Source organism: Solea senegalensis, linkage group LG6 (assembly GCF_019176455.1).
Source record: "Solea senegalensis isolate Sse05_10M linkage group LG6, IFAPA_SoseM_1, whole genome shotgun sequence".
In the NCBI taxonomy this organism is placed as follows: Eukaryota; Metazoa; Chordata; class Actinopteri; order Pleuronectiformes; family Soleidae; genus Solea; species Solea senegalensis.
Window position 1 is genome coordinate 774812 of NC_058026.1, and position 59549 is coordinate 834360.

A 59549-nucleotide genomic window follows, 5' to 3' on the forward strand; every position below is an offset into this window, starting at 1 on the left:
TGTGGTTTGTGTATGAAGATATGACGTATTTATAGTTTGGCAGCAACGTTTGTCGGAGTTGATCAGCTCCACCTCTGTGGGCGCTCGGCGCTCACTGTGCCCGGCACAGAGCAGCGTTACCTCGGCCTGTCCTGATGAAATGATCCGCTGGCTCAGACGTCGCTGTCATTAGATGCTCGGTGTGATCCATAGATTTGTTGTTGACGTGTTATTTTGATTTTAATGGAAACTTTTTGACCTGACGGTTTGAAAGTTTGTATATTATTATTATTTTTTTTTTATTTCAACTTTGAATGTTAGATTTATATTAAAGTCGCACGGTCATTGTATCTGTATTTAAATCTAATATGTAAATATTAGATATGTAGGGTAGTATATATTTGTACACGTCATATATATATATATATATATATATACATATATACTACTCTACAATGCTGTAATATATCTTTTTTCCACATTATATTATTTGTATTGTATATTTTAATAGAAATAAATTAATAAATGAAGTTAAATATTTAAAATGTAAAAATAATAACATATATATGCATTTATTAAAAGTATTTCATATGTTCATTGATCAACACCGTAGGTGGCGCTAATGAGGCTGCAGCACTTGGCGCCAGCCACCATTCAAACAGCAGAACAATACATACATACTTGCATACTTGATTATTGAGAAACAACCACATACTTGTGTACTCTCGTACTTGGCAAGTATATACTCCCAGCATACTTCTCAAGTATATACTTCCCAAGTAAGCAAGTACATACTTGCTAACTTGAGTATTGAGAAACGGCCTATGTGTGCGTGCATTATCAAGTAAGTGTCTTAATATAAATACTTTGTGATCATAGGTTGTTTATGTGTGTTACGAATGCTGCTAATTGTCATATTTAGAACTTACTTTATATTATAACCTCGGCTAATTTGCATAGCACAGAAGAGACACCTGCATGTAATATTTAGTTTATTTTCTTTCTGTATTTGTATTTGCAGAAACCACACATGTTCGAAGTAAACACGTTAAAGACAAGTTGGACTGGTTATTGCTCAAATGGACAATATGTTCTATGTTCTAGCCGGACACACAGCAGCGGTTATCTACCCCACAAAGTTTTCATACCAGCCAAAATAGTTTTCAATACATATACAAGTTCTGTTATGTTGGCCTATTCTATTTTCTGAAGTGAGAATGTATTGTTTTTCATTATCCATGCAGGATGTTTGCATTATTGCGCCTCCTTTTTCATGCTTTTATTTGCATTGCACAATCAGGCAATACATATTTGTGATACACTAATGTACACTACATAGTACACTAATGAAGCATCACTGGTTGTCTTTAGTGATGACCCACATACACCCGGTTAGAGCGTGACTATTTAACGACTCAGCTTAGTTTGCATTTTAGTGCAGGAGCTTGACAGAAGCAGACCAACATGGCTCTGAACATTGCCGGTGTGATTGCAGTTGTTGTGTTCTACATCCTTATCCTGGGGACGGGGATTTGGGCTTCACGAAAGGCCAAGGAGGCTCAGAAGACAAGCACAGGAGACAGGACGGAAATAGTGCTGCTTGGGGACAGAAAAATTAACTTGCTGGTTGGGATTTTCACCATGACAGGTGAGTAGATTCATGACTGAGATCAGGACTGAGAAACTTTATACATATAGAGAAATGTTGTTTCTCAGTATGTATATATATGTATATTCATATATATATGTGTGTGTATATATATGAATATATATATATATATATATGTATATATATGTATATATGTATACATATATATGTTTATATACTGTATATATATATATATATATATATACATATATACATATTCATATATATATATTCTAAGTTTAATATATTCTTTAATGAATTAGAAAACATCAGAAAGCAAAGAATACACATATTATTATTATTATTATTATTATTATAATTACACCACTTGTGATTTTTCTGCAGCTACATGGGTGGGAGGTGGTTTTCTCCTGGGTGTGGCTGAGGCAGTGTACACTCCTAACATGGGCTTGATATGGGCTCTAATGCCCATACAATGCAGTGTGTCTTTCATAATAGGTAAGATTTACTGTGTTCTGCTCTGCTGAACTATATGTTAGAACTAGATATAGAATCCTTTACAGGGCTACAAATAACAATTATTTTCATATTGATCAATTTGTTGTTTGGTCCATAAAATGTCCACAAATGATTTTCTCAAATGTCCTGTTTTGTCCACAAAGAAACCAAAAAACATTATATTATTATTATTATTATTGTTGTTATCATTGTTGTTGTTGTTGTTGTTGTTGTTATTGTTTGTAGCACAGCCCTGGTGAAACATTTGGTACATTTATATTCAGATATACAAAATGACATGTAATATCTCATCTACTGCAAAAGGTGGTCTTTTCTTTGCCAAGCCAATGAGGGACAACAAGTATGTCACCATGTTTGACCCATTCCAGAAAAAGTATGGCAATGTACTGTGTGGTGCTCTGGTGCTGCCTGCTCTGCTTGTGGACGTGCTGTGGGTGTCGTGCACCCTGCTTAGTTTAGGTGAACACACCTGCATGACATAGTAAAAAAAACAACAACATCGTTTCATTAAATTATGCTAATGAAAGCATTAAAAGTGTACTTGCCGTCCAACAGGAATAACCATGACTGTGATCCTGGAGTTGCCCTTCACCTATTCTGTGTGCATCTCAGCAGCTGTCGCCATTGTCTACACGTTGTTAGGAGGACTTTATTCAGTGGCCTACACTGACATCATCCAGCTTGCTCTAATTTTTTTCAGTTTGGTGAGTCTAAAGTCGCACATTCCGTGTGTTATCTACAGGTACAGGTGACATATATCAGAGTGCGCACTCGCTGGCCACTATTTAAGTTATTATGTGTGATCATGTTAAGAGGTAAGGCCACACAGTTCACAGGGACTGTAACTATGGCTCGTCTGCAGGAATTACCAACCATAGGCACATTTTTAAAATAGGCGCCCCTAGTGGTAGCATAAATAACAGCAATCTGGTTCCTTGGGTAGTAGCCTCCATGAGGTTTCCACCGGCAGTTCGCTGAGTGGCTCATTGTACTTCGGTGTCAACATGGGTTCAATTTCCACGTTAGCCTTTCACCCGTTATTGTCTGGAACTTAAGTTAAAGATACTGGTGCGCTAAAAACGTACCTATGGGTTGTATTCAGGGGTCGGCCAAAACGACCGATAGTTATGTTTCAGCTGCTTGTTGTAGTTTTCTGTCTATTAATGGCGTCTGACGACTTTCTGCCTTGCCCGGTTTATGTCAGACTGTATCTCACCCAGGCTGAGCAACAGCCTCTTTGAAAGACAGCTGCTGTTCGGTGGATGCCATGTTGAAGGTCTACAAAAGCTGCTGGACGTCGCTTCTCTGCTGTCATCACATAAGCCCACCACTAGAAAACTATGCATGAATTGGAGTCTATGAGAAAATCTGAGGCTCAGTTTGAACTCCAGCAGCTCATCTTAGCCACGTCTACATGCCTAAATGCACTGAGTAGCTGCAATGCGATTTGCTGATAAGATATTTGCATTAACAAGCACTTGAACAGGTGTACCTAATAAAGTGGCAGTTGAATCAATCATACATATGTATGTATGTACGTGCATATATGTATATATGTGTGTATGTATGTATATATGTATGTGTATATATATGTGTTGTGTGTATGTATGTATACATACATATACACATATATATATAGCATGGGTCATTTACGTTTGTATTTTTATATTTTCTTCGATTTTGATTTTGATTTCATCTTAATTTTTAGCTTATTTTATTCTATTCTATATTTTATGGTGTTTGGTACCTGGGGTGTTTCTCTTTCCAGTCTCCTGTAAAGTGTGACTCTAATCTAAACAGTGCTGTGTGTTAATGTTGGAGCTGTTCATTTCCCCGAGGGAACCTCCTTAAGGGATCAATAAAGTCGTCTGTCTGTCTGTCTGTCTGTCTGTCTGTTTGTTCTGTTACTTAATCACCAGAAACAGTTGTTACCAGTGGATTAGTGTCAGCAATTAGTTATTGATTATGTTATCTATGTTGACAGTGGCACCCTACAGTCTGGGTCATGCTTCCTGTATCATCCTGTGGTCTGATGAACTTTGCGTCTGTTAACAGTGGCTGTGTGTCCCCTTCCTTCTGCTCAACCCCGCGTCTCCGAACATCGCCCAAACAGCTTTCAACAACACAGTTCAAGCACCCTGGGTCGGCTCTCTGGAGAAAGACGTGGTCTGGAGGTGGATTGACGACGGTTTAATGCTGGTAAAAATGAAGATTCACATACACACATATGTATATACATATACATATATATATATATACATATAAATATGTACATGTGTGCGTTTTTTGTTTGTTGTCTTGAGAGTAAAATGTAAGAACTGCATTCACTCACCTTCAAAGTCAGTACAGTAATCCAAGTTGAAGTTCCAGTAGACGCTGGTGTGTACCCACAGGTTTGCCTCGCAGTAATGATTGGCGGTGGCTGGGCCTAACACAAACGGGCATAATATGCAGTTGCCTCGGGCACCACCTACTGCAGTATATAATATATAATATATAAATAATATTGATTATATGGAGTATAAAATATAAGTGAGAGTGTATGACACATGATCTGTAATGAGCAGTAAACTTTCATATGAAAATGAGGATGTTTTAATGGTCAGCTCTGTTTCCTCACACAGAGTGTGTGTGCGTGTGTGTGCGTGTGTGTGTGTGTGTGTGTGTGTGTGTGTGTGTGTGTGTCTAGTGCAGCTGATGAAAGTATAGACAGCAGTTAAACAGTAACAGAAAAATTCAGTTTCTTTTTCTTTAGTTTTTTTGTCAGAAAATCAAAGAAACGCTGTCATCAGTCTCATGTTGCCCTCGTCCTCGTCCTCGTCCTCCTCTGCTTCTTCCTCCAGGCTCTTGGCAGTGTCTCTTTTCAGTGCTTCCAGCAGAGGACGCTGTCTGCCTCCTCGTCACGGACAGCCCAGTTAACCTGCTTTGCTGCTGCTGTTATGATAGTGATCCTGGGAATCCCTCCAGTCTTGATTGGGGCTGTCGCTGCTGTCAAAAGAATTGAGATCCATAGGAAGGAGATCGGAGTCAGCTCAGTGTCCAAACAAGGGTTTAATCTTGTACAAGAGGAGCATTCACAAAGCAACACACACAGGCCAGTTACAAAGTGAAGACTCCCTGTCTTGTAGGAATCGCAAGGTATTTATCTGTCTCAATGGGTCAGCTATCACCCTGCCATAAGGTGCAGACCCCCGCCTCTGTGGGTTTGTTATCACCTTGCCCTCAGTCACAGACCCATTGTCTCTATTCACAAGTTACTTCAAACAGTTCCTAAAACAATGCATATGGTCACTGGCCAAAAGTCGCATCCAACAGTTACATTAACAATACAAAGAGTGAGTGGTCTCAGGTCACATCAAACGGTTGCATTGGCATTTGTCTTCATGTATTACATGAGGTGCATAATTCCCATAACATATCCCTCCTGTTTATGCTTAAGCATAAATAAAACAAATGTTGTAGAGTGTGAGAGCGAAAACCCTATCGAGCAGTTCAAAACATTCTAATTATCCATTATCCTTCTAGATAGGGAAACTCTCTCACGGTCCCGCTGCCCCGGCAACCACACGCAGGTACTCCATTTGACTAGGCATTAAAACATACATTCAAAAACATTTTGATTATATCGTTACCTTAAAACAAAAACAAACAAACAAAAAACAAAACAAACAAACAAACAAAAAAAAAAAAAAAAAAAAAAAAAAAAAAAAAAAAAAAACAACAACTCACTTTTATTAAGTATAATATATATAAATGCTGCAAGTATCTTTTCTCCTAAGTGGCTCTAGTTGGCCATATCAGAACACTACAACTTCAGTTAGATTTTCTGTAGTATCATCATAATCAGTAGCACAAACACATAAACAGCAATGATTCTTTAAACCATGTTGTCCTTATTTTCATCAAACAGGTTACCATATAGATCATCATTTGTGAAATCAGATGTAATATTATTTGGTGCTGCATCCTCATAGTCTTCTTGGTGGTCATCGGTGGTGGGGACTCTTTCGTACAGCATAGTTGTTTTGGACAAAGCGGTGTCAATGAGTCTCTGTAATAGTCCTCTCAAACAGGGAATACAACAACATCCACAAGTGATTAGGATAGCACTCATCACCGCTACAGATAACATCATAGTTTTTATAGAACCTGCCCATTTTCCAAAAATGTCTTGAAGCCATCCAATCAGAGGATCATTAAATCCTGAATTTTCAGCTAACTCTACAGATAGGGTGGTTAATCCATCCAATGCCTTAGTGATACTGCCATCAGGTGCTGTATTATTAGGGATAAATGTACAACACATATCTCCAAACATTTTACATACTCCTCCTTTTTCTGCCAACAACATGTCCAAAGCCATCCTATTCTGCCATGCCATTAAACTGGTTTTATCTAACTGTTGATGTATTCCCCCAATTGCTTCCCTAGTGTAATTTAAAAATCTCTGTTGATTATAATACACGTAATTTATCCAATCTACATTTTTATTTACGGTTACCCACCAAGCCAGGAGTGATTCAAACCCTGCAGCCACCTGATTTCTGGCTTTAAACTCGTCTGGAACCCCTCGAGGAACACCTATTGCATCTATATAAATGTGGTTATCAAATGATCCTGCTGGTGCATTTCTTTTTGTATTTCGTGTATTATGTGTTGTCACTTTCTCTAATGTCATTGAGTCATATGGTAAAATATATGTTTGCATCAGTAACTGTACCATGGCACAAGTTCCCTTCCAATCAATTGGTAACTTTGCTCTAAGTATCTTACCTCCACAGAACCACCACACATCAGCTCTGGCCATGGTTTGACCATTCACTACATCATCAGTGACATTATTCTCACCCTTAATTACATCAATAATAATATTGCAAGTTGTCAAAATCCCTACTGACACAGTACCTTTGCTTCGTGTCAAGCAGGTATAATTTCCGATGTATGGGGTAAACCAAGGTGGTTTAACCTGTGGTGACACTGGTGGGAACAAAAGTTTCAAAGTGGTGCAGTTTGTAGCATTATCTGATTTATATAAATTTAGCATGCAGCGAAAACCTTTCGGATCATTATCTGGATTCAAGGGAAAAGGCACTGTACCTAACCCTGGCCTGGCTGCTGCACAAGCTAAACAACTGGAGGAGGAAAACTTGCTATTTCGGGCTGTGTGAACAATCCATTGTAGCCATACATTTGAGTCTGTGTACCCCGTTTCTAGGGCATACGTCTCCTTTATGTTTTTTACATCTATATATTTTACAGGATTATTTTTTGTCAAGGTTGGTGTGGTTGGTATGGCTGTTACAGATGTTGTCTGATTCTTCTGGTTTGGGGACACTATTATATGAAATATCCCAACTGGATTTGTTCCACTCACCCATGATCCCAACACATATGTTCCGTTGTCAGTGTATTTAGGAGTCTTGAGTGTTATTATTACAGGATTGCAGTAATTTGTTTTGCAAGTATCTGGCATCATCTTGATAATTGTCAGTCTATTTTTTAATTCAGATCCCAAGTTGTATCCCCAATCCTGTGTTCCTGTGTTGGCAATTACCCAATTCCACTTCTCGCATCCACACCCATGCCTGTTAACAGTTTTACCCCACACACTTCTATATGTGGCGCATACAGCCGTGGTGGCACAAATGTATTTTTCTGACCCCAGCCAGTTAGAGTGTTGTCCTGTGCAGGGGAAAATCTGACATGCGTCAATTTGAGCGATACAATTTATTTCTTCAGTACATTGTATTATCACTGCACCTCTCCTAGTGTCCCACCTAGATTGTGTCCCTATTGCTTTTTTTTTTCTTTTATCCTGTACTTGGCCTTGTGTTACTATATTTAAGATAAGGAATGCAATTGTGGTCATACATGAAACAGTTATCAAACACAGCTTTAATTTCAGCATGGTGAATACTTCTACTTATCTGTCAGGTATTTGTGCTTTTTTGCAGTGTGTGAGATGGATCCACGTCTGTCTTTCCGCTATGCGTACTGCTGTGGGAGTAGACAGTAGTACTTGATAAGGCCCTTCCCAGCGTGGAGCTGACCAATTCTTCCGCCTCAGGACTTTGATAAACACCCAATCTCCTGGGTTTATTGGCCCTCCTTTTGGTGCTGGATCTATTGGAGAAGATACTGTAGACATAACATTCTTGTTCTTCATCATTTTTGACATGTAGTCTACAATTGTTTCAGTCAATCCGGTATCATCTCCTTTTGTATCTATTAGTGGTACCCTGAATGGCCTTCCATATAATATTTCAAATGGTGATAATCCTGTGCTGTTGGGTTGAATGTGTAAGTTTAATGCTACAGCTGGTAGGCATGTTACCCAACTTTTCCCCGTTTCTTCCATAGCCTTTTTTAGTTTTGTTTTAATGGTTCCATTGTTTCTTTCCACCAGTCCTGCTGACTGTGGATGATAACTACAATGGAACCTGAGTTGAATTGAAAAAATTTCAGATAGTCTTTGTATTATTTGATTCCTAAAATGAGGACCATTATCACAATAAATCCTCTCTGGAAAACCATACCTTGGAGCTATTACTGTAGCTAAGATTTTAGCCACAGTTATTGCATCGTTGTTTACTGTTGGTGTAATTTCTATCCATTTAGAAAACATATCTATTATTACCAAACAGTATTTCTTTCCTTCTGATCTATTTAATTCAATAAAATCCATACAGATACATTGGAATGGGTAAGTTACTTCTGGTAGTTTACCTGGTTTTGGACGTAGTCTACCTTGAGCATTATGCTTAGAACATATTAATCAGGAGGCACAAAAACGTTTTGAGTAGTTTTGAAATCCATATGTAGTAAATATGTTTTCTATTACTGATACCATCCCTCCTGTTGAGACATGGGTGATCCCATGACTCAATATTGCAGCAAATCTAAACAAATTTTTTGGTAATACAGGCTTTCCTTCTAAACTCTCCCAGATTCCTAGTTCTGATTGTGTTGCTCCTTTTTTTTTCCACATGTTTTTTTCAATATCAGGTGAATTATTTTGCATGTCTTTTAAAATATCATGGTCTATATGTGTAGGCGTACTTTCAATGGTGTAAACATCATCTACTTCTTGTTGAGAAGCAGCTACTCGTTTTGCTTCCTCGTCCGCTTTCCGATTTCCCAGTGAAACAAAATCTTTAGCTGCAGTGTGTGCAGCACACTTGCATATTGCAACTTTTCTTGGCAATTGAATGGCGTCTAATAGCTGCAAAATGAGGTCTTTATGTGTAATAGATTTTCCTGTGGACGTTATCATACCCCTATTTTTCCACTGTTGGGCAAAGACGTGAAGTGTAGAGAATGCATACTGGCTATCTGTGTACACAGTGATATTTTGGTTTTTTCCTATTTTGCACGCTTCTATAAGAGCAACTAGTTCTGCTGCCTGTGCAGAGAAATGTGATGGTAAGGAACTTGACCTTAAAACCTTATTGGATGTTACCACAGCATATCCACTGGCATTTGTTCCATCTGAATTCTTCTTACATGAGCCATCTACAAACACCACAATATCTGCCGTTTTGAGTGGTACATCTGTAAGATCTGGTCTTGGTAGCACTCTAGCACTAGTTTCTCCTACACAGTCATGTGCTACCCCATCTGTTTTGTTTGGTAGCAGGGTTGACGGGTTTAAAGTAGTGCATCTCTCTATAGTGAGATGTGGCTGCGACAGTAAAATAGTGATGCAACTAAGATGTCGTGCCGGTGACATAAAAGCTATCTTGTTCTGCATTAAAAGAACTGAGACTGCATGTGACACCATAAGTGTCAATGGGTGAAATAACACTATGGAAGCAGAACACTGCACACTGAGTGCAGCTGCCTGTACTGCCTGCAGACAAGGTGGCATAGCTTTTATGATGTTATCAAGTTTAGATGAATAATATGCAATAGGTCTTTGTTTCCCACCAAATAGTTGTGTTACAACGCTAGTCATAAACCCGTTTCTTGCATCGCAAGTTTGAACAAATGGCTTTGAATAATCAGGGAAGGCTAATACTGAAGTGCTCACTAAAACTTGTTTAAGTTTAATAAAGGCCTCATCAGCTCCCTGAGTCCATGTTATCTTATCCTGAGCCGCCATAGGTTGGTCGTATATAACGTTCTGGAGCGGTTGTGCTATTTCAGCATAATTAGCAATCCATTGTCTACAAAAATTTGTCATGCCTAAGAAAGACATCATTTGTCTTTTAGTGTTGGGTTTTGGTGCTTGTAAAATAGCTGTCTTCCTTTTCTCATCTAGATGTTTTCCTGACTGTGAGATATTAAATCCTAAATATTTTACAACTGGTTTCCATAATTGTATTTTATTTTTACTGACCTTATGCCCTTGTTCAGCTAAGAATTTCAATAGAGCTAATGTGTCGGTTTTGCATTCTATTTTAGTTTTTGACGCTATTAAAATGTCATCCACATACAATAGTAACTGGCTTTTACATGGAGGGTCAAATTTAGCTAAGTTTGAGGACATGGCCATAGAAAAGATTGTTGGACTTTCACAATAACCTTGAGGTATTCTTGTGTATGTATATTTTTTTCCTTCAAACTGGAATGCGAACCAGAATTGCGAATTTCTATGTACTGGGACTGAGAAAAATGCATTTGCCAGATCTATTACTGAAAAATATTTTACCTTAGGGTCAAGATCGTTTAATAAGGTATGTGGATCAGGGACTAAAGGAGCTCTTGGTATTATTGCTCGATTTACTGCTTGTAGATCTTGAACCATGCGCCATCCTTCTGATGGCGCAGCCTTCTTCACAGGGAATAATGGTGTATTACATGGTGAATCTGGACATTCTCTGATTATTCCTCCAGCTAATAAATCTTTAATTACTGGTCGTATTCCTAATATTGCTTCTGGTTTTAATGAATATTGTCTTTGATAGGGCCTAAATGAACCCTTAGGTGTTATTTCTACTGGTCTTATGTCTCGTATTAGTCCTACATCTGCTATTCCTTTAGACCATAGTTTTTCAGGAACATCTTTCAGTTCCTTCTCTTCTTCCTCAGTCAATAAGTATCATTCTGTCATTTGAGATATTTGTCGGCCACATAAGTGGACAACCTTCTTAGCTAGTGTTACCCAATTGAGTTTCATACGATACATTTTTTGGGTGGGAGAATACTGTACTCCCCTTTCCAGTTCGTGCCATGGTTCACCCGACTTCTCTGCACGTTGTATTATGCCCCCTAAATCTGTCCACTGTGTATCTGCGCTTATGGTACATGACACATGTGGTGTGCTGATCATTCGGAACATTCGTTGATCAGGTTCTGTTAATTTTACTGCTGCTGCACAATTTCCATTTTCATCCCAATATAGGTTCGTAAGCATCAAGCGTATGTTTGGCTCTTTAAAAAATGTACCTTCATAGAGTATATCTCGACCCTGACAATGATTATAATGCATTTTACAGTGCAGCTCTATTGGATTTTGTAACATCGTGCCTGGCGGCACTTTTACTTTTGCTTCAGCGATTAATTTATCTGTTACCGACCTAGGTCCACTTGTGACCAAGTCCAGACCGTACCAGTAATGCAACTCCTCTCCCTTAACCACATACTGGTTTGCATCCTTTATTTCTTCATCACTGTCGTATGTTATTTTTGTCATCCTGCAAGCTTTCATACCCAACGGATTTGGAATTACTCCTATTCCTAATTCTTCCATTAAGTCCCTCCCTAACAAATTTACTGGACATAAATCTGAGATTGCAACCACGGCTAAGATTGTTTTATTTGTCTTTTGATCAGTAATTGTCACTGGTCGACTAAGTGGCTCGGTGACTATATGTCCTGTTGCAGATCTCACCTTCATACCTTTACCGTGTTGACGTGGCAATTTACTACCGCCTTCATCTTCTCTAATTATTGTCCTGCATGCTCCAGTATCGCATAGAAAACGAGTTTTATGATTATTAACCAACAGGGTGACTATCGGCTTTTGGTTCATACTCAAAAATACTTCAGTGTTTTCTAGTGAACATATTTCTTCTTCCTCCTCATCTTCTATTTTCTGGTATGTATGTGTGTGTGTGTGTGCATGACCTGATTTATTGACTAGTCATGTCGATGAATCATCAACTCGTCTGGGTCTCCCTCCTCCTCCTCCTCCTCTTCCTCTTTCCCACCAGCCTCTGTGTGTCCCGCCCTTTAGAGCGGGACAGCCTTGAACCCAATGTCCAAATTTGCCACAGTTGTGGCAGCTCTCATCTCCAAATCTCCGTCCTCCCCGTCCTGCTCCTCTGCCTCTCCCCCTCCAGCCTCCATGGTTAACATTGCCAGATCGTGTTGTTTTTGGATCTTCTATGGTTTTTTCTGTCTGTGTTGGAGCGGAGAGGGTAGGAGCAGAGAGAGGAGGGTGAAGGGCCGAAGCGGAGTCCTGTGCAGGAGGCGGCGGTAGTTGAGGGTTGACGTACGGGGGAGGGTTGAGATGGGGACCCAGAGGCACATAATCATCATCCTCCTGTTTATCTCGGTTGGAGTACAAAACAGGATAAAGTTTATTACTTTTTTTTTCATTTTCTCTTTCCTCTTTCTCCTGTCTTTTCCTTTCTTCATCCTCTCTTTTATCAATTTCTTTTTTACGTCTCACTTCCTTTTCTTTCTGCTTCTGCATTCCTCTCTTTCTTGCTTCTGCCTCATCTAACCATGCCTTGGCCTGTGTGTACCCTTCTTTCTTCTGCCTCTTCTTACTTCCCTTTGACTTTACCTCTATCTTTTCTACCAGTTTTTTACATTCTTCTACCTGTAATTTTCCTCTAAATCCATATTTATTTTCCCATCTTTTTATATACTTTACATTATCTAGTGCCTTTTGGCGCATTCGTTTTGCATCACCTTCATATTGAACCTCGTCAGGTTCACAACAACATTTATAACAACTATTACCATTTCCCATTTTGATATAAAAATTACCTTCAATTTTATTTGTACTTTTATTTTAAAGTTCCTCTTTATTATTATTATTATTATTATTATTATTATTATTATTATTATTATTATTATTATTATTTTATTTTATATATTTTCCCAACTTTTAATCTGGATTATCAGTTTGCCTGTTTTTTCTTTTTCTTTCCAAATATTCTACATATAATTTCTGTCCAGACTCTAAATTTCTATTTATTTATCTATTCTTGTTTTTAACAATGCATCCACTATCAGGAACAAATCCCAAATAAAATTTGGTATTTTGATTGTCACTGAAAAGGACCAACACTCTGCAGCCTGAGCCTATGCTACCAGGCACATAAAACAACACAAAGCCATGGCACACACATTAAAACATCACAAAACACAAAACAACACAAGACAATATTTAACACACAACATATATATGTCGACTTTAAAAGAGTTCGTATCCTAAGTTTTCTAATTTTATGCTAAATTTTCACAAAGTAGAAGAATACCATGACTTACAGCTTCTTTCGTTACTGGCACCGCATATTCAACTTACTGTTGTTACTTATTAGCGGAAATTTAATCTATTTATTTTACCGGTTTGTCTAAGAGAGTTCTGCTCCCCCAAGTCCCTGACTTGCTTTGGATCCCAGACCCCGACGCCTGTTGTTTTCTCAGCCCTGAGGGATTAGTTTAAACCTTGTCCTTCCAAAGACAGTAATCATTTTTAGGTCCCTGCCCTAAATCTAAGAGAGTCCTGCTCCCCCAAGTCCCTGACTTGCTTTTAAATATAAGAGAGTTCTGCTCCCCCAAGTCCCTGACTTGCTTTTTATCTATTTTAAATGAGCTAGGATCGATCCGTTTCTGTACCGGTTTTTTCACTTCAGTAGAAGAATACCATGACTTACAGCTTCTTTCGTTACTGGCACCGCATATTCAAACTTACTGTTGCTACTTTTTATCTGCCGAATTGCTATGCTCAATTTTCACTTCAGTAGAAGAATACCATGACTTACAGCTTCTTTCGTTACTGGCACCGCATATTCAACTAACTGTTGTTACTTTTGAGCCGAATTTGTTTTTAAATTTAGAAATGGTTATTTCTTACCCTTTTGAAGATTTGAGTCCCTGACTCAATGTTTGTCTGGCTGATCCGTCTCCCCTCCTTGGTTGGCCCCGTCACTGTCCCACTCTTCACGGAACCTGGCCTCCCTGACCAAACGGAGCTTTAAGAGCCCTGAGGTGGAGGACTTTTAGGAGGATTTATTTTTCTTACCCCCGCCTTGCAAGGTCTTCAGGTCCGTTGATGTGAAGAGAGTTACAGGTATTGGGGCCCCACGTTGGGCGCCAAGTTGTCAAAAGAATTGAGATCCATAGGAAGGAGATCGGAGTCAGCTCAGTGTCCAAACAAGGGTTTAATCTTGTACAAGAGGAGCATTCACAAAGCAACACACACAGGCCAGTTACAAAGTGAAGACTCCCTGTCTTGTAGGAATCGCAAGGTATTTATCTGTCTCAATGGGTCAGCTATCACCCTGCCATAAGGTGCAGACCCCCGCCTCTGTGGGTTTGTTATCACCTTGCCCTCAGTCACAGACCCATTGTCTCTATTCACAAGTTACTTCAAACAGTTCCTAAAACAATGCATATGGTCACTGGCCAAAAGTCGCATCCAACAGTTACATTAACAATACAAAGAGTGAGTGGTCTCAGGTCACATCAAACGGTTGCATTGGCATTTGTCTTCATGTATTACATGAGGTGCATAATTCCCATAACAGCTGCCTCCACAGGTGGGAAATAAAATTGGACTTTTTCAGTGGCAGACATTTTTTCAGGTCACAGGAGGAACAACAAAACACAGGCATCATCAAATTAGCAATGGCTGAATTCCATTTAGCTTGCTTGTGACATCTGCGCTTATGCTGCTAAAACATATAAAATAAGTGTTTGTTTTTGTTGTCAATTGTTAATCAATTATGCATTGTTATTTTTGCATTATTTACTTGAGCATATCGTTTACATATTTACTAAAATAGCACAATGATGCTTGCAACTTTGGTTAAAAAGAAAATCTGTAAAACAGGGAAAACGTCACTCGTTTGTCAGTCTTTCAGTCTACAAATGGTTTCTGTACATTATCAACGGTTGGAGGAGTTAAGTTTGGGTGCAAACACACGTGGGAAATTCCAGGATCTCTGGTTCACCAAAGTCAGACTTTGACCAAGATCCCAAGAACACTCACTTGTCCAGGTGCAGAGCGTGCTGCAAATCAATAAAAGCGGACGCCATGGGTGAAGCGGCTCTTACAAGTTGCTCTCTCATCTTAAGCCGTGTCACCACATTCGGTCCTTGAATTTGAGGGAATTGGTCCTGGAAAGTGCTTGAATGTGTTGCCTCCATGGGAACCCTGATCATTTACAAAACTGACATCTTGCTCTTTTGACGAAGACATTGGAGCTTGAGACCGATGTTATAACTCAAGTGAGAAGTAGGAGGTAGAGTTCTTTTTGCCCCCTGGTGGCTCACCACTACTTCTGTCCTCCTTCAGCGCTGTCACTTTTCAAACCTGAAGACTATATTCGTTTTTATTCACAGTAATGAGATGAAATGGACAAAGAAGAGCCAGTGTTTTTGTTGGAGTGTTGTATGGATGTGCTGTCATGTCTCTCATCTAGACTGGAATCTGACGCTGTATGGCTCTCCGCCTCCTTATGAACGTGGACAGCAAATGATGGTCCTTCCCCTGACCCTGCAGAACCTCACTCCATCATTCATCTCAGTCATTGGAGTTGGAGCCGTGGCCGCAGCCGTCATGTCGTCCACAGACTCCGCCCTGTTATCTGCAACTTCTGTTTTCTCCTCAAATATCTACAAGAACATTCTGCGTAAACAGGTGAGGACTGCACGACAAAAAAAGAGTGAAAAATGTGCAACAGCAACCTTCAGTGTTTACAAGAGTTACTGCAATTATAGCGTTTAAAACATTAGAGCGGGTAGAGTTCCAAATCATGAAGGGAGCTGTGCGCTGTGCTCACGCACAAGTGAACACTGAACTGACCCTCATGGAGGATCTGATCCCGGCACAGCTGGTAACCCTGGGTGGAGAAACAGACCCAAACTAAACCAAAGCATAAATATAGTATCTGGCCCACAAATGAGATTTGAAAAAGTGAGGAAAACGGGTTGTTATTGTTGCGCAGATTAGATTATCACGTGAGACGACCAAGGACGGAGTTTCTGGAGTCTGAGAAGAGTTAAGTTGAAAAGCTTTAACTGAAAACTGAGACAATGCCAAACATGAACAAGTAGAAAAGGCTTTAAAGGCTTTTTATCTGCATAGTTAAGTCATCAGTCCTCTGCCCTGGTTAGGTTAGGTTCAACGAAAATATAAAGATCTGTAGACAAATGACGCGGCTACACCAAGGCCTTTGTGATTAGCGAGTCGCAGCTGCCGCCGTCCTCAGCTGTTTAGGTTTGTGCTGCACAATGTGAGACGTTAATGTAGAGAAGGCCGAAGAATACGGTTTTCTCTCATAGTTTCAGTGAAGCTAGTATTCAAATTTCATGTTTCCTTAATCTCTAAAGACACATTATGGGCGTTTTATGATTTAATATAGTGTATATAATAAACTATGTCAAATAAATCACGTGGATCTGTTGTGGAAAGCACGTGAACATGAATGACACGTCTCATTTTCTATATCCTCAGGCCTCAGACCGTGAAATGCAGTGGGTGTTTCGGATCACAGTAGTAGTTGTGGGTGTGGCCGGGACATCCATAACCTTCTTCACTAAAAGCACCCTAGTCCTTTGGCTCCTTGGAGCAGATGTTTCCTACACCCTCATATTACCCCATCTAGTTTCTGTGCTCTTCTTCAAAGTGACAAATGAGTATGGTGCCATGGTGGGTTACGCTGTAGGGCTGACTGTGAGGATTCTGCTGGGAGAGAAAAGTATCGGACTTCCTGTAGTTCTACACCTTCCCGGTTGCACGCTGGAAGACGGCATCTACGTCCAAAAATTTGCATTCCGAACAGTCGCCATGCTGTGCACGCAGATAACCATCGTAGCTTGTTCTGCATTGGCTCTGGTCCTGTTCAACAGCGGCCTGCTGCCTGAAAGATGGGACATCTACAAAGTAAAGCGTCAGAGTGCTGCATCACCAGCACATGCTGTCACTCAGAATCTCAAAGAGGAAGCGAAAGGTGATGCTGAATGTGATGAAAACAAAGATGCACTTTCCTTACAACCCATGTTGTAGGTGGGATAGCACCTAACTGCTGATAGTTGCTCTTTGACACTCTTAAAAATGTGATTTCATTTCACTGTAAACATTCTGGATGTTACTGACGTTGGCTTCAGGGAACACAATGTATCAGTGAGTTAAAGAGGTCAGAGGTCACCACAAGACCTGAGACCTGATGAAAACTGATGATGATTTCCAAAGTAAAGCATAACTTGCTTACATCACCAGTGGATCATGTGACACAGAATGGATGTGATGACAACTGACAGTACATTGTGTTCCCTGAAAACTGCCCAAGAAACCATCGTTTTTAGACAAAATGAAAATTAAACGTCATTTCAACTTCATTCCATTTCAGTTGTTTGTGTCATTACATTACTTTACATTACATTACATCACATGTCATTTAGCAGACGCCAACAATAAGTGCATTTCAACATTTGAGTACAAACAAGATCTAAAAGTAAGTAAGTGCTTCAAGTAAGCCAAACTATGAAGTGCTAGTCATAAGTGCGATGCACAAGTAAGTGCAATTGTTTTCGTCTTAGTCGAGGTAGCGTTGAAAGAGATGTGTTTTTAGTCGGAGGCAGAAGATGTGGAGGCTTTCTGCTGTCCGGATGTCGAAGGAGAGCTCGTTCCACCATTTGGGAGCTAGAACCGCGAGTGACTCTGCGATCCTCTCGGTGAGGGGGCAGCGAGCCGGTTTGCCGATGCAGAGCGGAGTGGGCGGGCTGGGGTGAAGGGTTTGATCATGTCCTGGATGTAGGCTGGACCGGATCCGTTTGTAGCATGGAACGCAGGCATTAAAGTCTTGAAGCAGATGCGAGCAGCTACAGGAAGCCAGTGAAGGCAGCGGAGGAGCGGTGTAGTGTGAGGGAACTTTGGTAAGTTGAAGAGCGCTGCTGCATTCTGGACGAGCTGCAGAGGTCGTATGGCACACGCAGGGAGACCAGCCAGGAGGGAGGTGCAGTAATCCACGTGTGAGATGACAACAGCCTGGACTAGAACCTGTGCCGCCTTGTGATCTTGTGCAACAAGTACTATTTTTAGGTGCAGTTTTACTTGGTTTCCCTCTCATTTCAGAACCTGACTTCCTCCCCTTGTGTGATTTCCCGCCACTCTGATTGTCTGCCCCGCCCCTGATGGCTTCCACCTGTTCCCACTTACCTCGTGTATAAATAGTCCTGGTCTTCCCCTGTCATGACGCCAGTTCGTATTGTTTGGTCCATGAATTACGTCTTGGTTTACCCGTGTAGAGATGTGTTTGATTTTGTGTTTGTATTATTACTAAGTAAACTTTTTGTTAAACTTTACGTTGACGTTGTGTCGTGGGTTTGAGTCCTGCAGTCTCGTGTCTAAAAGCTAAACACACGGTAGACAATCACAAAGGAGAGACAACCAAATAAACAAGATACAAACTTGGAAGAAATACAAAATAAACAAGAAACTAACAAGGCATTGGAAAACCACAAACAAAGAACCAAAGAGCCGAGGTTAAACCCTCCAGAAACAACAAGACTACAACAAAAAATCCAGAGTGAATACATTTCTAACAAAAAGGGATCATGACGTCATGGATCCCGAGTTTGTTTGACATGTTGTTTAATAACTGAACGGGCCCAAGAAAACCTGCCTGGATCAAATGTTCAATTCAACAAAAGTGTAAGACCTGAGAAATGATTTGAGAGCTGTACAGGTTTCAATACACGCGTAACGCAGTCCACTCAGTGCAGAAGGTCAGGTCCTGCTCTATAAGCATGGATCACAGGTCTGTTGATCTGAAAAGACCTGAGACCTGCTGATTCGTTCAGCACTGACTGTATATCTCTGGGATCCAAACCTGTACAGGTCTGAGATCCGGTCATGGTTGTAAATAAAAAGATTAAATTAGGATGTTAAAATGTGTCAACTTTTACCAGAATCTTATCGGAGCAAAAATATTAAAAAAAGGTTGTTGATCATTTTCAAACAACAGTGTTGTATCACATACAATCTTCCACTCTCACAAGCTGCAAGCCAAGCCACCTCTTTATTCATTCATTCATTCATTCATTCATGCATTTATTGTCAACTTCTTTGTCCTCCACATGAAGGTCACGGGTCGCTGGCTGCACAGGTACGCTGAGTCCTATACGCCAGTCCATCCCAGGGTCAACACATAGAGACGAACAACCATTCACTCTCACGTTGACCCTGACGGGCAGTTTGAGTGTTCACATGACCTCTGCATGCAGAAAACCCACACACACACACAAACTCTGTGAAGGAAGGCCTTCGTTTGGACCTGGTCGTCAACCGGGGTATTTGTCCTGCAAGGCAAAACTGATGTGGGAGTCTCATAGGTTCAAATCTACGTTTTAAAACAGTCCATTGGGTCCAGATTAGAGTCTGTTTTATCAAAGCCAGTTCTGACTTATTGAAAGGTAACTGTATATACAGTACATACAGTAACACCTACAGGTCTGCAATCAGGTCTCAATGTATGGTTTTAAATAAAAAGATTATTGGAATTTATGTAAACTTGTACTAACCCGTTACATTAATGTTAGCCAAAATAAAGAAAGAGAAAAGAATGAAAAGTTGTCATCACATATTTAAATCATGAATTCATTGTTCAGTGCTATTTTTGTCAAAAAAAACACATTTATTGTATTTTGGTTTTCAGTTGACTGAATGCTAACAGTAGTAAAGTAAGCACCAATACCTCTCTTTTGGAACCCCCCTCCTAGTGAATAATTCCAGTGGGCTAAATGTGCTCACTGGAGTAAATGTGAAACACAAGTCTTGAGGGACAGATCATCTTCAGCAGTGTTGACCCTCTGACTGAAACCAGGACCAAACTATCTCCACAAAACAATCCAGGAAGTAGAAAAGGACTTTTAAAAGATTCATATTTACTACACAAAGTCCAAGTCTTTTTTAACGTGACGTTTAGAGCTGGCCTCTTATCAGCGTGAGGATGTCCCAGATGGACAGGGTTGTATAGATCCTAAAAAGGCCACTGACTTCAGATGTGGGTCAATCTATTTTAAAGCAGGAAGACTTCAAGGACCCACATCATAAAAAAGACATGGCGTCCATTTTAACAGCCCTGTGCAGACACAACCTTCCACCCAGTTTGTATTATGTAATAGCCAGACTTTTAAAAAGCAGCTCATTCCATTGTTTGTTAGCTGGCCTCACAGAGCCAGTGCTCTAGATTGTCTGTTGATATGCGGTTGTTAAAAACCGAGGAGAATAATGACAGCTGTTTACCTAAAGTTACAGCTTTATCATTATTGAAAAAACGGAATAAATAAATATATGTTTATAATTTATCTATAAATAAATAAATCAATCAATTACTGAATAAATATGATGTACAGAAAAACTGTAAAATACGAGCAAAAGAAATGTGTCAGAAGGCAAACACCGTGTTGTTTTGGTTATAAAGATAATTGAAGAGACATAACTCAGTACAGCATGAGCTCAAAACAAAGAATGAAAGATTAGGTTGGAGATTATTTTGTGTGTTTTCATTCGAGACGCCTTAATGTTTTAGCCAAATCACACATTAGACAAATTGCTAGTGTTTTGGTGATTGTAGGTTGTATAAAGATGGTGTTATCCATGACTGTAAAATGTCTTTTTGAACAGAAAACACTCATTTGCTATCTCTGGAGCTAAGTCTGTGTCCTTAATCCTCTGTCTGCAAGCAAAGTCTTGGGATTCATATTCCAGGGATACTGAGGATCGGTTTCAGTCTGATACTGGTCAAAATCACAACATCTATGTGCATGCTTCACTATGTGCAGACTGTAGACAGCTTTGTGCTTTAAAAGGTCTAAAACTGATATCAGTGTTGGCAGATACTCAAGTTTGATATAGTGACCCACATCAGATATGAGCCAGGACAGTGTAAGCAAGACATGGATTCAGATATCGTCCAATGATTTTCAGGCCTTGTTTGTGTGTGGAAATGAATCAGATATGTGCATTTACATCTATAATTTAAGCAGACAGATCAGGTATTCCACTGTAGGCGGAGGATACACGCCAAACTGGTTTTTCAGCGGCCCGGGACCCACATGTGGCCCTTCAATCGATTACATTACATCACTGTGCTGAGGCATATCTGCCACTGAGGTGGTGGAATATATAGAGAATATAAGACTATATGTTATTAATATAATAATTAAAAGACATTTGGTTGTAATCATTGCTTTATTAAATGTATTTATTCAAGCTGTTTTAATTACAGTTATCCTCGTGGTTATTTGCCAAGTTTTCTATTTATGTGCATCATGAATGTGTTTTTATTGTGAAGTATAAATCATTTTATAACAAAACAAGCACTTTTACTTTGCAATTCTGTCTAACATTATAATGAATATCTTATAATGCCCACCCACCACTAAATAGTTGTTTTTTTCCACTTTTTTTCACTGGACCGGCCTCTCTTGACCAGACTAGATGCTCATTGGCCCCCGGGGCATTCAACTTTGACCCCCCTGGTGAAAATCTCAGATTTTGTCTGCATGTCGGGGAGGACACACAGGTTTGAACAGGAATGTCAAAGGGAAACAAAGCACAGCGTGTTCTCATTCTCTGTAGCGTTGTTGTGTTGTGTCGTGTGATTCCATGCAAACAATGTGCGAGTAACGTTACGCAACAGGAGAGAGCAACTTACTTGATGCCTGGAAAACGAAAATTCCAAGATCTCTGTCAGAGAATTCCAAGATCCCAAAGAAAATCACTTGTCCAGATGCAGCGCGTGTTGCAAATCAATAAGTAAGTGGACGCCATGGACGCAGACACTCTTACAGGTTCACCTCCCATCTTAAAATGTGTCAGCAAATTTGAGGAAACAGATCATGAAAAGTCCTTGAATTGAACAGAAGTGTGGAGTTTGTAGTAATGTAAAACTTCAGTTATAAAGTAATAGATACCATATTGATCAATGCCCCATTTTGTTATGTTATGAATTGGTTTAATAAAGACTTACTGTGTCATCTGCAGCTTCCCGTTGTGTTACTTTACTTCTCACATTAAAATCATTTGGCTGAAGCATTGAAGGCTTTGAGTCAAACACAGCATTTCATGCTCAGTCATTGCACCTGAGGTTTGTCAACAAATGATCTTTGAAATACTGTAAAGACCTGAGTTCGAATAAAGACTTTTTTTGTGAACCAATTTGCAAAACCTCCACACCTTCATGTTATGTAACCTTCCACAAGTGATACACAAAGTTTGCTTTTGTTCTCGTGTGTTCAGCCGGTCTTACAAGAGCACCTGACGGACAGTCCTTGAACACACCACTGCTTTTTTTCCCACAGATAGCAGTGATTATTGTATTTAGTTCCATTGGGATTATACAAAACACAAATAATTATTAAAAAATCACAATCACCAGCAGTGTTGCTTCCCACCAGGCTGAGACTGTTCTGGAGAGAAAGGACACGTATGAGGACAGTGAGACAGAATGGTAGAAGATGAAGTGAAAAACATCAAGTCGAGCACACGTGGAACCCCGAAACAAAAATAAGTTAACACATGACAAGTAAGCATCAAATATAAAACACAAGAGAACCTGCACACGCAGAAACATTAATTACAGTTTCTGTTTCTAATTCGCGTCATTCCTCTTTAACTTTGCCATTCACACATTCACGCTCACTTCAGTGCTCTTTGCACTCCTTTTTCAATGTCACAGATACGACAGAGCATTTCAAGGCACAACAAAAATTAAACATTACAGAGTTCCTGGCAAAACTGACACGGCCTTGGCTGCCATTCACTGTGACACATTAGGATTAAGGGTGTCACGATTGTCAATCAAATATTAAATGAAACAACGTCACAATCTCGCATGTCAATCAAATATTAATTGAAACAATGTCACAATCTCACTTGTCAATCAAATATTCATTGAAACAACGTCACAATCTCACTTGTCAATCAAATATTAATCGTAACCACGTCACAGTCTCGCGTGTCAATCAAAGATTAATCAAAACCACGTGACAATTTCAATTGTAAATCAAATATTGTTCGAAATCACGTCACAATCTCGACCTTTGTGAGCAAAGGTGAAATCGACCATTAAACCACGGCCCCAGTGTGACGTCCCGCAGACGTGCCAGTTGTAGAATGACAACACGTTAGCTTTCCCTGCTAACCTGAAGCTGCTCGTAGTAACTCATAGTAAACACGGCAGCTGGTCATGTGACCTTATTCAGTGGTGGAAAACGTTTAATTAACGTACTGGAACCGCACTACGAAATGCCAAGCAGGTCACATCTTACTACTAAGGTGTTTCCTTCCATTTGTTATGATGTTACTGCAGGTCAGTGTCGATTTAGTGACCTTAACAACAGACTGCTGGACCTTCAGAGCAACACAGAGCTACACGACTCTCTACGACTTCTCTTGTTGGTTATTGTCACATTCATATTGTTAATAAATGATTTCAATTAGACAATAAGGCCTTAGTGGGGTACACTGCAAACAAATGATGAACATTAAAACACTCTTGACACCAACTGAAAAGGGAATGATTGACATAAAACCAATGATCCTAGACTAAACTAGACAAGTGTAAAATACAAGTAAATTCAATAAGACGAAATCGAATCGAATCAAAGAATTGTGACACACGGGTCCAGACGAGCTGCAGTGAGCAGTTAAGAAGCTCATTCCTCTGCACTGATATAGGGATTCCAAGGTTCAAGGTCAGAGAAAATGCTGATAGTTGATGTGCGTCAAACACAAACAGAAAGCATATCAGTGCAGCGACAACAACAACAACACCAAGAATGTCTGGGCAGTCATGCAGCACAAACTTTCACTGCACTCACTTATGTTCGACTTATTATCACCCAGGTTGTGGAGTTACACAATATAGTCAGAATAATTGTGCCAAAATTTGCAAATGTCAGTCACACTGGTGTCCACTCGTATGTGCTGTGCCTTATTGTTTGTTGCGTGTTTCATTTGAAGAAGACGTGAATGTAATGACTGATAATGACTGATAATCAAGTCTTACGTTTCCTTCTCACTTGATGAAACGCCTCAGAAGGAAACACCTTACATTTCCTTCTGAGTAAACACCTCAGGGAAATATCTAAGTGGGGCAAGGTCATGAAGAATGTGAAGAATGAAGAATGTGAACTTTTGTTTGAAGCCGCCAGAATCGCAATTTGCCCTCTGATTGGATGATAAGCAGCTGTCAGTCACACTGGTGTCCCCTCACCAGTGTGGCATGCTTTATCATGTCTTTTCCTTTAAATGGGAACATCATTTACAGCATTGACAGCATTTGCTATTCAAGAAGTACCTGACACTAAAAAATGAAACCTCAGGAAACTGGTTACTGATGTTATTGATCATTTTCAGACATGATTAGCTTCACATGGAGAGCTTCTCAGTCATTTTATTCATATCAGTAATCATGACCGGACGATGTCAAGTAAAGATTACATTTGGTAAAAAGTTCCAGAGAAATCACTGATCCCATGTGAATAGACCAGCCGTAAACATGTGCGTGTATAACTCTGGTCATATCCTGTTTACAAGTCGTTTTCCGTGGATTTTCAAGCTTTCAGTTTTGCAGTATTGATCGTTTTGTAGATTTTCTTTTAAATATAAAGTGCACTACAAATAAAATGTATTATAATTATTATTATTATTATCATGCGGTCGGACAATTCTGTGGCAAACACCATTCTGAACCAAAACAAGGTCAAAAGCACTGCTCAAATACTGTGGTGATTTGTGCTTTTTATGCTGATGATACAGTCATTTATTGCTCATCACGTTCAATTGCACAAGCATTCATGTTTTTGCAATCCGCCTTTGATACAGTGCAGACTCATCTGGACGAATTGAAACTGGTTTTAAATGCTGAAAAATCCAAAATCATGCTTTTTTCAAACTCATCTGTTCCCATGGAAAAAAATCCCTTCAATTAGAACTTCCCATGGCAGAGCTCTTGAGCTGGTTACCAGTTACCTGGGATTTGTTATTGATGGGGAGCTATCTTTCAAAGTACATGTTAGAAATTTGGTTTCTGAGTTCTGAGGGTGAAGCTCAGTTTCTTTTATAGAAACAAGTCTTGTCTCTCCCTCAGAGCTATAGGAAGGTCCTGATATCAGCGACATTCTTACCAATACTTGAGGGGAGGGGACTGCTCAGAGGAGATGTTTTTCTCACTGTATTGTGGTTTTGAAGGAGTCTGTCAGAATCTGCCGTCACTGTGAAACACAGCAGGTATGTGAGAGACGGAGAGGTGTAACACAACCAACAACACAACACACCTTCATTTAGTTATATCTTATGTCCATTTGTTTCAAAGGCCGGATCATTCGAGAGCCACCATTCTGGTTGTCTTGGCTGTCAATCTTCTACAATGCAGAAACAGCTCTGCTCACATAAACTTGACAAACCAACAAAGAAGAAGAAGGAGAAGACTTTTTTGACTTTTTAGAAAACTTTAATTTCTAACCTTTTTACATGTCAGTTTGTAAAATGCGTGATCTATCCTGAGCATGGCAGAGACCAGTGCCTTCAGAGAGAGCACCGGCTCAGTCCAGCCCATACCGGACACCTGGCTTTTCCGGCTTTTCCAGATTGCCAGTTTAGCAGTGGCCAGCAAAAAGTTGATGAGCACCATTGTTTGTCTTTTTTTCACAGTGTACTTTAGGCCAAAAACAAAAAGTGAGGCAGAAAAAACCTCCCCCAGAGCCTCCACCCACCCGTGTAGCAACTTAAGTAGATCTGTGAGACGAGGACATGAAATCACCAAGTGCTCTACTGTTTCCGTCCTCCCACAAGAAGGACGCTCTGTATCTGTTTGTAGCTATAATTCCATGTATAATCCTCCACTGGAGGTCAGCCATCCGTTTTTCAACAGGAGGCTTATACAGGAGCCGCCAACAGCCTCTAGAGGAACCGTCCTTGCCAAAGACCTCAGTCCATTTTGTCTCTTTGAGGTCCGACAGAGAGCCAAAGTTCAGCACCTTTACACAGCTTAGGTAGAGTTGTTTTTTCCCACAGGTGTGGAAAGCTCCCATGACCGGTGTCTTCATAGAAAGAAGGAGACCACTTTCTTCTCTCCAATCTCCGACAGCGGGTGTGACCGTGATGGGTGGGAACACGTACTCTGCACCTTTACTCCAATGGTCAACGTGGGCTCCATCCTGGACAAACGCCCGTAGTGGAACCGACAGGGATAGCAGCACCTTCTTAATGGCCTTCCCTACCAGTCTAAAGGACCTTCTCAGTAAGTGTCCTGGGTGGTATCTCCAAGAGGTGTCCCAATTTGATTATGCCAGCCTTAATAAAATGGTCTCTCACACTGGCAGAAGCAAGCACCACACTGAGGAGGAAAGTATTATTGAACAGTGTCTCCTCAAATATCCACAGTCCAGGCTTAGTGGTGGGAGGGTGGCTGATGCCCAGAGTCCTCCAGGCTTCTAAAACTGACCAATAAAATGTAGTGACGTCAGTGAGACCACAATGAGAGTCCAGCAGGAACAGCTGTTTGTCTAGGCCAGGACGTCCGGCCTTCTGTAGAATGAGTTGGGCAGGTATTTTCCAACAGATAGAGCAGTTGTACAGCAGCTACTGAGCAGTCTGTAGTCTGAAGGCAGCTATCCTGGCCTTGTCAATAAGGCCCTGCCCTCCCTCTGCCACAGGGAGGTACAGGACAGCAGCCCGCAGCCAGTGACGACCTGACCAAAAGAAGTCCAACAGCAGTCTTTGCAAATTCTTCAATTTATCATCAGAATTCATCAGACCTGATGGTGGGACTAGGACTTGCAACCTGTGCCACAATGCAGAGGCAACCAGGTTGTTGACAATGAGGACTCTTCCCCTGTAGGACAGCTGGGGGAGCAGCCATTTCCACTTAGACAACTTGGCTTTAACCTTTACCAGCACTCCCTCCCAGTTCTTTTTTTCTGTGTCCTTGTTGCCTAGAAACACCCCCAGTGCCTTGAGCCCTTGAGTCCCCCAAATGAGGTTTCCCGGAAGAACAGGGGGGAGTTCTGAACTCCACCGCCCCACCAGACATGCCCCACTTTTCCCCCAGTTTATCCTAGCCGAGGAGGCTCTCCTATACAGAGCCAGGGCCACTTCTAGCTCTCTCACATCGCCTTGGACCCTCACAAAGACATTGAGGTCATCGGCATATGCCGATATAACCACAGAGGAGCGGTCAGTCAACCCTGGTAGAGAGAGCCCCCTCAACTGGGACCTCAGTCTATGTAAGAGAGGCTCAATGGCCTTACTATAGAGCTGGCCTGAAATGGGGCAGCCCTGCCTGATCCCCCTCTTTACTGGGATTGGGCTACTAAGACCCCCGTCCACCTTTATCACACAACATGCCCCGCTGTACAACAATTTCACCCATGAGAGAAAGTGCTCCCCAACACCAAAGGCTCTTAGTGTGTCAAATAAAAAAGAGTGGTCAAAACGATCAAATGCTTTGTTGTCTACCATGGACCTTTCAGGGACACAGTAGGACTGATCCGCCTGAATTAACAGATTAATAAAAACTTTCAGTCTGTTTGATAAAAACTTGGATAAAATGTTGTAGTCCGTGCACAGTAGAGCGACTGGTCTCCAGTTTTTCAATGATGTCAGATCACCCTTCTTAGGAAGAAGAGTGATCACTGCACGCCTGCAAGAAGCTGGCAGAGTGCCTTTGCTAAAAGACTCTTTAAAAACGTCCAGCAGGTCTGGCCCAAGCTCAGTCCAGAAGTTTTCAAAAAAAGTCTACAGGTAATCCATCGATTCCCGGGGTTTTTCCTGTAGCCATTTGAGACATAGCAGTGGTTAGTTCCTCTATGGTGATGTCTGAGCCCAGGGTACAGTGCTCCTCTGGACTCAGCTGTGGAAGGTCCAGAGTTAAAGCTGCACTCGCATCCCCATCGCAGCCTTCGTCCCGAAACAGTTCAGTATAAAAGTTCACCACTTGTCTCTTTATCTCAGCCTGATCAGATGTTAGTTTCTCATCAGGTACTTGGAGACACACAATCTGCTTCCTCTGTGCCACTGTTTTCTCCAGGCTGAAGAAAAACTTTGATGGTGCGTAACTGATGTTACCGTGTCCCACTTCATCTCCCACCGCCAACAACACCTGTTCCACCATCACAGTGGACGGAGGAACGATGCGCACTCCGTGCTTCAGGGACAGGAACAGCGTCTCAACAGACGCCATAAACTACGATGACGTGATTTTAAACGTGACACAAACACACAAAGTAGTGACAGATGAGCAGAGCAGTGGTTTCCAGTGTCACTGAATCATTCGAATCACAGGATCGTGAGCACAGACTCCGTCTGACACGTCGCTGAACTGAAATAGGACTCAACAGGTTGTGATTCGGCTCACGATCGCCGGCTTTCGTCTTTCTGTCGCTAAATACAGCAGACCTCGATATCTCTTTGCTGATGGATTAAAGTAGTGGTTCTCAATTCACCGCACCGCCCGACTGTGTGAGAAGTACTGGATTAAAGCATGTTTTGGGGATTATTTTTAAGTGATCTACAGTACAGCATTGTTCGTTATGATGCTCGTGTTGAACTCTTCCAGCAACGACACTCTCTCAGTTACCAAAAAAAAAGCAGCAGTTATCAGGTACTATCACTGATGGAAAAGCAAAACAAAACCGAGTTGAGTCGAGTCATGCTAGAACTGTATAATGGAAAGCCATCATTCTCACACACTGGAGCTTTAAATTCAAGTCACTTTAAAATCCAATTTAAGCAGCCAAGGAGTTTCCGAGTTTCTGAGACGAATCTGATGAAATCTAATTTGAACCACAATACAAATCATCTCCAAAGGAGATTGGAATTAGATTTGTAAATTTGAGGATTTTTACCAGGCTCCTCTGACTCATGTCAGATACTTTCCTGATGGTGATTGTGATTGTCTTCTGATCACATGACGTGACGTGGTAAATGCTCTGTGTTTCTGTATCACTGCAAAGCTGCTTTACACTGTAGCGCTGTCATTTTCACAGGTTTTTCTTACCCATTCACACGTCAGGAGCAGCGCGGGGGTTAAGTGTCTCGCTCCGAGGACTCTCCGACATGTACACTAGTCAGGAATCAAACCCTAAACCTTCGAGTTGAACGACCACTCGCTCTACCACTGAGCAACCGTCACTCCACTAAGCAGCAGCAGCAGCAGCAGCTGAGAGGGTTTTTTATCACATGTATCATTTCAATTGTTTTCAGATTTCAGATTTGTACCTGGAACAACAAATAAGTGCTGGAGTGGGAGTCGGAGTGGGAGTGGGGAGAGAAAATGAAGGAAAACCCACCAACACTTCAGGGGCACACACACACACACACCCCTGCACCTCCAGCTCACCTAATTGGCTGCAGTTAACAGGAGGACCCGCTCCAGTATCAGGGTCAGGCACCAATCAGGGGGCAGCAGCAGCAGCTTCCCCTGTCCAGCCCCTCCATGGATGTATTATAAGAACTGGATAGAGCTCCGCCCCCTTGGCTCTGTCTATTCCTATGGAGTTGCTCACCCATCGCATGTGCTTTTTTTTCAGCTTCCTCACCAGTGTATCATCATTATACTACGATTATGAACCCAAACACTTTCTAACAACCTACATTGGAAAAAAAGGGAAAATAAATAAATAAATATAAAAAAGACAAAAAGAAAAGAATATAAAAAGAGTTTTTAAAGAAGAGAAAAGAAACAACATAATATTTAAAGTAAGTCACATACAAAAACATTATACAAGGGCAGTTTTTACAGATTGTAATAAATTATACAAACTTTACATTTCTTTTGTGTATGTAATACTTTGTTTTCATATTCAGTTTATTAATCAAGATTTGATACTTTTTATTTTTAAGGAACTCATCAAACTGACCAGAAATCACTGTTTATGGATTCTGTTTATGGAATTGTTTGTGTCCGTTCCAGAGGGCTGTGGTGCCGGCAGTGACGTACTGAGGGCCGGCTGCCGATGGAAACCAGCGCCTGCAACTATTCCCAAGCGAGAGGTCCCGAAGATCTCAGAAAAGTGGAAGAAGTTAGGCATGGAGAAGAAGTGAGCTTAGGGTTGGGCCAGGATGACCTGGTCAGGCCATATAACCAGTAACAAGTGTCTCGTAGGCGTCGACGGCTCTATTATTCAGCTAAGTCCTGGGTTACTGTGGCCCTCAAGACATCACGTCCGGCACCACAAGCCTCCAAAAAATGCTCAACCTGCTCAACCTGCTCAATCTGCTCAACCTGCTCAATGTACACAGCAGTGGGCTATTATTGCCTTTAGGAAGGATTTACAAATGTCAAACATTTCAAACAATTGTGAAAAATATAGAACATTAAGATGTAGACATGTCTGTGTCCATGTCTCCAGGTGTCTATCCTGTGGACAAAATTGTCTTCAAGGCGGAGGGGGTGGAGCTACATCCAGTTCCTATAATACATCCACGAGCCCCTCCCACACTGATGCGCTTTTAAAAGCACAGCCGGGCTGAGTGAGGCTTAATCCGGACAGTTCCGTCCATCCTCGTGCTCCACAGATGTCACGTGAGCGTGTGTGACGCGTGTTTACTGCTCAGCTGTTTGTTTAAAAGGCTTTTTTCCTGTTTCAAGTCCCTGTCTGGAGACCCTGACCTCGAGTCTGGTGCTGCTGCTGACCGCGGGCTGAAGTCATCACCTGTCTCTCCTCATCACAGCATCATTCAGGACGCGCGCGCACGCACGCACGCACGCACACGCAGCGGTCAGTGCTGTATGTACAGTATCTTGTGTTTGTCCTGATGTCTTTAAACTGTGTCCTCTGCATGAAAAGTTCACAACAAAGTGTTTAATAGCGACGGTTGTGACGCTAAATCTGCGGTGTTCAATCCACGTGTTTCATCCGTCATTTATGGTTTAAAATTCATTGGATGTATTACTTTGTGTACAAGTGATATGAAGTACGTTGACTCCATACATGTGAAGTAGATCAAATGAAATGATTGAAAGTGGGTTTAAATATACACAATAATATAAATAAATACTGTGCTTTGTAGAATTGAAAGCACAAACCATGTATATCACTTCAAAGGTGGCAATAATAATAATAATAATAATAATAATCCCTGTTCAGTTTGTTTCTTAGAATGAAACTTGACACCGGATTATTATAAAGTACACAATAAAAGTACTTACTCTGCCTATAAGGTGTAATTTGTCCAATTAAATTAATACCATAAACTGTCACTACCAATTCAAATCAAATTCCATGTTCAGTGGAAGGAACTTTACCTACAGTAAAATGAATATATACAGTAAAAGTACTTTTTATTGGGATACAGAAACACACCATCTGTGTCTCCTCTCTGCTCCGTCTTGTCTTTATCAGTGTGTTGTTTGTTTGTAATTTTCCACTGTGTTGCTGTGACTGAGACAAAAGCTGCAACGCTTTGATTGATTGCTTCATTCATCTTCAGCTTGTCTCATGGAGACCTGGTCTCATGGAGACCTGGTTCGGGTTTCTGCAACCAACCATTGTTTTCTAGATTAATCAATCCACTTGTTTGGTTTGTAAAGTGTCCGAAAATATTGACCGTATTTACCAAACGTGCTAATTATGATGTTGTCAAATGTCTTGTTTTGTTTGGTTTATTTGTTATTTGGAGCAAAGAAACCAGACAATATTCACATTTAAGAAGCTGAAAACTCAAACTCACTGATTTATCAGATTTTGGCTGATAATGCAGTCATGTCATGTCAGCAGTATGTGCACATGATTTTTATTTCTTATTTGAAACACTTCAGTGTGTTGTGTGTTGCCACTCTGAGGTCTTTCATTTGTCATTGATCATGTAAAACACAAACATGAGGCAGATGGTTAATGTACAGTTTGTGCAGGAGTTGCTCTGAATGGAAAACTACTGGGAGCAGCAGGGGTGTGTGTGTGTGTGTGTGTGTGTGTGTGTGAGTGTGTGTGTGTGTGAGTGAGGAGTGAGTGAGGGAGAGAGAGAGAGAGAGAGAGAGCGGTGTGTGTGAGAGGGAAGTGGGAAGTATTCATATACATCTGAACTCCTGCCACTTAAACACCTGTATGAAAGTAAATACTATGATGAATATTGAGACTGGGTGACAGGTAAGTGTCACATTCATCAAGGATGGGCCTGGGCTACACTGATTTCTGTCTACAGCCAGAGTAAGACAGACAATCAGACAACTTGCCAAGTCTGAATGGAAAAGTACTGGGAGAACATTGATTGATTGGCCGTGTACGTCGACCTCCATCTCTGTAGGTGGCGCTGCATCTCTCTATAAGCTAATGTGTCTTGTATCAGCTTCCTGTTGACCTTTCACGTCACAGAAAAACAAACAGTGCTGTGGTTCTGGATGTTTGGTACCTGCTGCACATGTTCATCGTGATACAAATTCGATGGAGCGTGGCTCCTGTGGTTGCTGTGTTGTCCGAAGAAAGGGTCGGGTTGTCATTTTCAGGCCCGTCGAGAACTCTATTGACGGGTATTTTCACAGTCATTGTGAAAAAAAAAAAGAAATAATAATGTAAATGTTTAGATGTATAGAACCTTAACTTAACTTAACCACAATTTAAATCTTAGCCCTCAACTTAACCAGTTCCTCAGAAATAAGGTCCTGCCTCAATAGGACCAGGTTTTGGTCTCCATATGGAGGATGTGTATGTGGTGGATTGATTATGGTGCTATGCCAGAATGTAGTGACTTTTCATCACTTTTTAGCTTTTCTATAAGTAGGCTATGGGGACGTCATGCTAATATTGTTGGAAGAAATGAATGGTCAGCGCTGGTCTGAATTTCCTAATTCCTAATTCCTTTGCACTGGCAGTCGAATGAAATTCCCAAACTGCTTAACCATATCCACATGCTCTGCTCGCCATGTAGCCCGTATAGACATGCATCATCAGTATAGGGAGAGTGAGACACTGATAGGAGGGTCTAAAGCTCAGCTCCTCTATTACATACACATGTTACCAAAGATGAGTTCATTTGACAGAACTCTCTCTGAATATCAGTGCATGAGTCGTCCTGTTTGTTGTGTCTTCAGTTACGGTTCTGTTCCACTGCAACGAGAGATTGTTGCCTTCAGCCCTCATGGCTTACATATTAACTTCTTTTAAATGTGGTACTGAACACTCCAGACTTCCAATTACTGCAAAAACAATATCAAATGAAGTGTGACTGGACTGAGCTTAAGTATTTGCAATATGCTGTTTCATGTGGTTTTACAGTCTGTAACATGCGTACATCCCGTCTCTCTGAGGAGTCAGATGATGACGTTCTCTGGCCAGAACTTTAGAGACAACACACACATTACACTGAGAAAAAAGCAAAGGGAGGGAGACTTTTTTCAACTTGCTCAATAGGTGTACATTACCCCTATAGAGGGACTCCAGGCCTCTCTGAGCAGTAAAATGTCTCACAGCATGTTACAAAGATTGAGGAATTCAGTCTCCTGCATCAGTGAAACAGAGCTGATCATAAAATATAGCAGATCTTTCTCACTAAACATACTCCACAAATCAACCTTCTTACCTCTGCAGTAACACAAAATGTTGCCTGGTGCCAGACTGTCATTTTGTCAGCTGACAGCAGAAGATGGAGGCGAGCACATGTTTAGCAGAACCCAAAGCAACACTAACTAGGCAACAACTAAAGTGCAAACAACACAAAAGTGTCTGAAAACAATCTACTGGACCAAAAACAGGACGTCCCTCTTGACTCTTTTTTTTTTTTTTACAAGCGGTCGCAAAATCCCAGCAGGCCACAGAGAATCCTGCCACCGCTGCGGCTGCTTAAAGCCCCATTACACGAGGCTCCGCCTACATTAGGGCTGCCACTTTTTCCCAAAATAAGTCTGAACAAATATATAATGTCCCGGAAAATATTGGAATACATTTGAATCCTTTGACCCATCTCTCTGTTTGTGCTGCAGCTGTCAGTTAATGTCGCATTCCAACACGTAACAAAGTTCCAGTTCCAACGCAAACGTTTAAGTCCCGCGTTCAAATCTCAATTCCAACTTGACAGCCTAAGATTACATATTTTGCATGTGCACAGGACATCTCTGCGTGCATCAAAGGGACTTAAACTATGGAAACAACTCGGTTAACAACTCGGTTAACAACTCGGTTAACAACTCGGTTAACGCAGGCAACTCATCATTTGGAGCGAAACCTCCTCAAAATTCAACTCACGTGTTTGTAGTGATTAACGTTCTGGAACCACGCTACGAAACACCAAGCAGATCACACCTTACTACAAAGGTGTTTCCTTCCATGTATTATGATGTTACTGCAGGTCAGTGCTGATTTAGTGACCTTAAGTATCATGAACTTATAATCGAATCAAGGATTTGGAGAATCGTTAGCTAGATAGCTACATTCTGGAACATTAAGTCTTTGTTTAAATTATACATCTCTGAGCAACTGAAATTCAACTCTGTCTCTTGTCTCACACTGTAATGTATTTAAATTTGGTTCTGATTTTCAATCCCCAACCGTCCACTCAGCAGAAGCTGCTGCTGCTGATCACAGAGATCACAAAGATCACAGAGATCAAAGAGATCACAAAGATCACAGAGATCACAAACTCTCTTGTTGTTAATATCGGATACAAACTGCAGCCGTCGTTTGCCTTTGATCTGTTCTCCGCCATCGTTACCCAGAATGCACGCAGACGTCACAGTGCGCGCTTTGATTGTGGGATGATGTTGGTTCTTCTTTCCCAGAAGTGCAGAATGACTTTCAGTGCAACATTATTGCAGAAGAGTCCACTCAGACTCTCATCATAAACAACAGAGAATCGATATGTGATGAAAGGTAAATAAAAGAATGACATAGCTTTGATTTTAGCTGTGTCATAACTAAGGCTTTAGCTCTACCACACAGGATAGAGAAGCAACTGCAAACTACTGAATCAGCCCTTTTTACTACAGTTTATTGGTCTTGGTCTTGACTGAGGGTGGGAATTACAGGGTATCGTACGATACGCGATACATGCTCCACGATACCAATAATATCACGATACATGCGCCACGATACCAATAATATCACGATACAACGATTCTGCAAGACAATCACCGTATCTGTCTACCTGAAGAAAACAGTCAACGGCATTTCTCTGTTTATTCACATGTGGATGGATCTGCATCTGTTAGCGTAGCTTTCTCCACCATTAACCCCGCAGTAAACTCCCTCTTCTTTGACCCAGTAGCTTCAGCCCAAGTTTCCCTCGTTCATTTGAGCAGCGCCACCGTGAGGAGACATCAAGTAGCGACGCCCGGTGAGTGAAAACTGACAGGGAGTGTTTTACTTTAGAGCGCCTTCATTTGTTAATGTTGTATTGTACGAGGAAGGACGACGATATATCACTAAATGTGTATTTTGAGCCCCTCCCCCCCTCATCTTGACGCTAACACTGCTATTTAAACTCTGCAGAGTGCGGTATGTCAGGGCTGCAACAGACATACAGAACCTAAACATGAGCCACGTCAGTGAGCTTCTCAAGGCTTTTGTAGACTTTGGCAAGGAGTCAACACCCCCAGCCCCGAGCCCCTCACCCATTCCTTCCATACCCTCACTTCAACACACACACACACACACGAGTCTCCTGCCCATGTTTGTAGAATCTATTCTTTTCTAAAGCAAAGTCTCTTTTCCTTTCCTCATTCCTCCCGTGTGAACATACTGTACAGTGTTTGCATTCTTTCTCTCTTAAGTTTTATGATGTGAGCCAAAGCTTTTCTGTACAGCAGATGTTTTCACTGTGTTGGGCGGAGTCACGTCTGTATTTCACTGTTTAAATAAGTAGGTTTTCTGACAAACTGCCCGAGGCCTTGTGTACACACACACACCAACCTTTACCCATATGATCTTCTTATATGTGTATATATATATACACGTATATATATACACGTGTATATATATATATATATGTATATATGTACGAGGGCTGCAAGTAACAGTTGTTTTCATGATGAAGTAATCAACTTCTTGTTAGGTCAGTAAATGTTTGCTTGTGTTCACAAACCTGGAAACCATGATGTTCTTGAACGTCTTGTTTTGTCCACAGACCAAAATGATTCTGTTTTAAGAAACAAGAAAATATCCACATTGAAGAAACCGATAAATCGAATATGAGAATAGTCGACTGTTCATTACAATGTATACAGTCACAAAAGAGACGGGATGAACCGCGCCCGGCGGACGAAAATAAAAGATGATGTAAAGCTAAACCATCTCCAAACCTTACCTTTGTTTTTCAAAATCCTCTTGGATGACATTTGAAGTTGTGCAGACTCGCCTCCCTCTACCTCATGTCCTGCAGACAACATGTTTATTTGTGTTGTTTGTTTGTTTGTCGTGGTTTGCAAACTGTGTGTTTGTTGCCTTTCCTGGCTCTTCCTGAAATGTTCCTGTTTCTTTGTCGTTCTGTCCGACAGCAAACACACAGCTGTAGTTGAAGATGGCTCTGAATGTGCCTGGTCTGGTGGTGATGGCCGTGTTCTACCTGGTGATCCTGGGCACGGGCATTTGGGCGTCCATGCGCTCAAAGAAGGCGGAGAAGAATTGCATGGGAAATGGCATGGAGATCACGCTGCTGGCCGGACGCAACATCAACCTGCTCGTTGGCATCTTTACTCTCACCGGTAACCCTGTAACTATCGATTGTTGCTTTATAAAGTACTTTCAGGGCGTTGTGAAACTGCAGCAGAGGTGAAAATGTGACGCGGGGAATTTTAAAACCTCGGGGAACAATTTGTTTTCATTGTAATTGTGTGTATAATTATATGTTTGGATGAAGAATGTTGTGACATAAGTGACGAGTACAAAGCTGTGATAGGCTTTGGTATGAACTGTACACTTCATGTGCTGTCATGTTGTTATAACGCGTGTTCTGTCCATCGGCAGCGACATGGGTGGGTGGAGGCTTCATCCTTGGTATCGCTGAAGCAACATACAACCCAACGCTGGGCGCAGTCTGGGCCCTCATGCCTGTGCCTTATGTACTGACCTTCTTCTTAGGTGAGTGCCACAGATTTAACCCCCGTGTCTACCATGAACCCCCTGCAGCATTCCCGCCCTTGATTTCTGAACGAACGCCGCTCGCTGACTGATGTGCGAGCCGGATTTAATTGGATAGAACTGCAGGAGTGAAAGCGATCTCACGGTGGTTGGTGTGCGTGCACTGCAGTGTCAGGTTCACAGATTTAAATAGACACAAACATAGATGTGGAACTTTATTCAGCCTAACTCGTCGGGAACATTTCCACACCAGGAAACATGGACATAAGATATTTAAACATTTCAATCCGGACTAAACAGGTAGAGTGTGTAAAATATAGCAACACGTATCGGTGAAGTTGCGTGTTGCAGGTCTTCACATCCAAGTGTGTTGGAGAAACTCTGTTGCCTTCTGTTAACATCAAAACTCCAAAGATCTTTAGTTTGTTCATCGTGGGCTTTTTATATGAATATTTAATATTTGAAAAAAACCTAATATTATTCATTAAAATGTACAAGGATCATTATTTTAAGTTTTAAGTTTTCCTTCTGTTCCATATCCATAAGTGTAAACACTGTTATGGCAGGAATCAGGTTATTTTGAGCTTATTTTAATATTCATCATTTATTTCAATATTCACATACTAACGCCAACACACCAAATCTGACTCCACTCACCAATAAAAGTGTCATTCATGTTAAAAATAGGTTCACTTGAAATCACTTTGAGGCAACAGGTGCAAAGAGACTTGGATTTCCTGCTCCCTCTGTAAACATGAGGACCAGGTCAGGTTATCACTGCTCACTGATCACTGCGTGGAAGTGGAAACCCCAAATTCCCAGATCAGGAAATCTAACATTCCCTTGCCTGTTCCTGTCCATTGTTGAGCTGCAGCTGTTTTCTTTTACCCTCCTCCTCCTCCTCCTCCTCCTCTTCCTCCTCTTCCTCTGTATTTCATGGCTGTGGAGTAAAGAGTGATGGAGTAAGTCTAACATATGTGTGTGCGTCCCCTGCGTCTCACAGCAAGGTGAATTGTGTGTGAATTATCGAGTGATTGTGTGTCAGTAACACATGTTCTGTCTGTGGTCACTTTAGAGCAGGGGTGTCAAACTGTGGCTCGCGGCCCGCCGGTATTATACAGCGCCTGTTTTGCTAATTTACATGTGTCAATATCGAGCTCCCAGGATTTTATGTGACTGCGAGTGTTTAATTGATCTTATAATAAATCTATGTTGCTTTAAATAGTGCATTGACTAGAAACTACATTTTCACAATGCATGGCAATTATGTTATTATCCGTCAAATGACGAGTGTTTCCATTAGTGTTTAATTACTTAATTGAGATTAAGAAGTTTTCAACTCGAGGTAATGTTTGAGCGAGCATCAAAGTAGAACAACTAAATGTATATATATATATATATATACAGGGGTGCACATAACTTTTTCAGTGAGTTACTCAGGTGAGTACCAGGAGATGGTGTTTGGTACTCACCCCATATGTAGCGTGGTCTCAATAAGTGCAGTCTCCCTCACTGTCCTCTTCAGTGTCGCCCCCACTGTCCTCTTCAGCGTCGCCCCCACTGTCCTCTTCAGCGTCGCCCTCACTGTCCCTTCAGCCCCCACTGTCCCCAGCCGCCGCCTCACTGTCCTCTTCAGCCCCACTGTCCTCTCAGCCGTGCCGTCCTCTTCACTGTCCTCTTCAGTGTACTGTCCCTTCAGCCCCGCCCCACTGTCAGTGTCAACTGCCTCTTCAGTGTCGCCCCACTGTCCCCTTCAGCTGCCGCCCCACTGTCCTCTTAGTTCCTCTCTTCAGTCGCCCCCACTGTCCTCTTCAGCGCCGCCTCGTCCTCTTCAGTGTCGCCCCCACTGTCCTCTTTCAGTGTCGCTTCCACTGTTCCCCAGTAGCCCCCACTGTCCTCTTCAGCCGCCCTCACCGACTTTCTTCAGTGCTTCACTGTCCTCTTCAGCTGCCGCCCACTGTCCTCTTCTGCGTCGCCCCCACTGTCCTTCTCCTCAGTGTCGCCCCACTGTCCTCTTCAGCGTCGTCCTCTTTCCACTGTCCTCTGCTTCAGCTTCCTGCATGGTACATGATGAAGACGCTGTAGATGCACCTCCCTGTCCTTGGTTGAGCTGTCTCCATCCACAGGTCAACAGCTTGCTTTGGGACGAATGTGTCTGTGTTCTGCTTTGATAGGTGAATGTGCATCAGGACTGAGAGACGAGCATGTGACAGACGTGATCTGTACTTGGTTTTTGTTTTGTTGAGATGTGAGAATCCCCTCTCACAAGCTGCACTGCTTAAAGGCAGTGTAAGAGACAGCTTCACCACCTTGTTGATGTTGGACGAAGCATCTGGTTTACTTGTATTAATTATTTGGACACAGTGATACACAGACAGAAGAGGTTCCCAGGCGTTTTCCTGCCTGCTTTAAGCGCCTCCATTCTGTCACAGTGGTGTCTTTGTCAAGTTGCAAGGTGGCCTCATATTTCTTGAGAGTGCTGCAAACGGTTGTGCTTCCAAAACTGTGGAGGTCTTGCATTTCCTGATCAAAAACTAAGAAATGATCACATGACTTGAGGGAGTCATATCTGATTTCAAACTCTTCAATTAACCCCCAGGACCCAATTCAATCAGTCCAATAAAGTCGGAGGTAAATTCTCCGTTGCTGGACACGGACACGATGTAAACGATTGTCCTCAGATCCATCAAAAAGCAGCAGACTGCAACTTGGCCCGTAACTCCCTGCTGATGGAGTGAGCGATGCTCTGCGTGATTCGCGTGCAGAGCATCACGTGAATGATGTTTCACGTTTACTCCAAGACGCTTCAGTGAAGGAACATCCTCAGAATAGGAAGACATGGGACGTGCGCGTTTAGCTTTATGGAAGGCGAGGAGAAAAATATTAAACAGAGCTTGTCTCGCCATCTGGCAAGTGGGCGACTGGATATTTCTTCTTGTGCCACATTTGTGTGCTCCTTGCTCTTTTCATGTTTGTCAAATAAAGGATGGTTGAAATTCTTTGAGCCTTTAGAAAACACACCTGTTTAGTCTGCTTTAGTCTGCAAATCTTGCAGCACATTTCAGTCGTCAGCAGTCATCGTTAGTTTCAAGCCACTGCACATCCTGGAGCCACTTTTCTGAAAAAAGTCTTTTATTCGGCTCTGGCTCAAGTTTCTTTGTAGGTGGCGAAACGCCAAAGAAGCTGCTTAATGTCTGTTGCTTTTTAGACGTCTCTGACAGTAGTTGACAAGCAACATGCAATCTGTAAGGTCAGATGAGGATGGTAACGTACGCATATGTATATATATATACGTATATATATATACGTATATATATATATATACGTTTTGGCCCGTGACCATTCCAAATGTATTAAAATTGTCCCGCGATGGCTTTGAGTTTGACACCCCGGCTTTAGACCCTTGTGTTTGATGTCATGCTGACAGCTGTGCTCCTGCTGCAGGTGGCTTTTTCTTTGCCAAGCCCATGAGAGAGAACAAGTACGTGACAATGATGGACCCGTTCCAGCAGAAGTACGGGAACGTGATGAGCAGCGCCCTGATCCTTCCCGCTCTGGTGGCAGACGTCCTGTGGGTGGCGCGCACACTCGTCAGCCTGGGTAAGTTCATTGACGCTCATTCACTGTCCGGCTGTGTGTCTCTCGTGTGCAGTCGTGGAAGCGCAGACAGATCTAGGGACGTTAGATGGGTAGAAAACAACAGCTGTAACTGAGGTGTGGACCAGCTCATCCACAGCTGCAGGTCGACACATGATTACAGGTGTCGTCAGAGCCAATGTGTACGTCACTAGCAGCATTCCCTCTTTGTACAATCACAATGTTTTGAACCTGCCACAGTTAAAGGTATATTTCAGGCTTTTTTGAAGCGCAGGGTCAGTGTGTTCATGTGTTGAGAGTGACACAGGAGAACTGTCACACCATTTACACATTGTTTTCATGTGAGTGTGGACAGAGAGATTGTAAAAGAACTTACAGATTAAGTATTTATTCTCAGTGGTTTAGTATTCGGGTTCTCGAGTTCTGGTCCGATAACTGTCGATCAGTGTTCCCCAAATGTCACAGTGATGATGTTCTCAAATGACTCATTTTCTACACAAGCTGACATGAATGAGTTTGAATGATTTCTTTATATCATTATATTCACATCACTATCATACGGTGTAACCGCCCTCAAACAGCTGATCTGCCTCATCATAACACAGCTCACGAGTCTTGGATTTGTGTTTTTCTGCCTCATTTCACAGCAGAACAATGTTTAAAGTGTGTTTCGCTGACGTTGCAGGAGTAGCCGACACAGCTCGACTAAAACTGAAAGTAGACGTCCGTAACACAGATGCCGCTCCTGTGGTTGATCCTCAGCATTATGAACACAAAGAGGGACAGTCGCTAAAAATAACGCACTACTGCAGTGCGTTATTTTTAGGGTTATTATGTGGCCTAGGGGACAAGATCTTAGTGTTTCCTTGTGATGAAATCCATGTAGAGGTCGACCAGTGCGGGTTTTTCCACCACTGTTGTCGTTTCTTATGTTTACACATCAGTGCAGTCGATGGCGACGGGTAGAAAAGTGTCATTTGACACTGTTGTCGTCATTGTTCTTTAATCTGTAAGTGATGAATTCATTGTGTGTCTTTATGTGCTTTGAATGAGAGTGTGCATGTGCTCTGCAGTGTGAGTGTGTGTGTGTGTGTGTGTGTGTGTGTGTGTGTGTGTGTGTGTGGCGCAGCAGGGAAAATGTGTGTGTATATACAGTGTGTGTGTTTCCTTGTGTTTTTTTAACACTGTTTTCTTTTCCAGTGTAATTTGAGAAAGGCGGTTAAAGATCGAGCAGCCTGTTGATTGTGAGAGGTGATCAATGATCAATGAAACTAGACTGTTGTGTCATTATTACAAATGCTTTCCGCTGTTTGTAGATTATGATGCCAGGATTCTGCCTGCCTGTCTGTCTGCCTGTCTGTCTGTCTGTCTGTCTGTCACTCACAATGATGCTCCACAAAAGGACTGGTAGTGACGCAGGAATGTTCCCGGGACATTTTTATCCAAACTTAACCCAATATAGAATCAGGCGACCTGTCGCTCGTCAGTTAAACCTCCTGACGTTGTTTCTGGGAGAGTTATGGAGAGATGCCACACACACACACACACACATGCACACACACACGCACACACGCACACACACACACACACACACGAGCACTTGACCCTCAGAGATGTTGTTGCCGGGACACTGTTTATGTGCAACATAAACCCAGCATCAGGTTTAACTTAGAAAACACACCTTCTATAATATCACACAGTCACGGTCAAGTTTCAGTTGTGCGTGTGTTGCATGTGTGTGTGTGTGTGTGTGTGTGTGTGTGTGAGTGAATGAGTGAGGTGGAAGTGGAACAAGGAGCTAAAAACAACACCGGGACGATTAAGGCGGCTCTTTGCCTCTGTCGTTCCCCGGTGCTGCCAGTTTATTCCCAGAGGTCCATGAATCCCATTCCACTTTTCCTCAGAACAGAGGAGAGAATCTCGCTCAGAGCGAAACGTAAACTGTGAACCATACATGTGTCGTACTTCCATGGGCTTCAGTTCACACATGGCGTCAGAACGCATCTCGACTTAAATCCATAACAAATAAACGTTTAGTGGCCGGTCATTTCTGCATTCCCTTCTGTGACATTCTCACATAATCTCTCTTAACTTTTGATAAATGTGTTTACTAATTTAAAAAAATGGATAATAATCAAATGTTGTAATTACTGTTGGAATGTGTATTTTCTTTTAACGCACGTGTTAAAATGCGGTGACTCAAGCGTGGACCCGTTTCCTCTGCTCTGCTCACGTACGACTCTCGCAGAATCACAACAATCTCACGTTCAGTCCGAGCAGACAAGCGTATTTTATATGTATACATATATATATATATGTATATATATATGTATATATGTATACATATATACATATATACATATATATGTATATATGTATATATGTATATATATATACATATATATGTATATATGTATACATATATACATATATATGTATATATATATGTATATATATATATACATATATATATGTATATATATATATGTATACATACATATAGAAATCACTGTGACCTGAAGGCCGTGCATTGAGACTGTAGTCATGCACACACACACACACACACACACACACACACTGTGCTGCCGCCCGTCTCTTCATGCATTCACCTGTATGCGCTTTGGAGCCAAGTGTGAACAGGAGGGTGAATAACTGTAGTATGTTCTCATTAATACAAGATGCTCAGTATTATCCTATTTATGCACATTGAACACAATCATCTTGATATTTAAAAAAACAGAATGTAAGAATGAAGGGGTGAAACGTGTGTGTGAAGGTTCTCGGTCGTTTGTACGTAGGAACCTTGACTCACATATGGACTCAGTTTAGATTCTACTAAACTCACACAAGTCCAGTTTCCCTTTTCTACAGTGTTCAGTCAGTGTCGGGGTGGTTCAGGGGGAGGCGGGGGAGGCGGGGTCGTCAGGGCGCTCAGCGGGGCAGTGAGTGGCGAGCGATGGTGCCCATCTGACACTTCTCTGTTTAAGGGCATTGTTGTGGTGTGGCTGCAGGCTGCTGCTGGGGGATCCTGGCAATGTGGCAGAAGAGACGGTGAAGGTAGTGACGTTTTGCTTGCCTTGTTTCAGTAACGAGATGTCTTTTCTCTTTTTTTATCATTCACTTGTTTACATTTACTCCCGTTTTTTTTTTTTTCTTCCCCTATTTTTCACATTTCTTTCACCACTTGAAGACACTTTTCTTTTTACTTTGATCTTGATTTGTTTTCATCATCATCATCATTATTAGTAGTAGTAGTATTATGATTATTATTAGTAGTAGTAGTAGTAGTATTTGTACGTATACATATTAAAAGGTTTAACTTCACCCAAGTGGGTGAATATTAAAGTCACCATCAGTCGGCTGCTTCTGTTACTTTTCTGTACATTTTGTTTTATCCTTAACAACTTTACCTTTAGCTAAGCAATTTGATGCTGTTTTAGAGTTTTAAATCACTGTCATCGATGTTAAAGTGTCATTCTATTAGGATTTCTGTGTTTTTTAGAAAATACTGCATTGAGATAGATGAACAAGTACAAGATAATGTCATTGCCTTGTTTCTTGAATCTTAAAACTGTAGTGCGTAACTTTTGAGTAGAAAGGTCTGTCGCGTTCAAACCGCTGCGTTCCACGACGCCGAGGTCACTCCGTGTTTCGTTGTCACGTTGCTCGATTCTTCTGTTAAGAAAAACCTGCAATTTGGTCGAAGCGCCTCTAGCGACTGGGTGAAGGAGGGTCGCGAGATCGGAAATGACGTCAGAAGTTACGCACTGGAGCTTTAAGTCGATAAGAGTGAATGCATGTATACGACGAGTGTGTTTGTGTGGGAAATAAAAGACTTACAGTGAGACTGAGAACATGCATGTTTCTGTACAGTAGAGATGCTCTGAGACACTTTGCCTCACCTCTCTGCCGTGTTGTTCCAGGTGGAACTATGAGTGTGATTCTGGATCTGCCCTACGTCTACTCCATCCTCATCTCCTCAGTGGTGGCCATCATCTACACACTGCTGGGCGGCCTCTACTCTGTGGCCTACACTGATGTCATCCAGCTCATCCTCATCTTTGTCAGCCTGGTGCGTAACGTGTACTCTTCCTACACATTAGCAGTTCATCTTTACGTATCTGAACGCCTGTAAGGACGTATTCTCTTTAACGTGGAGTTGTAGCGAGAACAGCTTCCACACTTCTTGGAAGACTTTCCATTTTGAATAGTTTTCCATAGAAGTGTGTGGATGAGAAAGTCTGGCTCACAGTCTGTGTTCCAGTTGGTCCTGAAGGTGCTTGGTGTGGTTGAGGTCAGGGCTCAAGGCTCAGGGCTCAGGGCTGTGGGCGGGGCCAGTCGAGTTCTTCCACACCAAACTGTCATGTTGGAATAGAAAAAGTTGCCACAAAGTTGGAAGCATGGCATCACTTTCCCTCCGTCTTCGGGAAAGTGTGAAGCTTAACAAAAATAACACAGACGGTCGTCTGAGTGTTCACCCCGTCATCGCTCTCACTCCTTCACATACACTGGTTATCCTAGTGTGTGGAGCACTGAAGTACCTGGAGTCCTGGGTCGGACCGCGTTGTGGACCCAGGTCTTTTTGCCGTTTTAGCCACTTCTCCTCCGTGTGGCTCTGAGACACGTCTTCACCATGTTGAGCATTATCCTGATGGGTGTTGCTATGGAACACTGCTGTGTGGTGTCTTTTGTGTTTGTTTGACAGTTCCCACAGCGATGCCACCAACGTACGTTTCTTAAAAACAAGTGGGTACAAGTCCAGAGGAATCACATTTCAGTAAATCTCAGTTGGGGACATGAGACTGTGAGGTATTTACAGGTATTTACAAGGATAAAGTCGCACACTTCATGGCAACAGACAGAGAATTCATAGATTTGTGTGCGACTGTCGTCTCGTCGCTGTTTGTGAGCGTAAAACAAGGAGGGCACCTGCCCACGGTCACGGTTTTATTTGTGTGTCTGTGAACTTGATCAGTTATCTTCAGGGCTGTGCTGTAGGTAAACTGAGGACACAATCCTCACAACAGACGCTTGTTTTTGTCAGATTTCATTTCTCAAAAAAACATTTATATCATTTCGAGCAACAAATCCCAGAAAGGGCGTGTCCCCACAAGACTGCGCCGCTCAATGCTCTCAGACCGGTCACACAAGTCTCATCAGCAGGAGTTTGTTTTTCATGTGGATTTTAAAGTTGAGCTTTAAATTCCATGAAATGTCATTAAAGTCCATCAGCTGACGATCAGATGATGTGCTCTGAAATCTCCACAACAGTTTGTCTTTAACTCATGTAATCAGATGAGTTGTGTCTTTGTGTTTCTATCTCTACGGACAGTGGGTGTGCGTTCCTTTCCTGATGACCAACCCTCACTCTCTGGACATCTCACTGACGGCCTACAACTTCACCTACCAGGCTCCGTGGGTCGGCACGGTGGAGCTGGACGAGGCGGGAAAATGGTTTGATGACTTCATGCTGCTGGTGAGTGCAGTGGGAGGTCTGAATGATACTATATACATATACAGAACATCTCCTCGTTGACTGATTTCACCATGTGAGTCCAAGTATAAACAGCAGCAGCGTCATGAGAGAGTTGTGCGTCTTGTCCTGTGCTGCTGAACAAACTGTTTCCTGTCATGGTTGTGTTGTTTGTGCCAGGCTCTGGGAGGTTTGGCCTACCAGGCATTCTACCAAAGAATCCTCTCGTCCTCATCTTACAGCCAGGCTCAAGTGACTTGCTTTGCCTCCGCTGCCTTCTGCCTGGTGCTGGGTATCCCCTCAATTCTGGTGGGGGCCGTGGCTGCATCTACAGGTACACAGTCTTAGCTTACAGCTACGTCTAAAGTCTAAACAGTTTGACATGTCACATGATTATTTAGTTATTTTGGCATCCTTCCATTGAGTTATTGAGAACAATGGTCCAAAGAGTGGAGCCAAACACGCAGCTATTAGCAACTGGTCCACGTACCCCACAGTGGAATCTTGAGCCAGACCAGACTGTTCTGTTTGTGAAAACAAGGATTCAGTTTTCACATTGACCTTAGGCTCGGTACTCGAAGCCGGACGCTGCCTCAGCTGCATGACGACAACGTTGGCTGGAGTTAAACAGCCGTCCACTGTGGTCGCTCTCGTTATTGAGAGGTCCAGCACCACTCGACACTGGGGTTTTTTGCTTCTCCATGAAGGATTAGCCGATACTAACATTGAAAACGTTCAGTAATCTCCAACATTTAGCATGAACGATTCTGTTGATTCTAATGATTCAGTCCATTCTGATTCTAATGAACTGCTCTGCCCTTCCTTGCTCATCGATGGTGTGATGGTGCGTTCCAGGCCTTAGACGTTCAGAACTCATTCATGTCCGTACTTGTTATTTGACTGTTTTTCCCCTTTGGTCGTTCAAATGTTTGGTTGCCATTCAAACTGTCACTCATCCTTGCTCACAGACTGGAACTCAACCAGCTATGGATTACCCACCCCCTATGAGAGGAACCAGACGGGTTCCATCCTCCCCATCGCCCTGCACTTCCTCACGCCCATGTACGTCTCCGTCATCGGCATCGGAGCCGTCGCTGCCGCCGTCATGTCGTCCATGGACTCGGCTCTTCTGTCCTCTGCCTCCTTGCTCTCCTCTAATATTTACAAGAACATCATCAGGAAGCAGGTGAGAGGGTTTATTTAGTTTTATGTTAACAGGACGATCATGTTGGTCTGTTGGGTCCATTTCTAAACACAAAGATATTCATGGTTCCCAGAGGATGAATCTTACTGACCGTGATGACGATTAGTCCTTCAGTGCGACATTGTTGACGTTTTTCAAACGGCCTCATTACACGATAGGTTGTCCAAATATCTTTTTATTGGTATCCACTGTTCAAACACACCATTTTAAACCGTTATTAAGGCGTAAATGCTGCAGTTTCATGGTTGTTTTGTTGCTGGATGCTCAGTACCAAGCAACAATGTAATACACATATCTTACTGTGTTACTGTACTGTGTTACTAAAAATGGAACTGAGATTTTGATTTTATAAAATGATTTCACAGTTTAAAAACTGCATGTTCCCTAAATCTTTCAGCTCAAATGTCTTTACCTGGAGACGGTGCAGTCACTGGGGTTTGGGTTTAACCTGATTCCTAGTTTTATTTATGTATTTATTCACTCCTTTGATTACTTTTGTAGCACGTTGAGATTCTTTTTAAATATAAATTGTGTTACAAATAAAATCTATTATTATTATTATTATTGTTATTATTATTGTTGTTATTTTTATAAAAATAGTTTTTTTAAGTTTTTTTCTTTTTTTAGTTATTAAAGTTCCACTTTTTAAGATTTTAAATCTCCTTCCATATTTGTACTGTAATTCTATAAAATGTCATTTGCGGCCACCATGGCGTTATTGACATGACGCAGTGATGATGATGATGACGATGATGATGATGATGAGTGTAGTCTGGCACTGCGTCACATGTGTTATGTGCTGAGCTTCACGAGAACCCTTTCACGCCTGCTGCGTTGTAGACTTTGTAAACTCTGCCGAGTCTGAATGATCGCTCACATCTCTGCGCGACGTGAAACGTAACTGTGTCTTTCAGGCGTCAGACCGGGAGATGCAGTGGGTGATCCGTGTCTCAGTGGTGCTGGTCGGCGTGGCTGGCACTGGTCTTACCTTCCTGGACAACAGCGTCCTGGTCTTCTGGCTCGTGGGCGTGGACATGTCCTACACCATCATGTTCCCTCAGCTCGTCTGCATCCTCTTCTTCAAGGTCTCTAACGGTTATGGCGCCGTCGTGGGCTACATGATGGGAATAACCCTGAGGGTCCTCAGTGGCGAGCCCCTCATTGGTCTGCCACCTGTCATCAAATTCCCGGGCTGCCGCCTGGATGAGGAAGGAAAGATGACCCAGTACTTCCCCTTCCGCACCACCATCATGGTGGCGTCGCTCGTGTCCATCCTGCTCGTCTCCTGGTTGTCTTCCGTGGTTTTCGACAAGGGTCTGCTGCCGGAGAAGTGGGACGTGTTTATGATCAAGCACAAGCAGAAATCGGTGGTCAACGGCTTGGACAACAACAGCAAGACCAACTCTGGGGACGGAGATGCCTCCACGTCCAAGCAGCTTCTGGACACCACCAGCTGCTAAGAGGAGAGAAGAGGGAGCGCTTGAATGAGAACGCCACCCAATCGTGGAGGACGGCTGCTTCACTGAAGAAAATGATCTGCATCCCAAAAGAATCGCTCCACGATTTGCCGTGAAGAAAACGCTTGTGGGGAAAAATCTTTGAACTTTTCTTTCAGAAGAGAGTGATTGGGATTAATGTGTCCTGTTTTCTAAAAGACTCATTTATCCGTGTGTCACAGGCGGCGCTGCTGTTCGATTATACCTCGCTCTTCTCTTTCCGTGTTTTACAAATCAGTCTGACAAACACAACGTTCCACAACGTTTTCACCAAAAATCTTTCCACTTCATTTGAAAGTGACTTGATTTCTTATTTCTTCCCTTTCTGCTAAAAACAGCTTTGCAATGTTTTTTTTTTTTTATTTTTGTTTTTTTAATCCAAATGGTGAAACAGGAGTTTTTTTAAAAAATGACGGTCCAGGTTTTTACCTCTTGCTACCAAATCTTGTCAAAGACACATTTGTTTGTTTGTTTTAAATCACACAGACTTTTACAGGGGGATTTTTAGGGGGATTTTCCATTATCAGCCAACAGAAATAAGCACAATCACACTAGTTGTTGGTCCTTTTGTTGTAGCTTCTGTTAACGAAACTTTCTTTTATAGTTTGTACATCGTCTGATACATAAGACTAAACTCCATATGAAGTGAAATATATTCAGAATAAATTGGTTCTCTTCACATACAGGAGAGTTTTGTCTGCTTGTAAACACACAGGATGTCCCCAAACGGTCCAAGTGTCCTCAGAGGTCTGACAAACGTTGTAGTGTATCTGCCCATGTGATGTTTCCGGGTTCATGTGGTGGGTTGGGTTCAGTGGCACTTCTTCAAATAAGGTTGATAAGAAATCACGTCTACATTTGTCCATCTTCAGCTTTGAGAAGCATTAATTGCACATTAGGGCAGATTTTTGTTTTGTTTTTTTATTGAGAGGGTAAAGAATGAACCGCTGCAGCTCGACAGGAACGCCAGCGCTCGCCTCTTTCTCTCTAACGTGTTCCATGAAACGCAAAATTCACATCAGTGGACAAACAGACGAGGATCTGGCTTCACCCTCACTGACCCGTGAAGCTCGTCTTGAGGAGTGAGCGACAGGCGACTGGACTTTGTGTTGTATATTATGTTTTGTTATACATTTGTATGCAAAGCTATGATGGGATCATTGTTTCCTCTAAGGTGGCAAAAGGCTCTGAATTCAAGTGTCTTTATCGAGTACAAATATTTCTCCCTTTTCTTACAAAACACAGTGTGGTTTATTGAAGTCGACGTGCAGAGAGATGTTGACTCGTGTCAGAACGCTCCCTCTCAAATACAGTTGCCCTTTAATCTCCACTGTCATCAGGGTGCATACCTCAAGGAACACTGATGGTAAAGTTATGTTTTACAGACTCAGAACCTAAAACGATGACTCTGACTTCCATCTGAAGCAGATTTTATTCATGTCATCTTCCAAAGACCAATCAGAGAGAATATGAAGCATGCATGACTTATGTGTGTTTGTATTATACTCTTCAACTGTACAGTCCGATCATGATTTTTGTATTTACACTTTGTTTTTCTTTTAAATCAGTGTTGATTGATATGCATTGAGTACGAGAAACACACACAAGCTCTTATGATGGAACACTAGTGTCAAACAGGGTCATGTGACCTGATTTGATGGAAGAAGAGCTGCTATCGTCAGCACGACGTCAATAATAAACTTAATAAAGGCAATAAAGGGCAATTCCTTAATAGTGGAGCAGAAGTATATTATCTATTATATCATGTGTTTTTTATTTTTTAATGTCAGTCAGCGGAGGATTATGAAAGTATTGGGCGGTTTTATAATATAATGTGGGTCGGGAGTTTTACATTGTATTATCCTCAAATATGTATTTGATTTTATACTCTTATGCATGTTGATTGTCTTTACCAGTGTAGTTTGTATACTGAGCTTTAGTGAAGGCTGTTTTCTCTTGCTGCTTTGTAATCAATCCCCATGGGGTGATGTTCTGTCCAAATAAAAGCTGAAATCAAAGGATTTGGTTCTTTTTTGTTTGTGAGAGTCTTTGTACAAGTGCAGGTGGGTAAGACGCCCAGATCCTGGTTCAGAGCCGTGGTTCTCAGATGTTTGATACCAACCTGAGAACGCCGTCATCACAACGTTAAAATACAGACGTGGAAACAGGTCGAGCAAAGTCAGCGACAGACTTTTCACAGATTTATCCGCAGTAAGATCATTTGCTCTCTCTCGTCATCCTCCTCTTCTTCACATGTACTTCACACACTGGTACAACGACATTAGATTGAGATTAGTTTACACTTTACGAGGCACTTTCTTTTATAGAACAATACTGTAAAAAACATTCTATAAAATTACGACGGGGTATTGTTTCGGTCTTTTGTTCTTGAGAAACAAAATCAACTTTTATGTTAATGAATTGAACAAAAGATGAAAGAATTCAATTCAATTGCATTCGTATCAATATCAACAAACATCACCTCAAATCTCACAGAAAACAGAAACCCATCCGTGTCATGATCTTCTCTCTGTCCTCTCATTCACCTCAGCTCACCTGCCCCTCCTCCTCCTCGCCTGCCCCTCCTCCTCCTCCTCGCCTGCCCCTCCCTGCTCATGAGTCCACCTGTTGCACTCAGCTGCCTCTGATCACCAATCAACCCAGTATATAAACTCCCCTCTCTGTTCACTCAGTGCCAGATCAGATGTTCTATGTTGCCAGTACTAGTCTCTCCAGAGATTGAGACCCTGGTACCGCCCCTGCCTGACTTCTGTCTGCTTGTGCCCTGCACTGGTCCTGTCCTCTCCCTTGTGTGGGCTTGTTGTCTTGGGCTCAAGTTCCCTCTGCATTTGTGCCCTCTGTGCCTGCGCCTCACACAACAGTCTGCTTCCGCGTCCTCTTCAGACAACCTGAGATCTCCAGTGAGTCCAGCTCCCCCTGTCGCTGAAGGTTGTGTTAAATAAACATCATTACCAACCGTCTGCCTGCCTCCGTGTGCTGCATTTGGGTCTTTCCCTGACTCATTACAAACGATGAGCAACAGAAGAAGAAGAACTCTCTGACAGAACCAGACTCACAGGTGTGCAGCATCTGCCTTGACAGGTGGGGGTGAAAGGAAAGAGGAGAGGTGAGGGAGAGAAAGGACAAGAGGGAGGGGAGGGAGAGACCAGGAGCAGATACACAACAACTGTATCTGTAAGTGCTGATGTAGTTCATTTATATCAATGTTCTGTATTCAGCCGTCAGCACTCACTCACTCATCGTCTAACACTTTATCCTCCACACGAGGGTCTCAGGGAGTTCTGGTGCCACAACAAAGGCACGCCTGCAGGACGTCACACTGGGGGCGTGGTTCAATTCTCGAGTCCGCCTTTGCTTTCGAAGGTCGAGATTGTGACGTCGTGTCGATCAATGTTGGATTTACAATGGGGACGGTGACGCCGTCCTGTTATTGTTTTATTTCATGTCCACCAGTGTCCACCAGTGTTTAGTGTGTGTCATTTTCACTAGTGGACCATTTGCTGTGCGTTCTCCCAGCAGACAAAACAAGAATTCCCATCATCCCTCGCTGTTTCCTGACATCCTCAAAGTGGGTCTTCATCCGTGCTTCACAATGTGTAAATAATTACCAATGTTGTAAATCAAATGGGAAGTAGCCTCTGTCACCCTCTGATGGTCATTCAACAGAACCCCCCCCGGGGGTAATTACTGAAACACATGCTGGTGCCTCCACGTGTCACATGCCAGCGTGATCTCCCCCAACACCCGACTGCTATCCACACGCTAAAAAGGTTCATCCTGTCAAACTGCTGAGCCGCCGACTTTCTTAGATTACATTTCCAGCAGCGCTCAGTTACTCACTGGGTTTAACATGACATTAGCTTAGCTGCTCTGTGTTTGATTCCCTGCCAAGCTGCTGAAGAAGTGTGACACAGCACATGAGGGGGAGGAGCTGCGAGGGTAACAGCTCCGCCAAGTCCTGGCTTTTATTTGAATTCTATTTAGAGAAGTATGTAAATACAAACATATATATATATGTATATATCACATCACAGAGGTCGGTGTGAGTTCCTTACTGAGAAGGCGCATGGCTCAATTCATGTGGTTTTAAAGTTGCACACGTTAGACTGCGTGGCGATGTTTTGGTGTTTTTTTAGAGCAGTGGTGGAGATTGTGTTGTGAATGAAAATGTGAAAAGGGTTCAAATGACTGAGGTGACAAAACCAACAACACCTGGAATAAACACCTGTGATAAACATTATATCACTCTGTTTTCATAAAGAAACAGCTGCTTTTGAAGCCTGAATGAAGAAGTGGACTCAGGGGTTATTTGACTGCACATTTAAACACCAGTGTCAACACTTGACTGTGGATCGACTGTCAAACTGTTTTTCTTATGGATTAAATGTGAGTTTCGTGTCGAAACACGTAGAGAATGTGTGTAGAGAAACTTGTGATCACATGTGGTTTGAGGACGAGTGTGGCCACGTTCCTGAGCTGCATGAGAGCACTTTTGGTTTTGCTTACATTAGATCAAATCATTGATAACCATGCACGTTTAATGTCAGTATAAGGAGAGTGATGATGCATTCAAGTGCTCCCTTTACCCCTGAGGAGTTTTTGGTAATAACTTGGCCTTTGCTTTAAGAAATGTGCGTCACACCATCAGTGTTGGGCATGTGGCTTATTTTCTGTTTACATTACATTATTATGTATCATGTTGAGTAGATCATATGCTAAGTGATCAGCAGCAGCAGCAACAGCAGCAACAGCCACAACATCAGCAGCAACAGCAGCAGCAAATAAAACTTTGATTGATCCGTGCTTGGATCAGTGGGATAATGTATGTCGGGCTGGGTCGGGTTCGGGCTTAAAGACCCTCGGGCCGGTGTCGGGTCGGGTTGTGATTCGTACTTGCACTGGTGCACATCAACAGATCCAGCGTGACTACGTGACTTTGTTCAGGACTGAAATGAAGAAGACAAAGCCAGGTGTTTTTGTTTGTTTGTGTTTATGGGTGTTGGCAGTCTCCTTTACCTTGCTCATAGGCGGAGTCTGAGTTCATCCTCATCCTCACCACACCACACCACACCACACCACACCACACCACACCATGTTATGGTATTTCAGTCCAGCGACTGACTGACAGTCAGAGTCTGATTCTAACTGTCAATGCACTGCTTTGTGTATATTTGTGTAATGCAATACACTACCATACAGACTCCGCCCACGTTGAGGAGGTACTGTATTGTGATGGAGGTGTGAGGATCATTTGGGTTTGACTGTTATTTTTGTGTGATCTGGCTTTTCAACGCGTCATTAAGTGTCAGTGGTATTTGACATAAACTTGCCAAGTCTAATTAATGAGTGTGTGCAGAGGCCGACCTGGATTTAATTTTTAACTGAAGCGCAAACCAGCGTACAAAGAAGATAATCTGGTTTAACAAGAATTCAACGAGGTTTCATGTCATTCAACTGGAGCATAACATAAGCTGTAGTCTTCCGTAAATGATCACTTCCTCCCTGCACCGCCTTGTTAATTACATTAAAACTCATCTCCAAGACTTTATTACTATTGTATTTCTCCATTTGTGCTTTTGCTCCGTTCTTTGCTTTAGTCCTCTCATCTCAGATCCTCAGACCCTCAGATTCCGACCCACTGTCCAGCAGCTGGTTTGAAATGTAATGCTCTTAAAAGCTTTAATCCAATTTACTACAGAATATTTAGACTCATTGTTTTCCAAATCAATATCTACCTTGATTTTTCTTTAAAAAAAACCTGACCTGTATTCCACACACTTGATCTAAAGTGGTTGAGGAAATGGTATTGTCATGTATTAGAGTTATTTAAAATGTGCTCACAGAGTTCACAGAGATTTTATGTCCGTTTCACGTTGATATCTGTGAGAATACATCAGCGCTTGCAGGCCTGAAACTCCTCCCCCAAAGCTGCAACTCCACTGTAACTTTGAAACAATGCACTCCACAGCTCACCGTGGCTTTGTGTGTGGCTGCGATGGCAAGGATGAGGGCTGGTGTGTGTTTGGTTCAGTACTTTTCCACTGACTGCAATGTTACTGTGTGTGTGTGGGAGTGTGGGAGTGTGGGAGTGTGGGAGGTGTTAAATTCAGCATGAAGCAACTTTACAAATGGAGCTGGAACGTCTTCAAGGAATCGTCAACGATGAGCTCCGACACACCTCAGAGGTCAAACCCAAATGTCCTGAAGGCCAGTGAGTGTCTCGTGTGGTCAAGAGTGGACAACATGAGCTTAGAATGATGACACAATACTCCATCACGATGTCCCAAATGAAGACATTCATGATCATATTTCACAGAATTTCAAAGTCACAGTGTTTGTTTTGATTTGGAACGATGAACACAGGCAAAATAAATCTATAAATAATCAAAAATGATTACAATAATATTACAACTGAACGTCTTAGCAAACATTTAGTATTATATCCCATCACCTCACAGGTGGGCCGCCAGTCAAACTGTATCAAATTGAAGTGAATGAATCAGAATCTATTTCTCATCAAAGAGCCAGAGCTAGAAAAAGAAAACAATAACTGCATCTACTTTGATCTCACTACTGAGAAAACATTTTGCTTCCAAACGTGGACGATACCATTGAAACGAGAGAATCCCAAACATTCGCCTGTGCAGTGGACGTCGAACTACATTTGAAATGGCGAGTTTCTGACCACAGTGTGCTGCCCCAGCTGGTCTTGATCACAGAACACAGTCAAGTATTGTGAGCACTAACTCTCACTCAGGAGACCCCACTTTGAATTATCCAGTTTTAAATAATTATTTTAGTTCGACTGCCACTTTATTAGATTCAAGTTTCAAAGTGTTTATTGTCAAATGCACAGTAAAGAAACACGTTTCCCTGTACAATGAAAGTCTTACTTTGCTGTCCACTCAAAAATACCAGCAAAAAGTAAACAAGAATTAGTATTTAAAAAAACAAAGTATATAAATGTACATATAAAGAAAAATAATACATATTAAAAAAAGGTATGTGTATATATATATATGTATATACACACACACATATTTATGTATATATATGTATATACATACATATACCTAGTAGTGCCACCATATTAGACTTTCTCCAGTGTTTATTTCCAAACTTTAAAAAGAGATCAAGGTCCTGTTCTCTTTAGCTCACCATCACTACGCTCCTGACCTACAGATAAGACATTTTATATCTTCTTAGCTGGACAGAAGTGTGTCCCTCAGGTAGTATGTGAAAACAGGAAGTTACAATATATGTGGCACTGTTTATTAAATGAACTTTATTTTTCAAATGCACCACCAATCCAGACTTTGTTTGCCTTCTCCACTTAGAGACTGTCTTTTCAAGGCTCTTGGGTTCAGTGACGTCACGGCTGCAGCTCTGTGTTCAGTTCGGTTCAGTTTTGGTTCTTTTCCATTAGTGTCAGAATAACCGGCCCCCAACGGTTCCATTTTTTGGTACCTTTCCCTTGGGTTACCAGAGTAAAGTACAATATGGGTGGAGCTATACCACAACAGTCACCACACCTACCAAGTAAAGGTTCTGTTCTTAGTGGAAAACCCGAGCCTGAACAACAGCTTTACCGCTCCAAACCCTTTCCATCATGATGATGATGATGATGATGATGATGATAAAAATGGAATGCTGAGTCACCATTTCCAAATAATGATAAAGAAAACAGTAAATGCTGTTGTTATTCTATTCTATTTGAGTCTATTAGTTTGAAGTGCTTTGATTCCTTTGAATCAGAAGTTCCAACTGTGCAGTTGCTCTGGCTGTAACTCGGATGCAGGGGGACTGAGGACAATCCGGAGGGATTAAGGAAAGAGGGAGAACTTTGAGCTGTGATAAAAAAAAATAATAGAATAATAATCAAACTGTGGTGGGCAGTGTTACCAAAATTATTAGAAGAACAATTAAGCACTTCCAAATGTGATTTAGAGCTTCAAACTGTGGAAGAAAGAGGAAGGTGTCGTGACGATGATGATGAAGGCCGTACACTGAAAGGTGCAATGTTGCCCTGCACAGCTCAAAGTTCTTGATCTTCTGATGTGGAGCAGTAGAGACTGTGAGGAACTTTGAAGAACTTTGAACTGCAGATTAGAACTTTGAACTGCGGATTATAGAACACTGAACTGTGATTAAGAACTGAAGAAAGTGTAGAGGAGAGTGTTACAGCCTGCTCATAATTATTATCATTATTATCATTATTATTATTAGAATAGATATCATCATGAGAAGAAGAACATGATAAGGACTTCAAACTGTGATTAAGAACATTGAAATATGGAGGGCAGAATCACACCTCTCAGTCTCCAGCCTCCTGCAGATTATTAATGTTATTAGAAGAAGAAGAGTTTCAATATTGGATGATTGCCTTTAAAGACCATGACTAATTAAACAGACGAAGACAGAAGAAGGCTGAGGCAATGCTGTGTACATTATGGAGGTCAATTGTTGGGAAACTCAGAAGAAGAAGAAGAAGAAGAAGAAGAAGATCTCAGGGACAGGAAATTGAGCTGACAGGAGATCAGCTGGATTGGGAAATTATCTGCTGTCCAATCTGTCTTGAGCTACTGAAGAATTCAGTGACGATTCCCTGTGGACACAGCTACTGTATGAAATGTATTAAAGCCTTCTGGGACACAGAGGATGAGAGGATGATCTACAGCTGCCCTCTGTGCAGACAGACCTTTAGACGAAGGTCTAAACTGATGAAAAGCATCATGTTAGCAGCTTTAGTGAAGAAGCTGAAGCCTGCACTCGAGGATACTCTTGCCGAAGACTGCTATGCTGGACCTGAAGATGTGGCCTGTGATGTCTGCATGGAGAGGAAACTGAAAGCTCTCAAGACGTGTTTGAATTGTGTGGCTTCTGTCTGCGAGAAACACCTCCAGCTCCATTATGAATCCTCTCCATATATGAAACACCAGCTGGTGGAGCCCTCCAAGAAGCTCCAGGAGAACATCTGCTCGTATCACAACAAGGTGATGAAGATGTTCTGCCGCACAGATCAGCTGTTTATCTGTTATCTCTGCTCTGTGGACGAACACAAAGGTCACAACATCATCTCAGCTGTGGCAGAAATGATGGAGAGGCAGAGAAAGCTGGAGCTGAATCAACAAGAAATCCAGCCAGAGCTCCAGGACAGAGAGGACGATGTGAAGGTGCTCAAACAGAGGAGGTGGTGGAGGCTGACGTTCCCTCTGCTGATAAAGCCGTGGAGGACAAAGAGAAGCTCTTCAACAAGCTGAACCATTTTCTAGATAAGACAAGCTCTGATGTGAAGCAGCAGAAGTGAGTCAAGTCACTGACATAAAGACGGCTTTACACCCACAACCATGGATCATCAGCAGCCTCACTGTGTACTATATATGGAAGAAAGAAAGAAAAAAAGAAAGAAAGAAAGAAAGAATACAGAAATTAATGAATAAATAAATAAAAGACTAAAATAAATAAATAAAAAACAACCATTAAGAAACACATTGATATTTATTTAATTCAGAATTTCAGTATTTCATTTATTCTTTTATTTCTTCATTTATTGAATGATGTATTTATTTATTCATTCTTTCTTGCTTTTATGTCTTATGATGTCTTATGATGTCATTTCCTCCATAGCACTATGCTCGAGTGTGTTTTCCTGTCATAACCAGAGACTTTCCTTTATCAAAGATATTGTTTTTCCGACTTTGTAAAGAAGGCGAATTCACATAAAACATTTGTATATTTGAAAAAAAACAACGATGAAATCTGATGCTTTGTTGTGTAAAACAAACTCGTCGTGCGGTTATAAACAGATTTACTGATTCGATGTGAGGCCAAAGAGAAACTTTACACCAAAATAGTGAAAAAAATGTTACATCACATCCCTGTCAACACATTAGCGTGTCGGCTAACTTCAGCAGTCACTCAAACGGGCGTCTTCTGCAGAGACACAGGAAGCTTCTCAGGTCCCACCGTAGGTGCCCATGGAACCGGGGTACCAACATTTACTTCAGCTATAATCAAGAAGAGGATGTCATCAATTTGAGATCTGTTATGAAGACAATGCAGCATAAAAGTGGACACTTGGAAGTGAGTGAGAGTGAGAATGGTTGTTTGTCCGTATGTGTTTCTGTGATGGACTGGCAAACTGCCCACAGCTGTGGTCACAACTGATGACACCTTCTTCTGTATGACGTGCCTTTAATAGAAAATGATTGTACTGGCAGGAACTACTCCTGGCCAGCAGAGGGCGCTGTTTGTCCCAGTGTTATTTTGTTGAAACAAACATGTGATGTATGGTGGAGAAAGCTGCGATATTAAGGCATTCATTACAAACATTCATTTTGATACATGTTATTTTTACAATTGAGTATTTAGTATATTGTTCACGGACATGTAGTGTATGATAATAATCAAGGTTGCTGTAAAATACTCTTGGCTCGCTTTACTATTTCTCCC

At 41.8% G+C, this 59549-nt stretch overlaps 2 protein-coding genes across 3 annotated transcripts; both read left to right on the top strand.

The window, feature by feature from the left end:
* Positions 1–1301: 1301 nt before the first annotated feature.
* Positions 1302–17626, top strand: LOC122770507 (high-affinity choline transporter 1-like). The gene is made up of 9 exons (XM_044027400.1): positions 1302–1627; positions 1973–2086; positions 2411–2566; positions 2663–2811; positions 4163–4306; positions 4951–5091; positions 14811–14823; positions 15709–15926; positions 16743–17626. Exons 1-9 carry the CDS (start codon positions 1444–1446, stop codon positions 17292–17294), a joined length of 1671 nt encoding a protein of 556 aa, XP_043883335.1. The 5' UTR covers positions 1302–1443; the 3' UTR covers positions 17295–17626.
* Positions 17627–30774: 13148 nt separating this feature from the next.
* LOC122771314 (high affinity choline transporter 1-like) lies at positions 30775–51097 on the top strand. 2 transcript variants are annotated; one of them, XM_044028813.1, is made up of 9 exons: positions 30775–31027; positions 36724–36930; positions 37193–37306; positions 40751–40906; positions 44827–44975; positions 46236–46379; positions 46557–46710; positions 47345–47562; positions 48495–51097. In XM_044028813.1, the coding sequence occupies exons 2-9, from the start codon at positions 36747–36749 to the stop codon at positions 49038–49040; spliced, it is 1665 nt and encodes a 554-aa protein (XP_043884748.1). In that variant the 5' UTR covers positions 30775–31027; positions 36724–36746; the 3' UTR covers positions 49041–51097. The 2 variants fall into 2 exon arrangements, with proteins under 2 accessions (XP_043884748.1, XP_043884747.1); XM_044028812.1 differs by having other exon boundaries at positions 30775–31018.
* The last annotated feature ends 8452 nt before the right edge of the window (positions 51098–59549 follow it).

What these genes read in the sequence shown, in the direction of transcription:
- LOC122770507 (XM_044027400.1), top strand. Translation starts at nt 1,444, where the DNA reads ATGGCTCTGAACATTGCCGGTGTGATTGCAGTTGTTGTGTTCTACATC. An exon ending in TGGGATTTTCACCATGACAG is followed by an intron (nt 1,628 to 1,972) that starts GTGAGTAGATTC and finishes ATTTTTCTGCAG; the next exon opens with CTACATGGGTGGGAGGTGGT. An exon ending in AGAACATTCTGCGTAAACAG is followed by an intron (nt 15,927 to 16,742) that starts GTGAGGACTGCA and finishes CTATATCCTCAG; the next exon opens with GCCTCAGACCGTGAAATGCA.
- LOC122771314 (XM_044028813.1), top strand. Translation starts at nt 36,747, where the DNA reads ATGGCTCTGAATGTGCCTGGTCTGGTGGTGATGGCCGTGTTCTACCTG. An exon ending in TGGCATCTTTACTCTCACCG is followed by an intron (nt 36,931 to 37,192) that starts GTAACCCTGTAA and finishes GTCCATCGGCAG; the next exon opens with CGACATGGGTGGGTGGAGGC. An exon ending in AGAACATCATCAGGAAGCAG is followed by an intron (nt 47,563 to 48,494) that starts GTGAGAGGGTTT and finishes TGTGTCTTTCAG; the next exon opens with GCGTCAGACCGGGAGATGCA.